General features: G+C 34.6%; 3 protein-coding genes and 1 pseudogene across 3 annotated transcripts; 3 read left to right on the plus strand and 1 right to left on the minus strand.

The window, feature by feature from the left end:
* Positions 1-2267: 2267 nt before the first annotated feature.
* On the minus strand, positions 2268-13142 carry LOC120146383 (annotated as a pseudogene).
* A 22999-nt stretch (positions 13143-36141) lies between these two features.
* On the plus strand, positions 36142-37078 carry LOC120146401. Its single transcript, XM_039159974.1, has one exon. The coding sequence runs from the start codon at positions 36142-36144 to the stop codon at positions 37069-37071; it is 930 nt and encodes a 309-aa protein (XP_039015905.1). The 3' UTR covers positions 37072-37078.
* A 956-nt stretch (positions 37079-38034) lies between these two features.
* On the plus strand, positions 38035-40426 carry LOC120146388. Its single transcript, XM_039159967.1, has 4 exons — positions 38035-38246; positions 38343-38424; positions 39490-39888; positions 40038-40426. The coding sequence occupies exons 1-4, from the start codon at positions 38068-38070 to the stop codon at positions 40176-40178; spliced, it is 801 nt and encodes a 266-aa protein (XP_039015898.1). The 5' UTR covers positions 38035-38067; the 3' UTR covers positions 40179-40426.
* A 21222-nt stretch (positions 40427-61648) lies between these two features.
* On the plus strand, positions 61649-66046 carry LOC120146386 (zinc finger protein CONSTANS-LIKE 9-like). Its single transcript, XM_039159966.1, has 5 exons — positions 61649-61931; positions 62723-63412; positions 64314-64538; positions 65125-65429; positions 65679-66046. Exons 2-5 carry the CDS (start codon positions 62840-62842, stop codon positions 65806-65808), a joined length of 1233 nt encoding a protein of 410 aa, XP_039015897.1. The 5' UTR covers positions 61649-61931; positions 62723-62839; the 3' UTR covers positions 65809-66046.
* The last annotated feature ends 6043 nt before the right edge of the window (positions 66047-72089 follow it).

Consider the following 72089-nt stretch of genomic DNA (forward strand, 5'->3'; position numbering starts at 1 on the left):
AGAAGATATTGTCACGATTCAACATGCAAGATTGTCAGCCAATTTCTACCCCTCTTCCTATTAACTTCAAATTATCCTCTAGTATGAGTCATAGCAGTGAAGAAGAGAGGATGAAGATGTCTCGAGTGTCGTATGCATCGGCAGTAGGAAGTTTAATGTTCACTATGATATGCACAAGACCAGACATTGTGCAAGCAGTGGGAGTGGTTAGTCGGTACATGGAGAATCTATGCAAAGAGCATTGGAATACAGTAAAGAGGATCCTGAGATACATCAAAGGGACCTCAAATGTTGCATTATGTTATGGAGGATCAAACTTACTAATTAATGGGTATGTAGATTCTGACTATGCAGGGGATTTGGATAAAAGAAAATCTACTACAGGATATGTGTTTAAAGTTGCTGGTGGAGCTGTAAGTTGGGTTTCAAAATTGCAGTCAGTTGTGGCTACATCCACAACAGAGGCAGAATATGTAGTAGCTATACAAGCCAGTAAAGAAGCAATTTGGTTGAAGATGCTATTGGAGGAGCTTGGGCACAATCAAAAGTATGTCTCTTTGTTTTGTGACAGTCAAAGCGCCTTGCATCTAGCAAGGAATCCAGTCATTCAATGACAAAGCACATACGAGTTCAGTACCATTTCCTTTGTGAAAAGGTGGAAGAATGACGGTAGATATGCAGAAGATCCATACCAAAAACAACATAGCAGGTTTCATGACGAAGGCAATCAATGTTGATAAATTTACCTGGTGTCGATCATCTTGTGGCCTGACAGAAATATAAGCAACATGAAGGTACAAGGTAGAAAGAATGGTGTGAAGATATGATTGTTCCAATCAAATCTTCAAGTGCAAGATTGTTGAAAAATCTAGATAACTTTCGGTGGAAAGTTATATATAAAAAAAAATTAAAATTGTCAAACACTTTTAAGGGCACCTAAAGTTAGCATGGATTTTTAGTTGAATTTTGGACAATGGGATAATGACATTTGGTCATTGTAATTTAGGGTATTTATAAATTAGTCCTTAAGCTTCAACTATAAATACCATGGCTCATTTAGCTTCAAAATCATCCCAAATCATTCTAGCTTTCTCCAAATACTAGAGAATTTAGAGAGTTTCTTGAGAGTTGTTTTCTCCTTTTTATCAAGAGAAAATTATCATTGTTTTCTCCTTGGTAGATAGAGATAAGTTGTAATTCCTATTTTCTCATAGTGAAATTCTTCTACCGTTGCCCGTGGTTTTTACCCTATATTATTTAGGGGTTTTCCACGTAAATTTTGTGTCTATTTTATCTTCATTTTTATTTTCTCAAATTATCAGTTGCGATTTTTCTCTATCCGATAGCAGTCTTCCCCAACGAAAAGAACTTACTTATGCTAGTTGCATGCAGCCATAACATATACTTTACTTACACAGGGAACAGCAGTAACACAATGTCATTGGGAAAACAATATTGCAAAAATGGTTATATCGAGTATCATATGCAAATATACTTGAAGTAGGAAAGGTTCATAGGGATGCAACTCTTCATTGTCTCAACATTCGAAATACTAACACACTGTCATGATTAATAAAGGAATTAAGGGCCTTTTAAGACTAATGAGGCTTTTTAACGAGACCATAGTCTCGTCGGGTACGTAGAGTATCGTAAATTCTTAATTGGATACAAAGATCCCCTTTAAAAAAACGCCTAATCAGATTATACAAATGGTGACAATGCACCCTTTAGCTCTGTGATTGGCAAAGACAAGCTCTCTAGCAAAAAATACCAGAAAATTCATATTACGTTGCTTAATAGAACCAAACTTTTCAAAAATATATATTAGTGAAAGCCCATAAATGAGAACCAGAGAAAGAGTCGACATAGAAAATTGAACTTCTAAGAAACAATTAGATAACTTAAGAGAAACGACCCATATATCATATTTTAAAAAACTAATGATAATCACACAAATAAAATACAAGGAATCATTGTTGTTCTTAGAGGATGATTCTATTCTAATAATTGATACATTAATTTAATCAATCGTATCATTTAATCATCTAAATGATACCAATTAAGTATCATAGTTAAAATCATTCAATATAATTAAGATTGCATTGATAAAATATGTAAATTATAAAAAACTAAATGTACAATTATATTAATTTTCATTAACTATCACATTATTATTTTCGTTCATATTTAACGATAGATAATTTAATTATTACTATTTAGATAATTAAACGATAAGGATTAAAACATACATTCAGACCTACTGGATTTCTTCTTTTGTCAATAATTATTGTTTTGGTCAAATATTACAGCAAAGGCCTCGAAGAATAATATAAAACACATTGAAGGCCAAGCTGAAAGCAAATAAAAGGTACAAAGGACAAAATCCAGGTATTAAAACTTAAAGCTAGCTCAATCTATTGTCTTTAACGTCCTTTATAGTTTAGGCTGCCTTCACTACTATAGGACTCCTAACATAGTGTACAAGATCCGACCATATCAGCTGCCCAAATACATATTCCTTAACTGCACGAGCTTTGTTAACTGTCAGGGTAACTTTGAATGTCTTCTCTTCGCCAACCTTTTTGAACTTCAACATTTTCAGCTTCACGTAAACGGATATCCCGATTGGTTTCCGCACTTGAGCTCTGTAAGTGCCTGGTGATCCTACGTATTTAACAGTCCCAGACACTGAAATGGATCGGACAAGTTTAGGGATAGTGATTGAAGGGTAGTTGAAGTTGGAAAGATTGATTGATCCGCAGCACTTTTAGGGTTTCGGTGAGAACAGTGTTATCAGTGTTTCGTTGTACCCCAATGTGCATAGAAATTTTAGGTAATCCGTAGCGGCTAAGCCGTAAACAAGTCCCGGATCCATGGCATGGTTTGGTTATACATGTCCTGCTCCATAGCTGAATGGGTCCGGCTTTGATATATGATGCATTTAGAATCGGCTTATGCGAGTTATCCAACGTGGTTGCTGCAATATCGGGGGCAAATAGGTTAGGGATTATTATGCAATCATAATCTGAATGAAATTTCAATAAATCGAAACCGAATGTTTATTGTTTTAGGAACAGGTTTATTACCACTGGTTATAATAGCTGATTTGATTGCAGCGGGACTCCAGTTGGGATAAAGGGATTTAAGAAGTCCAACAATGCCTGAAACATGAGGATATGAGTCTATGACATCGAAGTGCCTGATACGGAGTTGAATTCTTAACTCCGCGTTTGTCAAAAGCTTCATTTGTTGGCCTTGCTGCTTCGGTATAGGTCGCTATTACACTAACACCCGGTGCAGTGATATCAGGCTGCATACAGAATATGAAGTACAGAGTATCAGGTACAATTTAGCAGAATAATTGGAAGGGAAAAGAAAAATAAATTGTCGTTCCTAGTAGCAAGTACCTTGAGGATCTCAGGAGTGATGGTATTGGGTCCCTTCGATGAAAATGCAGCCATGAACGGGGCTGGCTTTTTGCCAATTCGGGTCATTGCGGGTGTAATACAAGCCATGGGTTGCCTGTTCATTTGCAGTCCATGAATTCATAATACTATTGTTACATAAGCTAAAAGTAACATATTTATTGATTCTCACACTTACTTTGTTGAATAAATGTAAGCCAAAACAGCAAGACCATCAGTGTACTGGATATGTGAAGCTGGGAGGAGATGAGCGTCGACGATAATTTCATTCCCTGTGAGAATATTGTTAGCAAGAATCATGCCAACAGCGCCAGCCAGAGCTGCTTGCTGACCCTTGTCCACTCTTACATTCTTCCCTCGGAGACAAACCAAGATCTTTACTGTCGCCTTTTTAGGATCAATGGCACCAGCCTGACATAATGTTCTGCATAATGTATGCAAATAGCATGTATATGTACGGAACACATGGACAGGTAAGGATTCAACTATTACAGGCTGAAGGGTGTTAAAACAGTTGGTATAACTGAAACCAAGGTACCACTATTTAGAAGTGTTCTATCCTTGCTCGTTTTCAATCGAGGCATTCGTCAACTTAGCATCTGCTACACTGATAAGTGGGAAGAACTTCTTGCCAGGCAAAACTTTAGCTGGTAAACTTTGTCCCTCAGAAAGTAAATAAGTATTGATAAGTTTGAAGCATTTTATGAACCGACAATCTTAAGTTTTTACTTTCTCTCTATTTTTGTGTTTAATTCTGTATTCCATTGGATAATTATGTTGCTACTCATTTGAAGGGAGGATGAATGTTACCTTGAAGCGCATATTGTTGCGGAGGACAACAATACTAGAAAACTCTCTATCCATGGTGCTGGCTACAACCGTGATCTGCCATGGTGCAACGTTGGAGACAGTGCTATCAGCAGGTCCTAAATTCCCAGCCGAGCTGACCACAACAATTCCATGCTTGATAGCATGAAAAGAACCGATCACAACGCTATCATTGAAAAAGGCCGTGGGTTCTCCTCCCAGCGACACAGACAGCACATTGACACCATCATGAATGGCCACATCAAAACCACCCAATATATCTGCATCATAACACTGATTTCCCAAAACTGGTGTCCAGCACACCTTGTATGCTGCTACTCTGGCCCTAGGCGATCCAACTTTTGCGGTCCCTTTACCAAAGCTGAAAACACTTGCCTTGGCTATCATGTTACCCCCAGCAGTCGATAAGGTATGCATTCCATGACCTTCTTTATCACGTGGTGTATCGAATGATGAGTTGAGTTTGCCAACAATGGCAGCATAGCCTTTGTTGAAGTACCTTGCTCCGATTAGCTTCCTTCAAGCATAAATCCAGCAATTTAGGTGCTAACATGGTTTAGAAATACAAGGAGAAAACATACTTCCATTGACAAACAAACTTAAATACCTAAAATACCTCCAGGAAAAGGCGCAATAGCTCTTTTCCAGGATCGAAAAGACACCATAATAAGAGAGTAGCTTGATTAAAGTAACATTTAAACCCAAAAGATAAAAGGGGAAAAACAGATCTGAACAATGACAGCAAGCGAATATTAGAACTAGAGAAAGCTGTTTTTGAATGAACGAAATTTATGCACTTGCAAGTTGCAAGTGTAGCAGTGCACGCATGCATGTACATCTAAATTACCTTTAGGAGGTGACATTCAATAAGTTTGGATTCAGATTTCAACATATACAGTTTTTTACTGTTCCTAAACTGCAACCTCTTTGGAATCTATGCTACAGGGAAGTGTGAGTGCCGGATATAGACATTTGTGTGGCACAAATATGTTCAGTACTTTATACGTTTTTTTATGCATTTAGAGGAGTGTCGTATGCAAGAACTTGAAAAGAAAATGAAGAGTCATTGAATTCTAAATCCCTTAAGCAAGATTAAGAGTTCGAATCATGACATTTGTGAATGGATCAAATTAATTCTAGATCCCTTAAGAATATTAAGAGTTTGAATCCTAACATTTGTGAATGGAGCAAATTAATTCTAGATCCCTTAAGAATATTAAGAGTTTGAATCCTAACATTTATGAATGAAGCAAATTGAATTAAAACAGTCGTTCTTATTTTTGTAGTACCCGATCTAGAGATCAAACACCGATGGTTACTAAAAGTAAAGTCAATGGGTACGGGCTGTTTTAGCATCCAAATTGAGTTCAAATATTGTTTAGTTTGACTCTACTTACAAAATTTAAAGTTAAGTTTGATTTGTAAATTTAAAATTGTCAAATTCAACAACGAACTCAAACTCGAACCTAAATCCTAAATAACCCTTTCCTCCTAGTTAAAAATTTGAGTTAAATTTATTTAAATTAAGTATTGATCAAATTTTGATCGAATTAAATTCAAATAATTTACTATTTGTCTTATCTCATCAAATCCCTCATGGGCGTGGGTTGAAAGGTGGGGTAGGGGAGAAAGGGAAAAAAAAGAGAACAGACCTGTTGCAGTGAAATCCAACATCTTTGTAATTTTGACGAACTCCCTTCCACTTTGAAGGAATCGGTCCATACCCATCATCACTGAAGCTTTTTGATTCGGACCAAACACCTTCCCATGAAAAATAATTGTCCCATTCAGCATGCGTTCAAGGCTATGTAAGACTAAGTCAAAACCCTTACTAAAACACAAGCAAATATGTGCTACGGTTTCTTGTTTTGGAGCACTAATATTCAATCTTATCCACCTATTTTAAGGGTTCCAAGCAATTCTGTACTTCACAGTTTTCCTTAAGCACAGTAGACTACGTGGTTGGCAAAAATAAGTAAAATAATAATAATAATAAAGGGTTTGGATGTCATGCATGAACATGTCAAGAATGCATCTCTGGGCTATGGATTAGGAAAATCAAAATGTATACACTAGTGTTCTGTAGCGGCGTTTTATGATAAAACGCCACAAAAGTATTACATATAGCAGCGTTTTCATTTCAAACGCCACAAATTGAGACTTTAGCGGCGTTTTTTTGTGAAAACGCTGCAAAATAGTATAAATATAACGGCGTTTTTGTGAAAAACGGCGCCATAGGATGGTATATAGTAGCGTTTTTTCAACAAACGCCGTAATTAATAATAGTTTTTATGTCGTTTTTAGACAAACGCCACATAAAGGTTAAACAATAACGGCGTTTATAGTAAAACGCCGCAATATAGTAGATATTTAGCGGCATTTTAGCTAAAAACGCCGCAATATAGTGTAATATAGCGACGCTTATTGTATAAACGTCGCAAAAATATGTGATATAGTGGCGTTTTGTAAAAACGCCGCAAAATGTTAAATATATTATCCTCCATTTTCTCCCACCCAAACCCTAAAATCATTTCAACTCTTCTTCCCTCACAGTTTCTTCTCTGGTACAACAACAACCCTCACACGATTCCAAGCGACGTCGTCTTTTGTCTATCCCGGCGACCAAATCGGCCCTCTCACCGACGAACTATAACACAATTCCACGGTTTGATCCCTCTTATCTTAGCTCCTGATCTTTTTCAATTTTGTTTTGGTTGGTATTCTGAAAATGGGGAAAACCCAGAAAGCTAACATATTTGAGAAAAAAAGAGCAGGTATTGCCTTGAGTAAGAGAAATTATCGTCGGAATGTCTACGTGGCGTCTTTGCTCTGACGATGGATCAAATTATCGCTGGGAGGCTATCGGTCCGGTTTCGCCGTCGAAACTCGATGATGACTCGACAAGAACTCATATTGCTCCATACCCTTCCATGGCCGATCTCCTACTTGAAGGTAAAATTCTATGAATCTTTATGCCGCTATATTTCCTTTTTTGTACGGTCACTCAAATTTCATAGATCGTACGCATGTAGGATCTTCGAAGGGTATTGAGAATGATGATAGAGAAATGGAAAAATACCCTATGTTTAGAACCGAATTTGGTAACTCTGTGGCGTTGAAAGAATCTTCAATTGCAAAAGCAGTATCGATCCTCAATGAAGACGATGTTGCCTCTACTGTTACTCCAAGTAAACATTTATATCATCTATTTAAATATATTTTAATGTTTGATTCAATTCCCAAGCACCTCCAATCAAGTTTTATACTGTAGGTGGAGGGTCGTTATCTGTTTCAAGTGAAGCACTGAAGCGCGCAAGGAGTCTTCTTGGTGAACCGGAGGTAGGAGATTTATTTGGTGAAATGGATGAAGAGTTTCTCCATATAGAATTTACACGGAGGAAAAACTTAACGATGCGTCGTCAAACAAGGAAAACAGTTTTCCTACGTCCTTTTCCCACGAAAGAGCAATGAAGACTAAATTGTACTGAACAATATGGTGAAGACTGTTTATGCATAAGTACTTTAATGTTTCTAAATTATAATGTATTTTGTTTTTAAGTAGTTTTATGCATAAGTACTTTAATGTTTCTAAATTATAATGTATTTTGTTGTTAAGTAGTTTTATGCATAAGTACTTCAATGTTTCTAAATTATAATGTATTTTGTTGTTAAGTAGTTTTATGCATAAGTACTTCTGTTTTAATTAAAATGTATGGTTGTAACTTTAGGTTATGTATAGAAGAAATGAAATATTTAAAATATGTTAATCTAATATAAATAAAGGTATTTAGCGGCGTTTGTATCCAAAACCGCCGCTATATATTAAACATTTTGCGGCGTTTTTAGATATAAACGCCGCTAATGATTATTACAATAGCGGCGACTTTTTACAAACGCTGCAATAGGTGTATTATATAGTGGCGTTTTTATAAAAAAATGCCGCAAAATATTTATATTTTAGTGACGTTTGTATGAAAACGCCGCTACGTCCTTTCCTACTTTAGTGGCATTCGTATGAAAACGCCGCTATAGCCTCGTACTTTAGTGGCGTTTTCGTAGAAACGCCGCAAAGTATTAGTAATTTAGCAGCGTTTTTCTAACAAACGCCGCAAATGATGCGTACTTTAGTTGCGTTTTTAATTAAAAACGCCGTAATTGGTTACCCTTCAGTGGCATTTGTATATTTAAACGCCGCAAAGTCCGTTTTAATTCTCCTCTAGCCCTAGCCCTCTTTTCCATCACTATTATCCGTTCCCTCACGCCAATTACAGAAGCCATCTCCTTCACTGCGCCCAGCTTCCTTCGCCTCCAACGTCGTCGCAAGTAGTACACCATTCTTCGGTCGATAAGTAAAATCCCAAATCCAACCCAGCATTTCTTAACCCTTCTTCCCTTGTTTCCTTCGATTTCTCTCTGATTTCAGACTCGGAACAAAAATTACGCGACGAAAATGAGAAGCTTTTCGCGATACCCAGGTTAGGCTTTCTTTCTCTTAGTAGTTGATTCAACGTGAGATGCGCATTAGCATGTATTATGGACTAAACCGAGTTAACTTTTCTAATGGGGTTGCTATTGTCAGATTTACCTTGATTTTGCAGTTCTTGTTGAAGCAGAAGGAGAAATTTTAGACAACATCGATAGTCAGGTTTGTTCATATTCTCAAATCTCTTAGAATGGGTGGTTTACCAAGTATTTATTAGTATGCATATTAGGTCGAGTGGTGTGTTTTTGTTTGGCATTGTGCGTTAATGAAATCTTGTTCAGGTTTCAACTACAGTCAGTAATGTCCAGTCAGGGACGGTTGTCCTTCAAAAAGCAAAGAATCGACAGAAGAGTACACGAAAGAGGATGTGCATCGCCATTTTGATTCTCCTAATCATAGTTGCTGTTATAGTTGTTGGAGTCCTTAAACCTTGGAAGAGCAGCTAAGGTACTTACTTGCCTTCGTTCCTCTTTATCCTTTAAATCAAGTGAACACTGGGGGGAAAAGGAAACTGATGGTCTTCTTTATCGCCATAGAACATTATATTATGTTTCATGAGTATGTGACTATGATGTGTGTGATATGAAATCTTGAAATAAATAAATTTCGTATGTAGTATGAAATAAAATATGTTATAATAAATTCTATGTGTTCATAATGTGTACTACGCAAGCATGCATTATGTGAAGCTTTAATGTTATGTTAGTCGTAAGAATGAAAATAACATAATATGTGTTAATTTCAGTGGTGAAAATACATTTTATGACATGTTCTTTGAAAATAAGGTAAATTGTGCTGAAAATCCATGAATAAAAACTATGTGAATGATAAGGAGTTAATGCTCAACTATGTTACTAGGTAAGCCAAGATAAGAAACCATGTGAATGATAAAGAGCTAAGGCTCAACTATGTTACTTGGTACGCCAAGATAAAATTCGTATGTGACAAGTTTAAAAAGAATATGTCCTTGGATGTTAAGTTAGTTTGGATAAATTGGCATGACATAGAGTCTATTTGAGCTTATGATAGGGTTGGATTACGATTCATGGATTATGATCCTTACTTGGCGACAATAAGAGGGATATGTTGTTAGTCATTGGCAATAATTTGAAAAACGACTCAATGATATGATGCTGATGATACAGAAAACGCAACCTCAGAATCCACTATCGTAGACTCATTTATGTTATGAGCATTATGTTAATGTTACTGGACCGTGTTTCACTGAACTTATATTATGTTAATGAAAACTTTTATTTATTATATTGGATTTGATGTTGCTTGTTATGGATATAGATTTTGATGTTATTGTTGTTTTGTTTGTTGGATAATGGAACAGGTTGAAAAAACAGATTTGGGGCATTCAGCATAATTTTTAGAACTGTTAAATTATGTGTAATTTAGCGGCGTTTGTATTCTAAAACGCCGCTATATACCGATCTTTAGCGGCGTTTGTATTAAAGACGCCGCCAAATCAAACACATATTGCGGCGTTTAAGCTAAAAACGCCGCTAAACCTTAACACTTATTGCGGCGTTTGTGATAAAAACGCCACTAAAAATCAACACCTACTGCGGCGTTTCTGAGAAAAACGCTGCTATAAATCGAAACCTACTGTGGCGTTTGTCTTCCAAATGCCGCTAAATATCAACATCTATTGCAGCGTGTGTCTTCCAAACGCCGCTAAATATCAACATATATTGTGGCATTTGTCTATCAAACGCCGCTAAATATCAACACCTATTGCGGCGTTTTTTCTTGAAAAACGCCGCAAACTTTAGCGACGCTATTTTCAGCGGCGCTTTTAGCGGCGTTTGTAAAAACGCCGCATGTGTTTTTACCGACGCGTAAAATTGCCGCTATAGGTAAAAAAAACGCCGCAACAAGCCAATTTTGCTGTAGTGATATCATAATCAATCAGCCTTCAATTAAAAATTTTAAATTTATAGAAATTAAATATATAATTTTTATTACTTTTTTAAGGAGCGGTCACGACTCCAATTCTTCTAACGCTCAGCCCTTCAGATTAAATTATTATTTTACATCATTATCTTAATTCCAACGTTATTGGAAACAAAATCCTAAGGTGACGTTTAGTTTGTTGGAATGTTTATGAGGGAATTGAAATCTGTGAATGAATTGAAATCTATCAGGAATTAGAATCCAATTCTATATTCTGTTTGGTTGGTAGGAAATTGAATTGGAATCTAATTCCATATTCTATTTGGTTCGCAGACATGTCAGATGAATTTGATTTCAGTAATGTAAAATGACATGATTGTCCTTCTTATTTTTTTGTTTAATTTTAGTTTGTTTTATAAATTACATGTAGCAATATATTATAAAATTTTAAAAAAAATATTAAATTTTAATTTTATTGATTAATTATTCATTTCAATAAATTATAAAAATCATGTTAATAAACATCATAAGTTAAAATCATCCCAATTAGGGATGGCCATGGGCCGGGTTGTGTCGGGTTTTTGGTCCACCCGACCCGACCTGAGAACAAGAAAACCTCCATCCGAGACCTGAACCGACCAAAATAAAGTTTCACCTAACCCGACCCGAATATATGAATTAGAAACCCGACCCGAAATAATAAAAATTTTATTTTTATTCAATAAAAACAATGACTTAATTGAAAAAAAAATTATATATAGAGGGTATTATTGTAATTATTCCTAAATATATAAGGTAAAATTATATATTTTTGGGTCGGGTCAGGTATTTTTCACCCTAAACCCGAACCCGACCCGAATATCACACTTAAAAAAAACCGACCCGACCCGACCAAAATAAAGTTTCACCCGACCTGACCCGAATATATGAATTAGAAACCCGACCCGACTCGAAATAATAAAAAAGTGACTTAATTGAAAACAAATTATATATAGAGGGGTATTATTATAATTATTCCTAAATATATAAGGTAAAATTATATATATATTCGGGTCGTGTCGGGTCGGGTATTTTTCACCCTAAACCCGAACTCGACTCGACTCGAATATCACACTTAAAAAAACCGACCCGACCCGATCAAAATAAAGTTTCATCCGATCCGACCCGAATATATGAATTAGAAACCCGACCCGACCCGAAATAATAAAAAAAAAATTTTATTCAATATATAAATAAAGTTACCAAAAGTTTGATTATGGTAGTATGATCAAATTTCAATTCCCTCCAACAAGTGAATTGAATTCCATCATAGAATAGAATGGATACAATTCACTTTCCCTCATAGAATGGATGGAATTCACTTTCCCTCATAGAATGGATGGAATTCACTTTCCTTCATTTGATGAAAAGTTGAAATCATGAGAGATTTCAATTCCCTTTGAAAACTTGAACCAAACATGGGAAAGTTGTGGAATTGGATTCTAATTCCCGCTAATTCCAATAGATTCCTACGAACCAAACGCCACCTAATTTCAAGCATTCAATTTCAAAATTATTACTATGCCAGATCCAATCTGTATTTATTTATGAGTTTCGTCATATGGGGACGAAGTTAACTTATAAAACAAAGCTGGTTTGAAGAAATATGCAGATCCAATGAATCTGCGGCCTGATCCAAGGGAATCTGAAAGTGTCTCACCAGTGTCAAGGTTTCCGATGATGGTATCTTCACCATATCTGGCTTTGTTCCAGATTGAATTCGATGCAACGAAACCGCTCTGCTCCAAGCCAAGGAATTCCCATGATCGCGTTGTGTGTAGTTTTCTTCCCTTATTCAAGAACACTGAAATTACTTTAGGATGCCCTGTTATTGAATAAGAATTCAACACAAATTGACACAGTTAAAAGAAAGCAGTAGTTTCTGAAGAAAAATTGAAAGGGAAAGAGGATGAAGTTTTACTTGCAATCTCAGCTGCTACTTTATCGTCTAAATTCGCAGCGAAACCATTGATGTGCCTTGTATAAGAGTAAAACATAGACTCTCTAGCATGCTCATGACTGTTTAGAAACAATTTATTCAAGATGTTAAAATAAAATAAAAACGCCATATATGTTACTCTACAAGCTCAGCTGAAGAAAGAAGATCTCATTTACCTTCCGAGGAAGGATCCAAGAAAATCGTAATGAGATTCCGCCACTGCATCCAGATCAACCGACGACGATTCAATTCCGTGAGAATGTCCTCCCAAGTATACCACATATACACGAACATTTTTTTCATCTGCATCTCATTTTACATCAACGGAAGAAAGAAAAAAAAGGGAAATGTTTGAATCGAAACGCTTACCCTTTTGGCGGCAATTGCAGGCGTCTGTGAAAGGGAGAAAACAATGAAGGTAACCAAGCAAAGGGTAGCATTTGAAAGTCTCATTTGCCCTGGCTGCTGCTTGCTCTGATTCACCTCTCTGTTTCTTTATATAATAAAAAGAATGGAACAGGAATTTTGGAGTCAATGATATTGTTTTCGAAATATACTTTTGTTGAATAAGTATCGAAATTGAAAGAGAATATAATCACCGGATTACATGACAAAAAATAACAAAATTAATACTTATGAACTGACAAAAATGATAAATTAGGAAAATATTATATAAATGTATACAACTCTCATATTTGATACATATATTTGAGTATGTTCGTATCACAATAAAACTATTTTTCTTATATTATTTTTGGTATCAATAAAATTCTTAAATAAGAATTGTTCAAAAGAAAACTTTAAACTCAAAATATTTTTGTAAAAAACATATTAAAATCCACAACATTTCAAAATAAAAACAGAAAAACTTATCTTAGTCATTTTGAACATATTGTCAATTTAAAAAAGGCCTTCCTAAGATTTCTATAGAACTCTAGGTATTAAAAACGTCGTTTATAGCAAATGATTAAAACAATAATTTTAACTAAAACCCTAAATTTACACACACTCCTAGTTTAATTAGGCTTCATGGTAGTAAAGCCCCCTTTTAATACCCCATCAAAAATATTAGCACATTTAAAGTAAAAGTATCATTCAATCTTGCAAAATCTAAATCGTGTTATCCTATGGCAATGTATGCATGTTGAATGCATGGGATATTTGCATGCACGTTAAATGCGTGATATCTGTGTGATGTGACGTGTGCTGTGGTTAAGAGATTATTTTTGTAACACCCAAAAATTGGGTTAAATTGAAATGCTAGTAAGTTTACTAGTCTATTTGAGAACTCTTTAAAAATATGGGGCTTTGAGTTGTAATTAACCTATTAATTTTGGGGTTTGAATACCCAAAACTTGCATCACGGTTACCATTTGATATTTAAAAAAAATACACCTTAGTCGGTTCTCTCTCTATTTACTCTCTCTCAACAAAACATTTTTTGTTTTCATTTGATTCGTTGCTAACCGAGAGGAGGTGTTTGACACATTCGGTACCATTACGTTTGTTTCGTTGACCCCGTTCGTCCAGTATCCTTGGATTTCCATTCACCATCACTATTTACAATCGGTGAAGTTTTGAATATTCGGGTTTCGCTAAAAAAACCATCTTTGTCGATCTTTTTCGTAAACTGACCTCGGTAAGTGATTCCTCGTAGTTGAAATTATCTTTTCTACAAATTTTGGTATTTTTGGGCCACCGTAAAGTCCCTCACATGCTCACACGCGTTGCCGTGCGCACATGGGATTCGTCCGACTGTTTGGACCTGCTGAACCAGTCACCCCTTGGACTGAACCTGCTAGTCTGGTCACCAACCTACTGACCCGACCCGTTTGACCGATTCGTTGACTGTTGACTTTGATCGTTGAATTTGACTATAGACTTTTTTCAAAACCACCTATCTTGATGTTTTTCAATGTCCTCGGTCCGTTTTCGCAATCTGTTTGGCCAAATTCTGACCCAAAATCCTTGTTTTACATTGTTTATTGCTTAAAGTCATGATTTAATTAAGTAAATTGTGGGATTTTGGACTCACTTTCTGATATTGATTTCCGAAGGTGATCATGCTTCTCAGTATCATTCACTAGTTGACCCTGACTGTTCTCGCTCAGCTCAGTTCGATTCTTCCTATTTATCTCGAGATACGCGTAAGTATTATTTTGTGACTTCATAGTCTTTTACCGTTTAGAATTATGGATTTTATGTTCATAGACTAGTATTGTTTTAGGTTCCCATTTCGCAGGACCTAATACTACTAACGCGGGAAATGTATGGCCTGGCTGATATGCATTTTTCTCTTATAGGTGTGTCCCCTTTACTTGTTCGATATATTTAACATGTTATGTTATATGTTGTTATATGTAAATATGTTTGTGAACTGATTATATATATTTAAATATACTCGACATATCTGACTTCTGAATATTGTGACATCACCATTAATTTGCATGTTGATGCATTTATGATATCTACATGTTATCCTCTATGGAGGGAATAATCCCTATCCTGATTATGTATGGGATTTATTCTTCGTCCTAATTCTACAATGGGATTTATTCCCCGTCCTGATTCTGCATGAGCTTAGTCCCCGTTCTGACATCTATATGGGATAAACTTCCCGTTTTGACATATGCATGAGATAAATTCCTCGTTCTGACATCTGCACGAGATTATATCTTTGTCCTGACTCTGTTTGGGGTCCTCATATGAGGGCTAAATTCTCATTCTAATTTTGGTATTCAGTTTTTAATGTCTCTTTGTAAGGTAATGTGCATATTCTTTTGATTTGGAATGAAAGGTAAGGTTGTGAATTTCTGTTGGGACATTCTGCTGGTAAAATATCTAAATTTTAATATTGGTTGATTATTATTTTGTTTATTATTTTATACATGAAATTTTTCTGCATTGCGGTATTACCAGATTAAATTTTAGAGGACACATTGAGCCTTGTAGCTTACTTTGTTTATGTCTTTCTTTTTCAGATTATTCTGATATAAGACCGGTTTGACTATCAAAAGTATGGTCTCGATTATACACTGTATGCAGTTTAATATTTACTTTTTAGTCTTTTTAAAATGTGACATGAGTTTATTTCTAATTTTATATTCGGTAAATATTTTCAGAACGACTTATTAGAAATTTTCGTTCATGGATTATATATGTGATCAATATGGTCACCTTGATTAGGTTGTAACTCCTAGGCTGGGTCTAGAGGGTTACCATTTTTAATTTGTTACTAAGCATCTTTATAGCTGGCAGCTAGTGTTAGTGTTTTATAAATTGTAGTTCATTTAATGGAATGAATTACCTTTCTTCCTCAATTCTCTCTGTTTATCAAAGAAAAACGAGAAAAACTAATATGGTATTGGAGTCATGCGATTCTGGTATCTCTGGTTCTTGCTGAAGCGTGGGTGAGTCTTGCCGATGATGGGGTTTTCAGTAATAATATGTTTACCAACAAAAATATGAGTGTCACCTTGGACGAATTTAATTATCTTCTGTGGAAGCAATAAGTGTTGCTTACTATTCACAACCATTGACTAGAAAAGTTCCTCACTGGTGTGGTTCGTCCTCCGACAGCAATGGTTACTCTTCTTGATGGATCTATTGTACCTAGTGATGATTATAAGGTTTTCGTTGCACAAGATAGTGCCTTTTCCTTTTGGTTATTATCGACAGTTAGTGTTTCTTTTCTCCCTCACTTTGTTGAAGCATAAATGGTGTCGAAAATTTGGATAAAAATCGTTGCGTTCTTTGCTTGTAAGTCTCCTTCAACTATAAGGAATCTTTATTATTGTCTTAAACTTGTACGAAATGGTGAACAAAATATGCAGGCATATATATCGGAGGTTAAAGAGATATGTGATGCCTTGGCAGTGTGTTGGGCACCTATTCCTTAATATGAGCAGGTCGTTACTATTTTGAACGGATTACTGATTGAATACCAGATGTTTTTAGTTGTTATAACAACGAGTAGGGAGCCTTTTTCGCTTGAGGGAGTTACTTCAATGCTCATTGATGCTAAAATGCAACAAAAGAATTTGAACACCTTGATAGTGCTTCGATTTGTGCTAATATGGATAAGCTCTCTGTCAGTGTATCTTCTGGTTCTTCTTGCACTACTTGTTCGTCGCCTGTTGTTGCTAGGTACTCCTCGCCATTGGTTCAATCTTGGAAAAAAATAAGTTTCAGTGTCAACTTTGCGGAAAGCTTGGTCACCTTGTGGAACATTATCGGTACCAATTTAACCAAATCTTCCCCGATGTCGGGGCAGCTGCGTTTGCTCCTACCATGTGTGCTTTTACTTCACATTCTGTTGCAAATGTTTGTGGATACAGTCCTAATGCTCTAAATGTTGGGTGTTCATGTGTCAAAGGAGTTGAACAAGTCGGTTGCACTTTGAATGGGTCGCATGGTCGTGGCAGCAACGTTAATAGTGCTGGTGGACAGTAGTTTATAGATTATGGGGTAACACATCATGTTATGAATGATATGACTATTGTGGAAGATGGTTTAACTTTTCGTGGAGCGGGTAAGTTAATTGTTATAAATGGTAATGGTTTGTTCATTGATGGTGTTGATCGTTCTTTGTTATCTACTTCTTTGTGTGCGTTATGGTTAAATGATTTATTGTTTGTGCCTCAAATTACTAAAAAATTATTTCCACTGTCCAAGCTTGCTAGAGATAATGGGGTATTTTTGGAGTTTCATGCGGATTACTGTATGGTTTGTTATGAAGGATTGAGAGGGACGAGAGCATGAATGTTTATAAGAGTTTAATTCGACGTTACTTAGTTCACAAAATAGTTAGTTGATCCAATATTGCGTGTGTGCCTAATGAGGATTATGATTTGTGGCATAGACGGTTAGGTCATCCGGCTCATGATGTTGTTTTGAAAGTAAATCGTGCTTGTAATGTTGTCCTCAATCATGCCTCGAATAAAACCTTTTGTGTTGCGTGCCAAGTTGGTAAAAGTCATAGATTACATTGATGATTCTCATATGTCTTATAATGCTCTATTTCAGTTGATTTTTACGGATCTTTGGGGCCTCTTCACATTTCTTCGAATGGGTTTGGCTTCTATGTTTCGTTTATGGATGCTTACACACGTCATGTGTGGGTTTATTTGTTGTATGATAAATCTCAAGCATTGGGGGTGTTTAAGATGTTTCAATGATTGGTTCACCCTCAGTTTGATGCTTCCATTAAAGCTCTTTAAAGTGACTGGGGTGGTGAGTTTCAGAGTTTGTCTAGCGTTCTTCAAAATGATGAAATGATTCCATCGTATTGCTTGTCTGCATACTTCTCAGCAGAATCACATTGTTGAATGCAAACATCAACACTTAATTGATATGGAACTTACTTTGTTAGCTCAAGCATCTTTACTCTTGAAGTATTGGTCGTATGCGGTTGCTTCGACAACTTATTTTATCAGCCGATTACATACCAAGGTTTTGGCTGGTATATCTCCGTTTGAGAAGCTATTCAGTTAGTCACCTCAATATGATCATTTACGAGTGTTTGGTTACCGGTGTTTTCCATGCTTACGTCTGTTTATTTCAAAGAAATTTGAGTTTCATTCTAAACCATGTACGTTTCTTGGTTATAGTGGACAACACAAGGGTTATTTGTGTTTGACATCAGATGGAAAGGTTTTTATTTCTTGGCATGTGGTCTTTGATGAAATAGTTTTCCCATATGCAATATCTCAAGTTGATGCTTCAGCTGAGCGGATGGTGGCATCGAGTAGTGATCTTTTCGTTATTCCTGGATCTGCGTAAATTACTCAGCCTGGTGCCACTGTTTCTTGTGATAATAACAATTCTATGGAGGCTATTTATGATAGAAGTGGTAGCCTTATAAAGTGTTATGATCTGGCGAAATTACCTACCAATTTGGGGCTTCCTTCCCTAGGTAATGGTGGGACCCTACCCATGCGTTCTTTGCTTGAAACAGGTCCAACTCATGTCTTGGATAATGATTTGGTTTTGCTTGATGGTCCTTGTTCTTCAACTGATATCAGGATGCTCCCCTTGTGGATAATTCTTCTACTTTCATTAATGCTCCTCTTGGTCATAATGTGATGGATGTGCCTGCCTCTAGTTCAGAATCGATTGAATATGTTGACCTGGTTTCTACTTCAGTCATACTTGATTTGTCGTGTGATAACCCTCCTAAATGTGAGAGTGGGTCTTCATCTGTTTCCAATAAATATCCCATGGTTACGAGTAGCAAACTTAGGATTTTTAAGCCCAAGGTTTTTCACGTGGCACAGTGTTGTGTCTTAGGGTTGTTGTAAAAAAATGAGAGATTTCAGAAAGAAAGAAAGAAATAGAGATACAGAAAACATGTAATTTCATTCCTGATTTTCCTTGGATTTTAGGTACAACTTATATATTCACAAGTACCTACAGTTGTAATTCTGCCAGCAAATCTAACAAACTAACTACTCATTTGCTGATTCACAGGATATCTCCAAGTGGGCTCACGTGCTGGCTTATTTCCCTCAACTTCTTTCTATTCTAGGTCACTAATTGACTGGGCCCATTTGGCTAAGGATTAATAATATCAGCCTGCTCCTTCAGTCCACCCAACCCTATTCCTTTTGTTACCTCAACCCTAAATCCCTCAAGTAACATCTCAATCCCTAATTCCATTTCATTTTCCAATTTCAGCCGATTTGTCCCCATTTGCCTTCCTCGAGTAATCCATAATTCCTTCTGATCAAACCCTAATCTCCCTTCCATCATAATAATACCCCCTCTACCAGATGATCCTTATCCCCAAGGATCGAAATCAGGAAACTGATTCTTCAACACCGTGTAGTCTTCTCAAGTGGCATCGTCTGGTCCCATATTTGTCCATTGTATAAGGAACTGCATGACCCGCTGGTTTTGTCTGGTAATCTCTCGTGAATTCAAGATAATGGCTGGGTAAATCTTTAATTGCCCATCAGAAGACGTTTCTGGAGGATTCAGCGAGATAAGTCCTTGTTTCCCTATTTTCTTTTTCAACAAGCTAACATGAAACACTGGATGCAATTTTGACTCTGGTGGCAATTCCAGTCGATATGCAACCTGACCAATTTTTTCTGTATTTTGTAGGGACTGAAATATCGAGCAGCAAGCTTCAGGTTTCTCCTTAGAGCGAGTGATGTCTGTCTGTAAGGCTGTAATTTTAGGTAAACTTCCTCTCCCACCTGAAAATCCCTTTCTGTAAGATGTTTATCAATAATCTACTTCATTCTATTACTAGCTTGCATGAGTTGTTCACGTAGTAAAGCATTGAATTGCTCTCTGTCTTGCATCATAGTTTGAACTGCATCCACTCTCGAATCCCCTGACCAGTTTAACACAAGACCCTTATAACCATATAAGGCTTCAAATGGGGTCATTTTAATAGCAGAGTGATAATTAGTGTTATACCACCACTCTGCCTGGGCTATCCACTTAGACCAAGATGTAGGTTTTAAAAAACACATACTTCTGAGATATTGTTCTAAGCATTGGTTGAGTCTCTCAGTTTGCCCATCTGTCTCTGGATGATAGGCAGTACTGAAAAGTGTAGTTGTCCCCAATTGCTTAAGTAACTCCTGCTAGAATAGACTAGTGAAAGACTTGTCTCTATCAGAAATAGCTACCTTAGGAGGACCATGAAGCTTATAAACCTGATCCAAATATATCTTAGCCACTTGCACCACTGTGTAGGGATGTGACAGTGGCATAAAATTAGCATACTTAGTAAATTTATCAATCACCACCAAAATACAGTTGTGTTTTGTTGAAGGTGGCAACCCTTCAATAAAGTCCATTGTTATAACCTCCCAAGCATTGTGTGGAATTGGAATAGTTTGTAGTTTCCCTGGCTTGGAAATGTGCTCAATTTTAGTTCTCTGACATACCTCACATTGTTGTATATGTTCCTGAATCATAAGCTTCATCTTTGGCCAAAAAAAATAAGCTTTAATCCTCTGATAAGTAGCTTGAATGCCTGAATGACCCCCTTGTGGTGAATCATGGGAAGCCACAATAATTTTCTGCCTTAGATCTCCCTTGCTGCCCACATAAACTCTATCTTTAAAGTATAGCACTCCTTTCCTTCTCTTCCAATCCTCACTCTTGTCAGGTTGAATAACTAAAATAGGAAGTTTCTCTTGAGCTAATAGGTCTCCTTAATAACCCTGTTCAATATCTTGCATCCAAGTAGGAACAATAATAGTAACCCCCATTTACAGAAACTCACCAGAATCTATTTGTTGTCTAGAAAGTGCATCTGCCACCTTGTTTGTTTTTCCTTTTCTGAACTGAATTGTATAATCCAACCCTAATAACTTAGTAAGACCTTTCTTCTGAATAGTGGTAGTCAACTTTTGCTCTAATAAGTGTTTTAGAGGCTCATGATCTGTTTTAATGACAAATGAACCACTCTCCAAATAATGTCTCCAGTGTGATACTGCCATTAGGATAACCAAGTATTCCTTTTCATAGATAGAAAGGTCTGCATGTTTTGGTCCCAAAGCCTTACTTAAATAAGCTATAGGCCTTTCTCCTTGAGACAAAACAACCCCAATTTCTTTGGAACTAGAATTAGTTTCCAAAAAACAATTCTGGTCAAAATTGGGTAAAGCCAAAACTAGAGCTTCACACATAACCCTTTTTAATTTTTCAAATGCTAATTTAGCTTCTGTAGACAAATGAAATCCATCCTTCTTTAACATATTGGTCAAAGGTTTACTAAATTCTCCATACCCCTTGATAAACTTTCTATAATACCCTGTCAAACCCAAAAATCCTCTCAAAGCTTTCAGATTTTTAGGTAAAGGCCACTGTTGCATAGCTTTTATTTTTCCAGGACCAGTTGCTACCCCTTTAGCTGAAATTAAATGTCCCAAATACTCTACTTGTTGTTGGCCAAACAAGCATTTACTCTTCTTGGCATACAACTTGTTTTTCAACAGAATTTTCAGCACCACTCTTAAATGTTTTTTATGTTATGTCATACTAAGACTGTAAATCAAAATATCATCAAAAAACACAAGAACAAACCTCCTCAAATATGCTGCAAACAAGTCATTCATCAAAGCTTGAAAAGTAGTTGGGGCATTAGTAAGGCCAAAAGGCATAACTTTAAATTCATAATGCCCTTGATGAGTTCTAAAAGCAGTTTTATGAACATCCCCATCTTTAATTCTAATTTTCCAATAACCAGATCTCAAATCAATCTTGGAAAAGAATGTAGCTCCATGTAATTCATCTAATAAGTCTTCTACTATAGGAATAGGGAATTTATTCTTAACTGTATAAGAGTTAAGTTGCCTATAGTCCACACAAAACCTCCAAGTTCCATCATTTTTTCTAATAAGTAAACAATGAGAATCAAAAGGACTCTTACTTACTTGTATGATAGATGAGGATAACATATGAGCAATCTATTTTTCCACTTCAGTCTTGTGATGATGAGCAAATTTATAGGGTCTTAGATTGACTGGTTGTGTTCCCTGTTTAAGAACAATAGCATGATCATGTTTTCTGCTAGGAGGCATTCCCTCAGGTTCCTTAAACACTTCCTTAAACTCTTCTAATAAATCTTGTAAAGATAGAGGAATTATGCTTTCCTCCACTTCAGCATTTAACAAATAAATTTCTCCATTCACTTCAGTATCTTTTGCAACTAACTTCTGAAATTTTTCTCCTGAAATTGGTCTGAGTAATTGTAATTTCTGAGTCCCTTAATTAGAACAGTCTGTCCATCCTTTTCAAAACTAACTGTTTTGGCCTTAAAATCCATCATTATAGGGCTAAACTCTTCCATCCAGTCCACCCCCAGTACCATATCACTGCCCCCTAAGGACAAAACTCTGAAATCATGCTAAAATTCATAGCCTTGCATCTACCAAGTCACCTTATTGCTTCTGGCAGTACTGAACAATTTTTCTCCATTAGCTACTGTAATAACTAATGGTTGAGTTTGAACTAGTTCTACTCCTTCTTTGGCCCACTTAGGTGTCACAAAACTATGGATGCTGCCACTATCAATCAGCACATTAAGTGGTTTCCCTCTGATAAACCCTTGAATTCTTAAGGTAGTGTGCCCTACATTCCCTGTAATAGCATTGATAGAAATTTCCAAGGCTTCTTTGGCTACATCATTCCCTTCTCCAATTTCTTCTTCTGTCAATTCCTGATCAGCAGAGTCTTCTTCTTCTTCCATACTGTTCAACTGTCTAACCTTGCACTAATGTCAAAGAGCAAATTTTTCCCCACATTTAAAACATAAATTATTTGTCTTCTATATTTCCCCATTTGCCTTCCTCGAGTAATCCCCAATTCCTTCTTAACAAACCCTAATCTCCCTTCCATCATAACACACAGTTAACAACTGAGGTTAAACTAGTTACGATTCATCAAGCGTTAGCTACACTACACTGGTGGCAGGTTGTTCATGATAAATATAATGCTCTTGTTAGTAATGGTATGTGTAAGTTGGTTTTATTACCGATTGATCGGGTTCCTATTGGTTGTAAGTGGTTATTTTGAATTTAAAAGAATCCGGATGGCTCAGTTGTTTGATATAAAGCGCAGTTGGTGGCAAAGGGTTTTTCTCAAGTTTCGGGACATAATTTTTGAGATATATTCAGTCTGGTGGTGAAGTCATCTACTATTAATGTTGTTCTTTCTTTGGCAGTTCAACATGGTAGGAAGTTTTGAAAAATTGATATCAATAATGCTTTTTTTAATGGAGATTTGTTGGGGACGTTTTAAAGTACAACCTTCGGGCTTTGAGCAAAAGTCTTTGAATGAGGACAAGCTTGTGTGTAAGTTGGAGAAGGCGTTGTATAGTTTGGAGCAGGCTCTTCGTAATTGGTATTCTAAACTTCAAGATTTTCTGTTGAGTATTGGTTTTAAAGGGACTCAAGCTGATGATTCCCTATTTATTCAGCAAGGTGGTGGCCACTTATAATTATTTTGGTGTATGCTGATGACATTATTTTCATAAGAGGGTCTGACGAGTTGATTGAGGAGGCTGTAACCTCTCTTGGTAATGAGTTTTTATTGAAGGACCATGGAGAGTTAAACTTCTTCCTTGGACTAGAGGTTGAACGACATGATGGTGTTTTGTTCTTGAGTCAAGGGAAATATATTCGTGAGTTACTTGAAAAGGCCAATATGGTGGGTGCTCGCTCTGTTCCAACAACTATGGTTTTGACTCCTAAACTTTTACGTAATGTTGGAACTCCCCCTTGATGATCCTCAGTTGTATCGCAGTGTGGTGGGTGCTTTCCTTTATTTGAGTCACACTAGACCAGATGTCTCCTTTATTGTTGGATGTGTTGCTCAATATATGCATCTTCCTTGATAAAAACATCGGTTGGTGGTGAAGCGAATACTTCAATATTTGAGTGGTACATTGGACTACGGTTAGTCTTTAGAGCTTTTATGTTAGATCTTTGTTTGCGTGCAATTTTTTATTCTGATTAGCCCAGTAATTCGGATGATTGTAGGTTGATTTCTAGATATTACGTTTATCATGGTGGTAATCTTATTTCTTGGACTTCACGCAAACAAAAATCGATGTCTCGATCGACTACTGAAGCCGAGTATTGAGGGGTTGATGATGTCATTTCTGAGGTGACATGGTTATATGGTCTATTTGGAGATAAGCAAGTTGTTTGTCCGGATGTTCCAGTTATTTGGAGTGATAATACAAGTGCAGTTGCCATGAGTGTTAATCTAGTTCTACATGTTCGGTCTAAGCATGTTGAACTCAATGTTCACTTTGTTCGTGAAAAGATTGCTAGTAGAGCTTTGTGTGTTTGTTATGTCCCTGGTCCGCATCAACTTGCGGATGGCTTTACAAAGCCTCTCACTAAGCCTTAATTTTTTGAAATTTCGACACAAGCTTAATGTAACACCCCCAACCCGTACCCGACCTGGATTCGAGTTCGAGGTGTCACATTGACTTTTCAAAACATTTACTTGTATAAAATATTGAGTAATTTAAAAAACTTTTGTAACATTTAACTTATTCAAAACATTTACAGAACTATTTAGAGCTTATACAATATATTCTTTTGATTACATGCCAACTAGAACTTTATATACAAAAATATATATTATTCACCTCTCTTATGATCTGACATTCGATAAGGAGAACTGACCTGTCTTGTTCCTCTTTACTTCTCTTTTCGCTTTCCAAACCTACGTGTGAAACAATCACACGCTAAGTCGATGACTTAGTGAGGCATATAAAACATATAACATCATATGGTTCATGTAACACATTTCAAACCACTTACTTTTGATAACCATTTATAAACCCATAGTATACATATCACATTCAGTATGTTTGTTTAATCTCTTTATTAGCCCATGTACACTGGTGAGAACTTAAGGTATGTGAGTACATTGAGGTTGTGCACACATATGTTGTCACCACAGCTCATATAAATGTCCTGAAGGACCTATCCAGAGGTCATAAAGATCCTCGGTAACTGTCTATAGGTTCCGATGAACCTAGGTAAACTATCCATATGTTCCTTAGAACATAGGTATACTATCCATATGTCTCAAAAGACATAGGTAATTCTGTCCATATGTTCCGTAGAACATAGGTATACTGTCCATATGTCTCAAAAGACATAGGTAATTCTGTCCATATGTTCCGTAGAACATAGGTATACCCTCGACTCTTGGCATGCCAACTATACCCCTAGCTCTCATATCACATAACATGGGCATTATCATTTATAACATTTCATATCACTTGTTATTTCTCTTCTGTCACATACCACATGTATGTGTAACCATATATCTCATATCATATCACATGTATCACAAGTGCATGTATTCACGTAGATCGTTTCATATGACTTATATCATTTCTCATTTGTTCATGTAACTTGCATGTCATATCATGTAACATATAACACATATACCCATAACTTCATATCACATACTTATATCAATTCACACTTAGTCACATGGGTCATTTCTCATAACCTATATCACATCACATATGTTCATGGTTATATCCCATAGCATATAAAATAACATATAAACTTATATATTTATTCATGTGTATACTTTCATTTAGCCTATATATCAATTTCATATAACTTATCTCATAACTTATTTGATATTCATATATATTCTCATCTTATAACTTATATTACCTATGCATATAACCTTATGACTTATTATCAAGTACTCAACTAATGTTCCTATATGGTTCCATCTTTATCATATAACCTATGAGCTATTCTTATATTACCCTATATCAACCATACTTTGTTTATCTCATTATTCATATCATTCATTTATCATATATGTCACTTTTCACTTATCACATAGTTTACATCCTATGATCATAGAATCATATCAATAACACATATACTCATGCACACATATAAATCATAACAAACACATACCTCTATGAATTCATGCGTTTTACTATTGGAAATAGACTTATCATAAGTCTTATTTTCCATTTAACATCATATACTAAATAATGTGCACTCACCTTAGCTTTGCTTTGATTCGATTCTAATCCTTCAATTGATTCAGAACGGGATCACGTTCTATATCTACATAATCATACATAGATCTATATTAGTATTATAACTAATATACTCTAATGGTTCACTCTTTAGATTAAGATAAATGTCAATTTCTTCTTTCAATAAGGGTATGCATCGATGCACTACTGATGCATCGGTGCATAAAATAAATTCGATGTTGTATTATTATTGGGATGCATCGATGCATGCCTTATGCATCGATGCACTAATTGCATTCGATGTTTCTATTTTAAAAGAGTGCATCGATGCACTACCTGTGCATCGATACACCTTCAAACAAATTTCTGGGTTTTAACCTTGATGCATCGATACACAATGAATATGCATCGATGCACTCTGCCCAGAATCCTCTTTTTGAACCCGAAAATCATTCATTTTGGCTTAAATCCTTCATGTTTCATCCCCTTTTTCATTCTTAACTCTAGTACACATACTTAAACCAATCTATACTCATTTATTTCATCTTAAACCTCAAAATCCTATATTCCATATGTAATTCAATAATTACATCAATTTTGCAACATGTTTCAAATCCAATTATATTACTTTATATCTCTTACTTAGATTGATGACAAGTCAAATCCAACTTTCAATTCTTATTATAACCTCTATTTCAAGATTTCATTCAAGAACCACTAATCTTTAATCTTCTCTATCTCCTTTATCTTTTGATTTTAGGACAACCTAAGCTTTCCATAAGCTTAGTTATCATCTAATGATCAAAACCCAATCTTAAACTTAACAAATGATTAACTAAGTAGAAGACTCACCTTTGAGCTTGGAGATACGGGATGACAGGAAGAAGAAGAAGAAAAGAGAGTTTATAGAGAATTCTCTCAATCTTATCCCATATATATCATTATCTTATCCTTTCCAAGTCAAATGACCACTTTGCCCTTAAAATCCTTTAATAATTACTAACAACTTTTAGGATTTATTTTCAGATAAATCATTGAACTAATTCATTCTTCTACTTTAATCACCAATTTCTGAAACTTTATAATTGGGTCACTAACCCGGTATTGAGGATGTTACAAATCTCCCCTCCTTTAAAGAAAATTCGTCCTCGAATTTTCACTGAACAAATCAATAAGAACATATCTTCTATTGTTCTCATGTTACCTCATTTACTTACTTTTTTCGTCCTGTATTTCTTCAATTGTCTTTTTCCTTTATACATTTATTTTCTGTTACTTATCATAAACACAGTAACTCATAACCTTAATCCATTTCATTTCTTTATTCTATTTCTCCTTTATTTATTCCTTATACACAAATCATATCTTTCTTTTCATATTCTCATACTCTTGTCTTATCATCTATACTCATCTCTTTATATTAATCTTAATTGTATTCTCATAACTTTGATAACCCATTTCTTATACAGAATTTCATTCTATATCATTTCCTTGTACTTGTATTTTCCTTCCTTAAGATTCCATGCAAATACTTATCTCCTTTTCTATATCATAGCTATCTAATTAGAATACACCACTATATTCAGTTTCACATCATAATTGATTAACTCAACTTTATCTTTTCCTCCAATCTTATAACTCTATCACCTTTACTCTGACAGCTAGTCAATAACATATGTTCAATCTAGGGTACAAACCCTAATCAACCAAACACATACATCCTTTCAAATCGAAATTATCTTAAAATTCGTTTATTTAACTTGTCAATTTCACCTCCATTCTCATACATCATGTACTTTTCGTTATTCAAACTAAACGTTCTGACTTCCTTTGTCTTATAAATTGATCATCGATATACCCATTCTTAAACTCTTCTTATCAATCCTCAGTTTTACTCAAATATACAACTGTATCCAGATTCATTTCATATTTGGTTATCATATCCTGAAAATATATTATAATCTTATACTTCCAGTATATTCCCATCACATATTCTTGTTAGCCAACGCTAACTTTTTCCTTCTAGAATGCAAAACAGTATCTACATCCCTTGATCCATTTAAAATACTTCTTATTCTTCACTTTATATAATTTCTAGCAAAACTTTGAATTCATTCCTCCACTTTCATATATATCTTTAACTTTTCATTCAATTATCCAGAACCAGACTCTACTACTTAAATGAGTCTGACTTTCCTCCAATTGATCTTTTATCTTGAAATACCACCAATTCCAATCAAGTTTGTAGTTGAAAATCATAATCTCTATCTCTCTTTGGTAGTGGTAATTTATGAAATACTAGTTCCCTTAATCATTCTGAGTTTTTATTTCTCCAAACTTTTCGTTCTGAGCTTTTTCTCTTTAAAGCTTTAACACAATTAACCATTTCTTGAAACGATAACAAATTCAAAACCAGTAACACTCTTTTAATTTAAGGCGCAAGTCCTAACAAAATATCACATGTATCATTTTCAGTCGGAATTAACTCAGCAGCAATTCTGCTTAGCTTAATACACTTATAATCATACTTATACAAGGTGTAATTCCCTTGTTTCAAGCTCGTGTATTCCAGTTTCATATGTCTTATAAACTGGTCATCAATGCACTTATTCTTGAACTCTTATACAATTCTAATCACATTATTTAATCTTTTAACATTCTTATGGTGACAATTGTCCACCATACTCTAACTTACCAAAGTAGTAACAAAACTACTCAATTCAACATCTCCACTTTGAAGAAATGAAAACCTTCTATCATATCATTCAACCAAAGGTCTATAACAATATAACCTTCCTCAAATCCACCCTTGAACTTGGGTGCTCGCAACTTTATCAACTAATTTGATACATTCATTTTATGAGTTAAAGAAGTATAAATTGAAAACACATCAGAACATTCTTCAACATGAAGAATAATTTCCCAAATTTTATACAGGCATTTCCTGAGGTGTTCGCTCTTCTCCCTGCCCGGCCAGGGCAGGTGAATGCTATTACCTTCAGGTTTATTACCTTTCACTTCTTTCGAAGCTCTTATTATCATACTTCTATTATCACATAATAATCTATTTTTTTATTAGCAAGACACATACTCCTTACACTATCAGATCAGAATTTTTCACTTTGAGTTGGCATGTACACTTTTTAAAACACTTCTGACTTCGATTTAAGCCTAGAATCGGCTAAACCGTAGCTCTGATACCATTAAATGTAACACCCCCAACCCGTACCCGACCTGGATCGAGTCCGAGGTGTCACATTGACTTTTCAAAACATTTACTTGTATAAAATAGTGAGTAATTTAAAAAACTTTTGTAACATTTAACTTATTCAAAACATTTACAGAACTATTCAGAGCTTATACAATATATTCTTTTGATTACATGCCAACTAGAACTTTATATCAAAAATATATATTATTCACCTCTCTTCTGATCTGACATTCTATAAGGAGAACTGACATGTCTTGTTCCACTTTACTTCTCTTTTCGATTTCCAAACCTATGTGTGAAACAATCACACGCTAAGTCGATGACTTAGTGAGGCATATAAAATATAACATCATATGGTTCATGTAACACATTTCAAACCACTTACTTTTGATAACCATTTATAAACCCATAGTATACATATCACATTCAGTATGTTTGTTTAATCTCTTTAGTAGCCCATGTACACTGGTGAGAACTTAAGGTATGTGAGTACATTGAGGTTGTGCACACATATGCTGTCACCATAGCTCATATAAATGTCCCGAAGGACCTATCCAGAGGTCATAAAGATCCTCGGTAACTGTCTATAGGTTCCGATGAACCTAGGTAAACTATCCATATGTTCCTTAGAACATAGGTATACTGTCCATATGTCTCAAAAGACATAGGTAATTCTGTCCATATGTTCCGTAGAACATAGGTATACTGTCCATATGTCTCAAAAGACATAGGTAATTCTGTCCATATATTCCGTAGAACATAGGTATACCCTCGACTCTTAGCATGCCAACTATACCCCTAGCTCTCATATCACATAACATGGGAATTATCATTTATAACATTTCATATCACTTGTTATTTCTCTTCTGTCACATACCACATGTATGTGTAACCATATATCTCATATCATATCACATGTATCACAAGTGCATGTATTCACGTAGATCGTTTCATATGACTTATATCATTTCTCATTTGTTCATGTAACTTGCATGTCATATCATGTAACATATAACACATATACCCATAACTTCATATCACATACTTATATCAATTCACACTTAGTCACATGGGTCATTTCTCATAACCTATATCACATCACATATGTTCATGGTTATATCCCATAGCATATAAAATAACATATAAACTTATATATTTATTTATGTGTATACTTTCATTTAGCCTATATATCAATTTCATATAACTTATCTCATAACTTATTTGATATTCATATATATTCTCATCTTATAACTTATATTACCTATGCATATAACCTTATGACTTATTATCAAGTACTCAACTAATGTTCCTATATGGTTCCATCTTTATCATATAACCTATGAGCTATTCTTATATTACCCTATATCAACCATACTTTGTTTATCTCATTATTCATATCATTCATTTATCACATATATGTCACTTTTCACTTATCACATAGTTTACATCCTATGATCATAGAATCATATCAATAACACATATACTCATGCACACATATAAATCATAACAAACACATACCTCTATGAATTCATGCGTTTTACTATTGGAAATATATTTATCATAAGTCTTATTTTCCATTTAACATCATATACTAAATAATGTGCACTCACCTTAGCTTTGCTTTGATTCTATTCTAATCCTTCAATTGATTTAGAACGGGATCACGTTCTATATCTACATAATCATACATAGATCTATATTAGTATTATAACTAATATACTCTAATGGTTCACTCTTTAGATTAAGATAAATGTCAATTTCTTCTTTCAATAAGGGTATGCATCGGTGCATAAAATACATTCGATGTTGTATTATTATTGGGATGCATCGATGCACTACCTGTGCATCGATACACCTTCAAACAAATTTCTGGGTTTTAACCTTGATGCATCGATACACAATGAATATGCATCGATGCACTCTGCCCATAATCCTCTTTTTGAACCCGAAAATCATTCATTTTGGCTTAAATCCTTCATGTTTCATCCCCTTTTTCATTCTTAACTCTAGTACACATACTTAAACCAATCTATACTCATTTATTTCATCTTAAACCTCAAAATCCTATATTCTATATGTAATTCAATAATTACATCAATTTTACAACATGTTTCAAATCCAATTATATTACTTCATATCTCTTACTTAGATTGATGACAAGTCAAATCCAACTTTCAATTCTTATTATAACCTCTATTTCAAGATTTCATTCAAGAACCACTAATCTTTAATCTTCTCTATCTCCTTTATCTTTTGATTTTAGGACAACCTAAGCTTTCCATAAGCTTAGTTATCATCTAATGATCAAAACCCAATCTTAAACTTAACAAATAATTAACTAAGTAGAAGACTCACCTTTGAGCTTGGGGATACGGGATGAGAGGAAGAAGAAGAAGAAAATAGAGTTTCTGGAGAATTCTCTCAATCTTATCCCATATATATCATTATCTTATCCTTTCCAAGTCAAATGACCACTTTGCCCTTAAAATCCTTTAATAATTATTAACAACTTTTAGGATTTATTTTCAGATAAATCATTGAACTAATTCATTATTCTACTTTAATCATCAATTTCTGAAACTTTATAATTTGGTCACTAACCCGGTATTGAGGATGTTACACTTAATGTTGTTGATGGTTTGGCTTTTGAAACATGATAAAGTAGGGTGAATGTTATCCTATGGTGATGTATGCAGGTTGAATGCATGGGATATTTTCATACACGTTAAATGTATGATATTTGTGCGATGTGACATGTGCATGTGGTTAGGAGATTGTTTTTAATTTGTTATTAAGCATCTTTACAGTTGGTATTCTAAACTTCAAGATTTTCTGTTGAGTATTGGTTTTAAAGGGACTCAAGCTGATGCTTCCCTGTTTATTCAGCAAGGTGGTGGCCACTTATAATTGTTTTGGTGTATATTGATGACATTATTGTCATAAGAGGGTCTGACGAGTTGATTGAGGAGGTTGTAACCTCTCTTGGTAATGAGTTTTTATTGAAGGACCATGGAGAGTTAAACTTCTTCCTTAGACTAGAGGTTGAACGACATGATGGTGTTTTGTTCTTGAGTCAAGGGAAATATATTCGTGAGTTACTTGAAAAGGCCAATATGGTGGGTGCTCGCTCTGTTCCAACAACTATGGTTTCGACTCCTAAACTTTTACGTAATGTTGGAACTCCCCCTTGATGATCCTCAGTTGTATCGCAGTGTGGTGGGTGCTTTCCTTTATTTGAGTCACACTAGACCAGATGTCTCCTTTATTGTTGGATGTGTTGCTCAATATATGCATCTTCCTTGATAAGAACATCGGTTGGCGGTGAAGCGAATACTTCAATATTTGAGTGGTACATTGGACTACGGTTAGTCTTTCGAGCTTTTATGTCAGATCTTTGTTTGCGTGCAATTTTTTTATTCTGATTAGCCCAGTAATTCGGATGATTGTAGGTTGATTTCTAGATATTACGTTTATCATGGTGGTAATCTTATTTCTTGGACTTCACGCAAACAAAAATCGATGTCTCAGTCGACTACTGAAGCCGAGTATTGAGGGGTTGATGATGTCATTTCTGAGGTGACATGGTTATATGGTCTATTTGGAGATAAGCAAGTTGTTTGTCCGGATGTTCCAGTTATTTGGAGCGATAATACAAGTGCAGTTGTCATGAGTGTTAATCTAGTTCTACATGTTCGGTCTAAGCATGTTGAACTCAATGTTCACTTTGTTCGTGAAAAGATTACTAGTAGAGCTTTGTGTGTTTGTTATGTCCCTGGTCCGCATCAACTTGCGGATGGCTTTACAAAGCCTCTCACTAAGCCTTAATTTTTTGAAATTTCGACACAAGCTTAATGTTGTTGATGATTTGGCTTTTGAAACATGATAAAGTAGGGTGAATGTTATCCTATGGTGATGTATGCAGGTTGAATGCATGGGATATTTTCATACACGTTAAATGTATGATATCTGTGCGATGTGACATGTACATGTGGTTAGGAGATTGTTTTTAATTTGTTATTAAGCATCTTTACAGTTGGAAGTTAGTGTGTGGTGCTGATGTTTTATAAATTGTAGTGCATTTAATGGAATGAGTTACCTTTCTTCCTCAATTCTCTTTGTTTGTCAAAGAAAAACGAGAAAAACTAATATATTGTGAATCCATTTATATTTGTCATATTTTCCGATAATCATATTAATATTAACTGAAGTTATATAACTTTTTTTCAATTATTATAAATTATTTTATCTTTACATAATAAAAATAGAATTTCATTATGAAACTTCAATATTGTCAATGTATTTACATATCAATTATAGTCCACAATTTAATTTGCATGAAATCCAATTTTTGTTGTACTCGTTTCCCTTTGCATGTTGCTTTAATTACACTAACGTAGTAACGTGGGAAAACACTTTGCATAAAAAACCTAGAAAACAAATTAATTAAGAGTGTACTAATTGTACACTAACTAAATTACCTTATTGATTAAAAAAATGGTTGTTATTGTTAGAAGTTTCAAATTCGAGCTTCAATGACTACAATAAAATTAATTGAACGATCATTGTCAAATAATTAAAAATATTTTGAATATATATTATTTTATAATTACTTTAATTTAATAAAAAGATAGTATATTCATCGTTCGAGTACCCGAGATCATTAGCAAATCGCGGGTTAGAGTCAAGCCAATAGCCCAATAATTGAAGTTAAAACCGTTATGAGGAATTTAACATTACCCAAAATCAAATCCTTTGAATCATTACTAGACATGAGCCTAGAAACGTCTTAGTCCCGCAACAAAGATTAGTGGCGTCAATGTAGAATTTAACATGCAAATATGATTATGAACACGGGTTTTTTCTCTCTCCCAGTTCTAAGGATTTTCCTTAATTAATTTGGATCGATCTACGTCGCACATTTGATTTTGGTGGGTGAGTCTCCCAACAAAGATTTTTTGCATACACAATGACTCGAACCTGAGACATTACTTAAGCGAAATCAAGTTGCTTACCACTTGAATCAACATATGTTGGTTGAACACGTGTACTTTGTGACACGTGTACTTTGTGACACGTGTTTTAAAATTTGAGACCACTATACTTTTAAAAAATTTACTAATTAAAAAAATATATGCACTCCTAAAAAAAAATTTAAAAATTTAATATTAATTCTCTCTCCTCATTTTTTTATCTTCTACATCAATCAAGAAAACTCTTGCTATTATCTCTTTTTTTTATAAATATTTTGATATTTTATAATTTTACTTTATTATCCAATATTTTAAGAATGTTTATAATTTTACTTTATTATCAAATATTTTAAGAATGTCATTTTAAAAAGCAATATATGACCTACTTATATCTTTATTATCAAATATTAAGAATGTCATTTTAAAAAACAATCTTATTATTTGTTCAGAATCATTTATACAACGAATGAAAGCTTAATACATAATCAATATAAATATATATATATATATATAAAACGTACTCCTCGTTATTACCACAGCTCCACTCTAACCTTGGTATCAAAAATATATATATATATTCATTCCAAAGGGACTGTCAAATAATCCGTCAAACCACCCATGTTAGCGAGGCTGTCAAATTGTCTCATGCTATGACCTTGGCATTTAAGTACATGGTTTTTAATTATAGTTAAACAAAAGTCCAATGTTATGCCGACCTCTTCGTAGTCTTTTCTCCTCTCTTTATTACCTCCATGTACTTTTCCTTGTCTCTTTCCATAGCCACACTCTGACACTCTTCTTTAAATCACACACACACACGCATATATATACATGCAGTTATGGGTTGATAGATATAGAGAGCTGTAAAAACCAGAGGGAGGTCGATGAGCTTAAATTTCCCCGAAACATGTCTCTGCACCAGTTGTGGAGTCATCAACCAATGATTGAACTGTAAGTTATTTCTTGTACGGAATTTTCTTCTCACTCACACAAAAAATATTCCAACTGTCTTTGATCGTGTACTGATAATTCTGTCACAGTTTGGAATAAAATGAAGCTAACAAAACCCTAAGTTTAATTTTAAAATTTAGAGTTTAGGGTATGTCATTGATTCTGCCTGGCTCCCTGCATGCCAACTATGGATGCTGTCGATTAGTGTTGGCCCTTCCTAGTTGGCATCCGAGGAGTCAGGCAGGTCGATATCGCTTACATACCGACGAAGAACCATGGAGGTTCCCTCGGAGTTCTTTGCTGAACTCTGGATAATTGTTGCTGGTCATTGTTACATTAATTGACTATGTTGTTGATCATGACCTTTCTGATATTTGGACCGAGACAGTTAGGAAAATTCCCTTTCGGTTAAGATACAATGGTGTAATTCCCTTTGAAAAAAAGGGCGGGGCAAACTTGGAGTAAATATAGCAAATTGGTTTTGAGGCCATTGTCCTCGTCCCCTTGTTTCGGACACCATTTTTGGCTTACAACCTTTGAATGGAGATTTTCACTCCATGGAAGGACAAGGTTCCCTGTCTGTTCTTTCATTCTGTCTCTTTCCCAGAAAAATAATGACAATTTCTGCTCAAAACAAACCAGACTGCTCACGGATTTCCCTTCTGCAATTTTGTTTTGGCACCACTTTTTATTTTTCTATCCCATTGGCCAGAAGCTAAGATCTCAGCTCCCTTTAATCCCATGAAACTTTCCAACACAAGGTAACGTTATTAGATAGGATTATAAACAACTTATATATGTACAATCCTGGGAAATATTTTCACGATAAGATCAGACCAGATGCAGTAGAATTGAATCATTAGAGGCTTTTGCATGAAAATAAAAATTGCATTTACAAATGGCATTTCATTTCTCCGTGAGAGCTCAGTCAGTTTCAGGCTCGGCGTATTATGCAGAAAGAATAACCGAAGAACCAAGCCCTACGAGCAATAAAAACGCTCAGACCACCGTCACGTTGGTGTACCAAACGAATGTAGTAGACTATTATCGGAACATCAAGGTTCTATGGTGCAAGAACGCTATGAACCATTCTCTCAGCATCATGGTGAATAACACGCAAGGGAATTTCCAGTACTCGTGCAAGATCGATCTTAAGCCTTGGCATTTCTGGAGCAAAAAAGGGTATAAATCCTTTGAGGTTGAAGGGAGCCAAGTGGACGTTTACTGGGATCTTTATTCCGCTAAATTCACCGGCGGCCCCGAACCCGTCTCGGATTATTACGTCTCGCTTGTTGCCGACGAGGAGGTGGTTTTGTTATTGGGGGATTACAAGAAAAAAGCATACAAGAGAACGAAAGCGAGACCGGCTTTGGTTGAACCTCTCTTGATTTACAAGAAGGAAAACGTGCTCGCCAAGAAAAGCTTCGCGACCCGAGCTAGATTCGAGGACAATAGCAGAGAACATGACATTGTTGTTGAGAGTTCAATAACCGGAATGAAAGACCCAGAAATGTGGATTAGCATGGATGGGGTAGTTTTGATTCACGTCAAGAATTTGCAATGGAAATTCAGAGGGAACCAGACCGTCTTGGTGGATAAACAACCGGTTCAAGTCATGTGGGATGTCCATGACTGGTTGTTCAACAGCCTCGGAACAGGCCACGGTGTGTTTATATTCAAGCCGGTGACGGCTGAAGCAGAGAGTGACAAAGAAGGAAGTGGCCACGGTGGAGGAGACAGCGACACTGCAAGCAAGTATTATTCTACACTAGGTGTCGACACCGCATCGGAGTTCAGCCTATTTCTTTATGCCTGGAAGATTGAGTGAAAAATATTGAAAGTTTTTTTTTAATTGCAGTTTCCGTTTTACAAAAAGAAATACATTTTACAGGTAATTTTCATGCTTGTATAATGTTCAAAATACTGTAAATTATATACTTCATCTTACAATAATATTGTTGTATATATTATTTTTGTTCATATCAATAACATTTCTCTTATATGCTTCATCGTTGTGAAACGTCCAAGAAGCAAAATGTTTAATTAAAAAAAAGCATACATTTACAAGATTAATAACTAACAAATCAAAAATAGAAAATGAGAATTATGATCATAATTGACTGATTATACAACAAAACGTGAATGATAAAAAGGATCCTACCACAACTGTTTGAAAATTGAATAGAAAGAAAGAGTTAATTGCAGCATATGTCCCTAAACTATGACTCTCTTTTTAAATTGATTCATAAACTTTTGAATATTCCAATTTCATCCCCAAACTATGACTCATTATAAATTAACCCTTAAACTTTTGAACATTCTAATTTTATCCCTAAAATATGACCCTCTTTCAAATTTAGTCCCCAAACTTTTAAATATTCCAATTTCATCCCCAAATTCATCCAAATATGGAATTAGTTTCAACAATAATTTAACCTAAATTTTGATTTTTTAAACATATAATAATATAACTTAACCTAAAAATTTTATTAACAATGAATGTGATTAGTATATACGTATTGTTTGGGATAAAATTGGAATGTTCAAAAAGTTTGGGACTAATTTAGAATCAATGCCATAGTTTTGGGATGTAATTGAAATGTTCAAATGTTTGATGACTAATTTAGAATTATAATAATAGTTTAGGGATGAAATTGAAATATTTAAAATTTTAGGGACCAGTTCAAAATATGAGTCATACTTTAAGGACATATTATGCAGTTAACTCAGAAAGAAAGGGTGCAGGGTATCAAAACGAATTCCCCTTTTTATTTTATTGTTCTCCAAGAAAAACTGCTGGAAGGAACGAACTAGCGTCGTTTCCATGGATCTAAAGGAAAATCTGGAATCACTCTCTCTCAAAAACAGCGAAGAAAGCCATAGTGGAAATTTATGGAGATTAAAGGTAGATTCGAATGTGTTCTTCATTTATCAGGACGAAGATGGGTTCGGAAATGCCATCGCCCGAGTTCTGAACCCTACTCCACAGCCTTATAATAAAGTGTGAGTCCCCTCTCTCTTTCTCAGTCCCTCTTTGGTTGATTTTTATTAAAAGCTCTGATTCAGATTGTTGCATTTTCATTGTTTATATTGTTTCAGCTCAGAGGTATTGAACTTGGAATTGGGGGATGTAAAATTGAATGGCTCTGTTACTCAATTGAGAGAGAAAGACGATTTGAAGGTACTGTTTCCTTCCTTTAGCCATTAATATCGAAACCCATTTATTTAAATTACAGTTATTTTCGTTGGTGGATATAGTTTTGTGGATTTGTTTGTAAATGAGGAACCTATAGAGCTACTCCATTTTTTTGAGTGTTTGGTTCCTGATAAAATAAGAGGACTGCCTGCTGTGGTATTGTTATTTAGTTATCTAAAAGGTTAAAAGCCCATTGGTAAGTGAGCTTAATGGAACCCTCTTTCACTAGTGAACGCTCGCCATCTGCATATTCAAACATGATATTTTCGTGTTGAATTAAGTTTGACCTTTGGATTTTCCCTTGTGGCTAATTTAGAAAATGTTTTCCCACTGGATTGATGTGTTCTTAGTTGCCTGTCAATGTATATTCATAAGTTTTGATCTTATTTTGTTTTTTAAAAGAAGGAAATGGAATGGAATTTTGGAGCTCTTATTGACTAAGGGACGAAGAATGTCGTTTAAGGAATTGCAGAACAGTAGAAATAATCTAAACTTATGATAGAAATTGATTTAACGAGTGAATCGAATGGTAGTTTGCATCACTTTCTTTTTAAGCCTTCTTTGTGTTGGTTTTGTGTATTTGGCAATCTTAGTGGTTAAGCAATCATCCTTGAGAAACAACGATCTTGGCGCCATTTGTCTTCAAGGATGGGTGTATCAATCCACTGAATTTCTAACGTCTGGGTTTATGAGCAATAACTAGAACAATGACTTTAATACTGTCTTTGGTAGGAGGGAAAGAGTAAGGAACGATAAGGAGTGGAAGGACAAACAACGTTCTTTCCACCCCGTCATTAGTTTAGGAGGAATAGAAATAAGAAGAGCGAGGGAAATGAGAGCATTTTTATTCTGTACTCATTCAACATAAATTAGCAATTTTAATTGAAACTGTACCAAACGTACTGAATCAATTTTTTTTTCTTCATATCCATTTTCTTTCCTACGATACATGGTGTGAGGTGCATATTTATGTTGTTTATCTTGCTTGCTGGCTACATGGCGTGAAGTGCATATTTATGTAATTTTATCCTTTGTTTATCTTGCTTGCAGGCAACTATGGTAATGATAGATCGTTTGGAGCCACCAGCACTGTCTCGGGTTATATATTCAGTTCTGACAAAAATTGTGGATGCAGAGCACATATCATCTACTGTACCCACTATCATAGCCCCTTTTCTTGTACCGGCATCAAAGCTTAAGTTGGAAGGTAGATTGATGACAACAAATAGTGGAAAGTTTCCTCTTTATGGTATCCAAGTAGGCCCTAAGACTGATGTAAGTCGAGCCATTGCTTCCAAAACCCAGAAGCCACCTCCATCTTTGCAAATTCATTACGAGCCTCTGGCCTGCTTTCTTCACCTGGTTCGTGCTGCAGACTTGCCAACTTCTATTATAGTTGGCCAAAGAAGCCAAAGCCCGTTTAATCAAGCTATAAATGAGGATCTGCAGGTATTCATTCTCTTGCCAGTTTAAAGCCAATGTAGTTAGCAGATCGTGGCTTGATTGAATAGAATAAGCTAGAAATGATGATCAAAAGCAAGATTCTTGAGACTAATATTGAATTATATGTAATCTAATTCTGGGAAATGGCATTTCAGACCCTCTGTGAGATAGGAGAGGTTGCGGCAAGTGCGATGGGGTTGTACTTCCAGAGAGAAGAAACTAAAACTAATTGGATTCCAACAGCTAAAGCAGCAAGTGGTGGTGGTGGAGAGCCATGGCGCACATTCTATGGTTAAATGTTTTAGGTTCCTGCAGGAAGCAGAAACTGAGGTTTAGCATGCGAGTGGGTGCATATTGTAGTCAAAACTAGTGCCCATGGTGCTGAATTTTTTAGATATGATACGAAATGCAGTGAGCAGTGGCTTAAAATAGTTGAAAGATGATCTTATATGTTCCGTATTTGTTGGATGTATCATATGATCTGGGAATTTAGTGCATGAAAGGTGTTCATCATGTTGGAAGGTGATCCCACATGTTTCTTGAATGGTTGACTGACCCCATCTATTATTTCTTTCAGGTTATTCGGATGTTTCTTCCATAACATTTGTACTTTTTTAAATTCAAATTTTAAAAATATTTGAAGTTGACAAAAATCAAACTTGATTGCCCAAAATTTAATGGATGTTAGTGTATAATATAAAGATTTATATTTAATGCATAAACACAGTAAATTATATGGTGTCAAATTATCAAAATATAATGTACCATACTTGTATGTAGAGATGAACATTTGTCGGATTTCAATCCGATCCGGATCGGTTTTTATCCGATCCGGTTTTTTCTCATAGAAAAAAATCGGTTTATAAAATAACCGGTTCGGTTTTTAACCGGTTTGGGGGGCCGGATATCCTAACTGGTGTAACCGGTTTCGGTTTTAAAAAAACCGGTTTTTTTAAAAAACCGGTTATAAAAAAACCGATTTTAATATTACAGATTGCTCATAGGGAATCGATTCCTCCCCAAGGGGGTACCGATTCCTCACTGAATGGTTTGACTCCGAGATTTCTAGAATGCTCGGAGGGAACCGATTCCCCCATAGGGGGTACCGATTCCCCCTATTCAACGGTCGAAATATTTGAATTTTACACTTAGGGAACCGATTCCCTATGAGAGGAAACCGATTCCCTATGAGAGGGTACCGATTCCCCCACGCTCCAAGCATTTTTATTAAATGTTTTCACACTTAAACGGCTATATTATCTTCATTAATTATCACTAACGTTCAGAAGTGATTCAAGGTGTATTTAAGCAAGCTTAGAAGCCATGATCAAAGACAAGAAACATCAAGCAACTAGAATCAAGAGAGAATCAAAGAGAAAGCATCAAACCTCAAGTTCGATAAATTCAAATACTTAATTGAAATACTTAATTAACTCAACATAATTGAAATACTTAAATACTTCCAAGTTTGATAAATTCAAATACTTAAAAACTTCCAAGTTCGATAAATTCAAATACTTAAAAACTTCAAGTTCGATAATTGAAACAAAGTTTACGATAATTGAAATAAAGTTATAAAATAAACTATATTGCCATCTCTTCTTCATCATCTTCGCCTTCTTCGTTTGGAGGGGATATTCCAAGTTCGACTTCTTCAATGTGTAAGTTTGCTTCCAAATCGGTATCAATTGCATCTTCTAGGGTGGTGATATGTTGCTTACGAGCCGCTCCATCCAAATAATCATTTAAACAAATGCATACTTCCACCGACTCGGGACTTAGTCTTGATCTCCGTTGCGATATAACCCTGCCACTAACAGAAAAAGCGGATTCCGAAGCTACCGTAGAAGCTTGGACGGTTAGTAAATCACGGGCCATGGCGGCTAGAATCGGAAATTGTGCTTCATTTTCTTTCCACCAAGCTAAAATATCTAAACTTTCAAACTCTTCAAATGTCATTTTTGATAGAAAATCGCATGACATGTAATTTCCCAACTCGCTACTTGGGGTGGTAGTACGTGATCGTTTGGATTGGGAATTTACAAGAGTGTTAAAAAGATTCAAATTTATGTTACTTGGACGTCTACTAGATGATTCCGCATTCATTCTCATTTGATCGTGTATTACACTACTTGATCCGTATTTAGTTAAATAAATTGCAAACATGTCTCAAAAACATTTGTTAAAATAATTTATTTGGTTTTGGACAAAGTTGGGTTCATCATCGGTTAGATTAAAAGCAAACGCAATTTGTTCAATTAGTGTTTTAACCCCACCAACATTTAACTTGCTGTCCCTTGTTCCCATATGTATGGGGTAAGGGGGAGGTAAGATAGTAGGCTGCCCCCAACACTAGGTTGAGAACAGCTTCCGTAGGAGACCTCCAAATTATGAAATGTCCTCCATGGGACTCGATCCCACGACCTCAAGGTTAAGAACCTTGTGCTCTACCAACTGAGGCAAATCGGTTATTTTGGCTATAGTTTCCCAACTCGAATCCAGATAAATGTTTGGGACATGACCCCTCTCGAAAAGCCGATCGTGAAATGTTTGCAATATTTCTCTTTGCCTTAAGGCAGTATGCATCATCATCCAAGTTGAGTTCCAACGAGTTGGACAATCCAAATTAGGACCCAAAGCTTTTTTATTAACGGACTTACAAAAATCGTTTCATTTAGTCTTTTGCTGTTGTTACAAAGAACCGATTTTATCATTGTTTTAAATTCTAATCTAATCGGCTCAATAACCTCCAAACCGGCTTGCACGGATAAATTAATTATGTGTGCAACGCAACGGGTATGAAAAAAACGCACCGTCTAAAATCGGTGAAAGTAATATTTTCAATCTTGGAACCGCGTTTGTATTATTCGATGCATTATCAAATGATATAGAAAAAACTTTATTTTCTAATTTATAAAGACAAATTACCCTTTTTAAAAGTGTAAATAAATTAGTACCGGTATGCGGCTCACCGAATAATTCAAACGCGATTGTTCTTTTCATCATTTGCCAATTATCTTGATCTAACCAATGTGACGTAACGGCTAAAAAAGAATTTCCGGTATTATGAGGGGAACTCCAAACGTCACATGTAAGCGACACACCATAACGGTGTTCTTGGAATCCTAAAATCATTTTTTCCCTCGCCGTACGCCACATTTTTATAGCATCTCTTCTAAGGGTAGTACGATTTACTTGAGTATAACGTGGTTGCATTAGTTGTTGAATTGTTATCGTGAAATCTTCATCATCAAAGTGGTCGAACGGCAATGCTTTTGTAATCACGAACTTTGTAAACGCTTCTCGTAATTTTTCGTTGTCGTAAACAAAAACACCACCTTGCGGTGTAAGATTCGATTGACTAGGATCTGATCTTGAGCGAAGTGCCTTGCATGATTTTGTCAAATGGTTCTTCAACGTTGTGTTTCCTTCCGATGCAAGAAACTTTAGACAAAGTTTACAACGCGCCCTCCTCGAGCCATTTGATATCTCACATAAATCGTAGTGATCCCAAATGTCTTTGTTTCGAGTGTGTTCGATCACTCTCACGACTTCAAGGTTTCCCCCGACGGAAGATTCAGCCGTGTTACTCATGATGAACAAAAAATTACAAAAGTAAGATTTGAGAGATGTTTAAGTGTTGTGTAATAAGATTTGAGAAATTTGTAATCAACCAAATACATCCCCAACCTATTTATACATGTTTAGGGTGGTAAAATGGTAATTTTTTAAAGAAAAAAACGGTCAAAAACAGTCACAAAACCCTCCCAACGGCTATATTAACGGCTAGTTTTTTAAACCCATACCAGTTTTTTTTTCGGATAAAAACCGGTTTTTTCAAACCGGTTTTTTATCCGGTAAAAAAAACCGGTCTAGGTTTTTTTCTCCAAACCGGTTAAAATAACCGGTTTAAAAAAATTCGATCCGGTTAAAAAAAACCGGTTTTTCCCAAATCCGGTTTCGGATATTTTTTTCGTAAAATCGGATATTCGAATTTTTTGTACACCCCTACTTGTATGGTTGAAGCCCTCATTGTTTGTACGATGGTTAGCTGTGTATTTGTATGATGTTATAATTATGCTCAAATTGTCTTTTTTCAGTGTATTTTTCTTTGATGAAAGACATAAAAGTTATGCACTAATTTCGGCTTCACATTGTTGCTTGTTTGAGCATTTTCTTCATAAATTGTTCTAGAAGAAGTGACGACTTGCCGTTAGTAAATGTCAGGTCAGATTTCATTTCTTTTTTAGATTGTGGATGTTTAAAGTAACCAAGAATCCAATGCCTTGGAAGTGAAATACACTCTACAGATACCCGTAACCTTCCTCTATTAAATACAGCCTAATGACCGAATCATATTACCTTATTTTTTAACAAAGTAGAGTTGTATTACATTTTAAACAAACTGCTGGTATTCGAATTCACACATAATAATATAATATAAATATTCTTGACCTCTCGATCAATTAACACATCTCAATCATATCAATTCATGTTCATTCTCATCGTTCCACATTGAAACGCAGCGTTTTGAACCGTTTGGACGACCTTGCTATATATTCTCGCGTGGCTTTTAATGATGAATGAAACATACTCCCCCACGCTATTTGGCTTTTACCCTTTTTGCCACTTGTTTCTTCTTTAAAAAATTTCATTTATTTACAGTGGAAATATCTTTGTATTAAGACAAACAAGGAAATAATATTTTATTTTCTCAACTTATTACATTATCTTATGATATTCCCATAGGCACCAACCTTGGAGCAAAGTGCTACATTTTGTAGCATTTTTTAAATTTTAAGTAATCATAATAGTAAAATATTCTTCCTTACCAACAAATAGTGAAAGTGATGATACAATGTCTTAAATTAATGATATATTAAAAAGAAAATCTTTCCTAAACCTCATCCTTCATCTTCAAGTTCAAGTGACATAAAACTATTATTAAATATTTTTTTTATTATATACTAAATATATTGTCGTTGTCGTTGCTGCTTTGCTTATTATTGAAATATATCCTTGGCTTCACTTTTCAGGTTGTTGTCTTGTCTAGTTGGATTTGAAGTAGCCGCCTCATCCATAAGCAGAAAACAAACCCTTATTTAATCTACCATCCATATTTTATTAACAAAATAGCACATACGATTAAAAAATATTGTAACATTAAATATAAGTGACACTAAATAATATTTTTCAAAGTCGATATTAATACTTTTGCTTTAATCGAACGTAGTTTATAAAATAATTTATTGATTCATTATTAATTAATTAAAAATGTCTTAAAAATACAAAATGAAAATTTTAAAATTGATTTTTTTAAGTTATGGATACAGCTAAATATATACCTAATTTTGCTTTTTCTCTTCTATTTTGCTTTTTTATGTGTTTTCTTTAAATCGTGTTCCCAATTTAATGCTTAATTCTCTCTCTCTTTACACTTTTTCTTTACTTATGTCATCAGATTTGTCCTAATATATATACCCACAAGGAGCTTATGCGGTGCGACCCAAAAAAAAAAAAAAGTTAAAAAATGACGTGACCGGTGAATCAAGTGACTGGTTAAACAAGTGATCTATTAAAATTTAGACCGATTATGTTATATTATTTAACCGGAAATATTATTAAGTACAATAACATATTAGGTAGCTCTTATATAATGTAATAAGTGGTGTTTATATAATAAAATATGCATTTAACCGGAAATATTATCAAATACAATAACATATTAGGTATCACTTATATAATGTAATATGTAGCGCTTATATAATAAAATATACATTTAACCGGAAATATTATCAAGTACAATAACATATTAGGTAGCGCTTATATAATATAATAGATAGCGTTTATATTGACCTATTTTCTAAGTAAACCAGTATATTTATACCGGTAACATTACAAATTTACCAATTACATTATAATTATCGGTTTCGATGTTTTTTGGATCGATACAATTTTAAATGTATCGACACTTTATGCATGCACCTCGTTGGGCATTCATTCTGGAAAAAAGTATCGACACAAACTTAAAAAGTGTCGATCTATTATTTAGACATATTTTCTCATAAAACTGATATATTTCTATCGGGTACATTGTAAATTTACCTATCACATTGTAATTATCGATTTCGATGTTTGTGGGATCGATACTTTTAATAAATGTATCGACACTTTATGCGTGCACCCCGTTTGGCATTCATTATGGACAAAAAGTATCGACACAAATTTAAATGGTGTCGATACTTTATGATGACATATTTTCTTATAAAACCGGTATATTTATACCAGTTACATTGTAAATTTACCTATTACATTATAATTATCAGTTTCGATGTTATTGGGATCAATACTTTTAATAAATGTATCAACACTTTATATTTTGGACAATAATTATCGACACAAATTCAAAAAGTGTCGATACATTATGTTGACATGTTTTCTAATTAACCAGTATATTTATATTCGTTACATTGCTAATTTACCTATTACATTATAATTATTGGTTTCGATGTTTTTGGGGTCGATACTTTTAGAAAATGTATCGACACCTATTTAGCTAGTTATTGTACATACCTAAATATGTCCTGCGAATTTAATGTTATACTCACCCTTCAACTACCACTGCCAATACCACATCCTATTGAAAGCACGACTGAAACTTGTTCAATGAACCTTTACTTACATCTCCATCAACTCCGGGACCACTGAACTTGCACAACAAATTTTTTTTCATGGATCATACTGATTCAGACAATGTTAAGCCAACCGATGAATACTATGAAGTACATAATGTTGATGAATCTGAGAGATTGGTTGGTCAACTCTTCTCTTTACGTGATCAAGCTTGGTACTTTTACAAGGGATTCGCACGGAAACATGGGTTTAGTGCACGTAAGGGAACAACACGGCTTGACGTGGAAGGGAACAACACGGCTTGACGTGGAAGGGAACAACACGGCTTGACGTGGAAGGGAATGTGAAGACACAAGAATTTTGTTGTTCCAAAGAAGGGTTTCGAGTATCAAAAGTTAATACTGTTGTTCGTCAACGTGCTCATAGGCCAGTCACAAAAACAGGATGCAAGGCTAGAGTCATAGTTACAAACAAATACAAACGATCAGTGGGTTATAAGTAAGTCTTATCAGAAACATAATCATGCATTGTGCACACCTGCTATGACACCATTTATGCGTTCTAATAGAGCTGTATGTAAGACTGATATCGATGAGGCAACAACATTGAAAGAGGTCGGTGTTGGAACGTCACAAGTAATGAACTATTTAATGCAGCAAGCAGGGGGCTATCATAATATTGGATTTATACATAAAGACGTGTACAATGCACTTCAAAGAGGTAAAGCAAAGGAAATCGTCAATGAAGATGTGAATGCGCTTATTGCTTACTTTGATTATAAGAAACATGATGATCCCGAGTTTTTTATGACATACTCGGTAGACGAATTATGGGCATTGCATAATCTTATTTGGTTGGATTCTACATCTAGATCAGATTACACATGCTTCGGTGATGTAATTGTGTTCGACACAATGTACAAAGATAATTTGTATGGTCGACCAATTATGCCTATTGTCGGTGTCAATCATCACCATAACATAATTGTGTTTTCCACTGCAATAATCGCTGGTGAGATGTACCAATCTTTCGAGTGCGTGCTACAGAATTTTTAGAAGCCATAATGAATAAATCACCTATTTCAGTTGTCACCGATGGGGATAGGGCAATGCAGAGGGCTATCAAATCTGTTATCCCTTATGCTAAGCACATATTATGTTCTTGGCATCTTTCTCGCAATGTACAAGCTAACATTGGTGACCCAAAATTTACAGCAGCATTCTCAAAATACATGGCTTCCTGGTGGACAACCGAGGAATTTGATATTCAATGGTGTTCGGTTGTTTCATAATTCAACGTCTAAAAGCATCCATGGGTGATTGAGAAGGGAAATACTTGGCACTTATGGGCACAAGCATATCTAACCGATCATTTCTTTTCCAATATTTGCTCAACACAAAGGTGTGAGTATATGAATTCTTCACTTGCGATTGCACTGAAACACAAGAAGACATATTTAGATGTTGTTCGTGCAATTGAAGATGGGATTAGTAGAATGCGTATGAACGAGTTGAAAGCGGATTACTTGAGTTCCCAGACGAAGCCCTTCCAGATCAAAAAACTGGTCGACCTTGAAAGCCATGATGCTGAGATTTTTACCCGTGAATATTTTCATGCGTTCCAAGATGAACTTCAACGGGAGACATTGTACCGGATTCAGGAAGAGATTCAGTCCTTATCAGATGAATGTCAACATTATATTTTGACAAAGTACAAAGAAAAAATAGGCCATTTGAAATTAGTTTTGATTCTCGTACGGAAACCTTAAATTGATCATGCAGAAAATTCGAGACCATTGGACTTCCGTGTCGCCATCAACTTCACATTTTGAAGCACTTGGATTACACATATTTTCCCGGGACTTTGATTCAAAGTAGGTGGACTAAGGATGCGAAGGCTTCTGCACCCAATTTTGTTGACTTGAATGTGCCTCCAGAAGTGATGCAAATGGCAAGGTTCGCTACTCTACGTTCAACGTCAAGTAGGTTTTGCTATATTGCATCAAAGAAAGACACGTCTTTCAAAACCGAAAAATATGAGATGAAAAGACTAACAGAAGAATTTGAAAACTCATTTGGTTTAAATGATTCAGTCAACCAGAGCAGTGTAGTAAACAACGTTCGTGACCCTCAACGAAAACAAAGCAAGCGAAAAGAAGTACCAAAAAACAAGGTCGAGAAGAAAATTAGACAATGTGGGTACTGCAACGGTGAGGGACATAACAAACTAACATGTCCTCAAGTCAACCTCAGTTTGAATACAAGTACACAGCTTACATCAACTGATTTTTTTGAAGACGAAATGGAATGGCCATTCAGTCCTGCACGTGATGACAATAATCTTCATATATCGTAAGTATCAACATGACTCATATTGTGTATAAGAAACATGTACAACAACCTATTGCTAACTTTTCTCATCTCATACATAATTACATTCACATACAAAATTATAAATCGTATACAACATTATAAATCTTATACAAAATTAACCCTACATTAACAAAATTGCCTCTCTTAGTCTATTTTGATTGTGGCTTATGAGACCGTTTAATATTTCATCCGCATCATCACATAAATGCCAAACAATTTGTAGACTAGAGTCTCCCGCAATCATGGTCGGAATCATTTCTATAACTAGTATTATCCAGGTTAATCATGTTGACTGCATAGCCAAAAAAAAACCCTTGCAGGGTCCAAATGGTAAGCTAGAAATTGGTAAGGCAAGCTTTTTTTGAGGGTTTAGGTTTAAAGCCCTCTAACGTAAGGAGTGCATGATTGAACATTACATATAATAGTTGTATTCAATTGTTGAAGAATTGTTCTTAATTTTATATAAGGATAGTTGTTATGATATACGTTCACGTTTTGAGACCAATTAGTTAGATGCAGGCAGTAACTTATATCCTCGAGGCAGAGCACAAGAAATCTGGCACTTAAAGATTTACCAAGAGCGGTAGCTTTTTCTCTGCATGAAGACCGAACCTAGAATCAACTTTGCAATTATGCCTATCATGCTAAAGAGAACCTGCTGAATAATAGGATTTGCACACTACTGTAAGCATCTTAAACACTAAACCCAACTCCTCACATGGAAAATTATGCAACAGAGATGTCAGGATTTCCCATAAAATGATTGACATGTTTGTTGCATAATTTTCCATGTGAGTAGTTGGGTTTAGGGTTTAAAATGCTTGCAGTTATGTGCAAATCCTATTATTCAACAGGTTCTATTCAGCATGATAGGCATGATTGCAAAGTTGATTCTAGGTTCGGTCTTCATGCAGAGCAAAAGCTACCACTCTTGGTAAATCTTTAAGTGCCAGATTTCTTGTGCTCTGCGTCGAGGATATAGGTTACTGCATGCATCTAACTAATTGGTCCCGAAACGTGAACGTATATCATAACAACTATCCTTATATAAAATTAAGAACAATTCTTACTGCCTACTTTTGATTTTCTTCAATATTGATACGCTAGGGCTCTATTTGAAGGTCATCATTTTCGCGAACAAAGATTGAATTTTCAACCTATAACCATTCAAAAACAACAAACTTTAAAACCTAACCCCTCTTTCCAAAGACAAACATTCTAAAAAATTAAGGTTTTGACAACATACCTATTAAACACGTGAAGGGAAAAAAGTGTCCAATCTGGAAATCAATACCCTAGCATTCAATAAATTCACATGAATAACTGATCGTAACCGTTATAAACGCTGGTATTCGTCGGAGTGGAAGAGAAGAGAAGCTTTAGGGTTTATCGATTTGGGGTTTGTATAGCATTACATATAATTAATGACAGGAAAAAAACGCGTAATTTAAAAATGTATCAACACAAATTTAAAAGTGTCGATACATTATGTTAACCTATTTTCTCATAAAACCGATATATTTATACCGATTACATTCTAAATTTACCTATTACATTATAATTTTCGGTTTCGATATTTTTTGGATCGATACTTTTTATAAATGTATCGACACTTTATCCATGCACCCCGTTTTGCATTCATTTTGGACAAAATGTATCGACACAAATCTAAAAAGTGTTGATACATTATGTTCACTATTTTCTCATAAAACTGGTATACTTATACCAGTTACATTGTAAATTTACTTATTACATTATAATTATCGGTTTCGATATTTTAAGATCGATATTTTTTAAAAATGTATCGACACTTTATGCGTGCATCCTGTTTGGCATTCATTATGGACAAAATGTATCGACACAAATTTAAACAGTGTCGATACATTATGTATACCTATTTTCTCATAAAACCGGTATATTTATACCAGTTACATTGTAAATTTACCTATTACATTATAATTTTCGGTTTCAATATTTTTTGGATCGATGCAATTTTAAATGTATCTACACTTTTATACGTGAAGCTCGTTGAGCAAAGGCTCGGACAAAAAATATCGACACAAATTTAAAAGGTGTCAATACTTTATGCTGACCTATTTGCTCATAAAATCGGTATATTTATACCAGTCACATTGTAAATTTACCTATTATATTATAATTTTTGGTTTTAATGTTTTTTGGATCGATATTTTTAAAAAATGTATCGACACTTTATGGGAAACTTTAAGTTTGGAAACTTTATGTGTCGATATATGTTTGTAAGTTACCGATATTTCTAAGTAGGAATAATCAATGATAACATGCATATTAGCTAAATTAATAAGTTTTGAAAAATGTAAGTTGTTACCTTATAAATGAAATTTGAAACACTCTGGATGCTTTCATTGAGTAAGTTGTTATTTGGATGGAACAAAGGCTCGGGCTAATATTTATAGTGGAGCCAAAATTTATATTGAAATTCAAACTCAAATTGAAATTTAAATTCAAACTCCAATTACATATGAAATGAATTTGAAATGCAATGTTAAATTGAACATGAAAATTGCATAATTGATTCATACTGTTCAAGTAACATGTGTTATGAACCATCAAGAGGGTAAAAGACAATATTGATTGAGTTTAAAGCTGAGTTGTGAGTTGATGGGGTTGTCACACTTGTCACATGGTGGGAATAAAGTACTCACATGGAAGAGATATATAGATTGTTTTGTTATGCACAACCCATCCTATCCGAATGAAAATATACACACAATATAATCAAACCAAAACATACATACATAAGAAATTTATACATAACAATGTTCAAATAATGCACCCACAACGAAATTAATCTGATGAAAAAGGGTTATTTCTAACGAAGTCCGGAACATTAGGCGCCTCAATAAATTTTTCAAATACTCTCGTATGTTACCGCCTTTTTCTAAGGACATATATAAATAATTTCAATTATCAAACTAATTAGGTGTACTTTTACTAACAATAAACTAAATTCGCATAAGCATGAATAAATTTGTGTCATACCTGGAGCATTGTTGCACGAATGGGAAGCAGCGTCAAAGGAATATGGACATATGTAATTGTATTTCTATATAAACACATAAATTGTTAATCAATCAATGTATGAACACCTGTTTAACTGGAAAATCATATTGCATAAATATAACTTACCAGATTATAAATCATTTTTTCCGCTGAATCATCAACCAACAGTGTATTTAGGTCGTTAAAATAAGGAAACACGTTCCAAACATCATTGAGATCTTTACAGTAGGTAACATTATCGTATGTTTTTCAATTTGCTTGATCCTGTTCACAAACAGTCGAACATAAATATGTAGGAATCATAGACAAATAAAAGTCAGTAAACTGTAATGACATTCATCTTACCCAAGTGAATAGAAAATGGTCAGATAGAAAAGGTAGTTTCTCAAGTACAGGGTCGATGTTATGCCTGAGATTATAATCAAGTTTGAATGTTATCATTTAATTATATATTAACAATTTTGGCTACAGTAATTCAATTGCTCAACAGTTTTAACCTCATCTTGGAAGACCAAATGGCAACAACAAAATTGTCTACACTAAAATGCATAAATTCATATAATCCTGTTCTGAGGACAACATCTACAACATGAAGAAAATGAGATTAAAGTTCTATGCTTATATTTAAAATAATGGATACAAAAGAACATAATTAAAACCTTTTGGTTGTCTTGGGAAGTAGGCAAGGACACCATTGACATCAAAAATTAAAGTTTTCTTACAGACGGCGTTGCAGACATGATATACTTGTTTGGATCATTATCATCATCATCATCTTCATCGTCATCATCTTCATCGTCGTCTTCATCTTCATTGACCTCTTGGTTGTCCACATCCGTTAAAAGAAAATAAAATACATTTTAGAACATGTAAATGTTTAGAAACATAAATAATTAATTACCTAACTCGTTTGATGTCGTTGACGTAATTCATCACGCAACATGGAGACTTCATCACGCAATGATGAAATATCGGCCCGCATTCCACTCACAAGGGAATCAATATGCTCCGAAAACTGACCATATATTCCATCACCGTCTTAATTGTGACATATTCTCAAACTGGAGCTTCTTCCATCATTGCGTCTCCAATTGGTTGGTCGTCTTCATAGCCAACGGGGTCCATTTTCTCCTTCTCTTGATCTAATCCGACATCTTTGACAAGCTTCCAATCAACTTTTTCAACAAAATCATATCCCGCTTTTTTAATAAATAACATGTCAATCTTGTGGGTTAATCGAACAGGGGCGTCATGCGAAAAATCAACTTCTTTCTTATTCAACAGATGGGTGATGACATATCCATATGGTAGTGAAGTTGAAATTGTTGCTCCATTTATGACCACATATACAATTGTATTAAATATCAGTTTAGCAATGTTTGGAGTCGTTTTGGATTTATACTTTGCTATCCACCAATAATCGTTGTCTCGAAGCGTTGAATGTTTTCCCCCAGTAGGCCGGATATACCAAGTGAGCATTTTGTGAAACACTCTCGACTCTACATCTAGGTGAATTGGGTTATTTCTAGTAACCCGTTGTATTGTAGTATTTACATCATTTTCATCTGAATCCCCTTTATTCTCAACACCTAGACCCTCCACAATAGTATCTGGAGATATATATATATATATATATATATATATATATATATATATATATATCATTCCCCATGACATGGGTATTAATTCATATTATATTAGTCTTATTAGGCTCGTGCTGTAAGGAAGCATTGTTGTAGAAGACTATAACTAGGTTTGGGTAATATTTTGGCTCTACACCAAGGAATTTAAGCCAAGCCCAAGATGTAAATATGAATTTAAAACTAAATGCATATTTATCATCGAACAAGAAACCCAGGTCAATGATACATTCGGGACGAATCTTCCTTACTTTAAAACTCCTCTGTGATCTTTCTTTCTCCGTATCGGATCTAAAGTTCAGAGTTTCGAACGACCTGATTTTCTCAGAAGAAGCGATTGTTTGAGAAGAAGGTTGTGGTTGAGAAGACCTGGGTTGAGAAGAGCTTTGAGAAAGACTGCGCTTCTGACGCTGACGTTTTGGAGCCATTTTGGGTGTGAATGTTGTTACATTGGAACACAAACACATTCAGGAAAAAAAAACTCCAATCTGGAAATCATTCAAACCCATAAAATATCGATAAATTTACCTGAATATCTGATCGTCACTGTTATGAGAATGCTAGTATTCGTCGGAGAGGAAGAGTTCTCTTTGCCTTTAGGGTTAGGGTTTATCGATTTGGAGTTTGTATCGATTATAATCTATAAATAATGAAGGGGAAAAACATGCGATACTTAAAATGATATCGACACAAATTTAACAATTGTCGATACTTTATGTTGACCTATTTTCTCATAAAACCGGTATATTTATACCAGTTACATTGGAAATTTACCTATTACATTATAATTATCGGTTTCGATGTTTTTAGGATCGACACTTTTTAAAAATGTATCGACACTTTATGGGTGCACCCTTTTGGGCATTCATTCTGGACAAAAAGTATCGACACAAATTCAGCAAGTGTCGATACATTTTGTAGACCTCTTCTCTCATAAAACCGGTATATTTATATTGGTTACATTGAAATTTACCTATTATTATAATTATTCATTTTAATGTTTTTGAGATCGACACTTTTTAAAAATGTATCGACACTTTATGGGTGCACCCTTTTGGGCATTCCTTTTGAACAAAAAGTATCGACACAAATTTCACAAGTGTCGATACATTTTTTAGATATATTCTCTCATAAAACCGATATATTTATACCGGTTACATTGAAATTTACCTATTACATTATAATTATCCGTTTCGGTGTTTTTAGGATCGACACTTTTTAAAAATGTATCGACACTTTATGGGTGCACCCTTTTTGGGCATTCATTCTGGACAAAAAGTATCGACACAAAATACACAAGTGTCGATACATTTTCTAGACATATTCTCTTATAAAACCGGTATATTTATACCGGTTACATTGAAAAATTACCTATTACATTATAATTATGGGTTTCGATGTTTCTAGATCGATACTTTTTATAAATGTATCGACACTTTATGCGTGCACCATTTTTTGGGCATTCATTATGGACAAATGTATCGACATAAAATTAAAAAGTATCGATACATTATGTAGACCTATTCTCACATAAAACCGGTATATTTATACCAGTTACATTACAAAATTACCTATTACATTATAATTATGGGTTTCGATGTCTTTGGGATCAACACTTTTTAAAACTGTATCGACACTTTACGGGTGCATCCTTTTGGGCATTCTTTCTGGACAAACAATATCGACACAAATTCCAGAAGTGTCGATACATTATGTAGACCTATTCTTTCATAAAACCAGTATAGTTATACCGGTTACATTGTAAATTTACCTATTTCATTATAATTATGAGTTTCGATGTTTCTGGGATCGATACTATTTATAAATGTATCGACACTTTATACGTTCACCATTTTGGGCATTCAGTCTGGACAAAAAGTATCGACACCAATTTCAAAAGTGTCGATACATTATGTAGACCTATTCTCACATAAAACCGGTATATTTATATTGGTTATATTACAAAATTACCTATTACATTATAATTATGAGTTTCGATGTTTTTGGGATCGATACTTTTATAAATGTATCGACACATCTGCTTACCTATTTTTTAGAAATTTTACGTTTGGGAACTTTACGTTTGGGAACCATACTGGACAAAATGTTGGAAACAAATCTTTGTGTTTATTAATTTTGTCATTAAAAAAGTATATTTTTACCACCAACATTGTAAATTTACCTTTTACTTGAAAATTATTTAATTTTGTAGTTATTGTACATACCCTCAATATGGAATGGCCATTCAGTGCCGCACATGATGACAATTATGATGACATTTGGAATAATACAGACAACGATCTCCATATATCCTAAGTATCAACATGACTCTTACTGTGTATAAGAAACATGTACTACAACCTACTGCTAAGTTTTCTCATCTCATACATAATTACATTCACATACAAAATTATAAATCGTATACAAAATTATAAATCTTATACAAAATTAACCCTACATTTACATCATCGCTTCCTTTTGTTATTCTTGTGTCTCATGGCAGCTTTTGTTATCTCCTCTCTTAGTTGATTTTGATTGTGGCTTACGAGATCGTTTAATATTCGCGATCGATCCCACTGTCCAACAACTTATATTCAAATTATCAGTACGTTAAGTATTGTAAACCATAACATTCAATCTACGACTTTTAACAATTTAACCGCAAACGAATTTTTAATTCCACTTACAAAATCACCATTTGCCCCTGTAGAACCGATCGATTCCATCTACATCATCACATACATGTCGCAATCATATCTGTTACAAAATTTGAATACCACACATGTTAATTATGAAAACTGCATAAATTAAGCTTTCTATTTATGATAATATCTCATACCAATTCACTTGCTCATTCATCTTATGCTCCACAAATTTGAAATTTTTCAAGGGGAACTTTCCTAGAGATCCACATGCTTCTACCCAATTGCGTTTCTTATTATAACTATCTAATATTTTCATCTGCATTAAAAAATATGAAGTTATGATCCAAATAAATTATGCATTATAATTTACATAATTTCCTTTCATACATACCAATCTCTTAGCATCATTCATTCTCTGTTTAGCTGCTTCAGATGTAAACAAATTATCATATATTGTTGCAACACGATCTACCATATCCAACACCAACAGATACCAATGTGAATTATGGTAGTTTATTGTGATCATGATCCGTAACAAATTTCACACCCAATTTGACAAAATTCAACATTCTATATCCGAAAACATCATTTGCAATTAGTATGGTGTCTTACCTTCTCATAGTCGGTGAATTTCACGTAGTTACCTAATATGGGACCCCAAAAGGTAGCAATACCCTCAACACTTACTTTGTTGTTGGCATCCAACGCCTGTTACTGCAATTATGCGACAATCATTATTAATTTATCGTCTATAAAACTAATTTTCAACATTTATTAATTTAACTCACCGCTAAGTGGTATGAAAGGTAGCCAATCATCCGGAGTGACTTTTTCGAATCGTAACATACTGTCCATGCGAGCAAATCAATAACCTAATAAAATTAATTACACAATCAGAACATATTCAATAGGTTTTAACATTTTGTACTTTCTACTTACCACACCGCCAACCCATTCCGTAGGCTTCAACGTTGCAACGTCGGATACACTAGCGAATTGATTTCCCATTGAGATTACAAAATATCTGTATGAATCATTAGGATTAATATCTTGTCATGAAATATTTAAATATCACTCACAAGCAATATATTTCACTTACCCGATTCTAACCCACTATTCCATAAATAATCACAAATTGCAGCTTTCAGGTCATTAATTCTGCTTGGAATATCCATTTTTTCAACCTACAATTTTGCATACAAATTTTTATCACAACAACATGATAAATACCAAATTAAGTTTTCTTTTATTCAACTTACCTTCTGCTTCTTCTTCTGGAGTGCAAGACATTCCGAATCTAAATCTGCATCTATAACACTCTTCGGTGTATAGATCACATCGACATTCTTCCTCCTCATTTCCTCCATCTTTTCTTCTTCCTCCGTCTTTTCTTCTTCATATTTTTTCAGTTCATCGAATTTTTTCTATACATAGCTCTTCATCTCTTTTATTTCACCCTTCAATTTTCCACCTTCATTCAAGTATTCATCAACCACCCCCTTCACCCCCATAAGTTCACTCCTCAATTCCACAACCTCCTTCATCACTCCATCAATTTTTTCACCCGTCACCATTTTAAGTTCACCCCTCAACACCTCAACTTCTTTCACCACTTAATCTATTTTTCCTTCCACTTCCCCCTTATGCCTCTCAAGTGTCTCTTCGACTCTCTCAAGTGTATCTTCGACTCTTGATTGTCTTTGCATGATATCAAATTGGATTTTTTTTGATATCGGCCAATTCAAACATCAAAATGTCGAATTTACTCTGTTTTTCCTCACTGTCATCCTCCTCACCGTCATCCCCCAATACAATCATCTCTTCTTTCTTCTCCTCTTCCTCCTCTACCTCATTGCCAATAACCTTCAAAATTAAATTACAATATTAAGACATTGATTATATTCTTAATATTATTTAATTACATTTATTACCCTTTCTTGATTCCTCGGTCTATCCAACTTCAACTTCGCCATCACTCTAACTACCTCTTCCTTCCCCCATGCACGGATGCGTGCCACTCCGGTTCTTTCATAAGCCGGCACTGCCTCACAGGCAAACTAAAAATCGAACAGTGCAACCTACATTTATAATAAAATTTATAATTTTATATAATAACTATACTATCATTTTATATTAAAAAAACAAAAATATTCTTCAACTCATATACCTATAAGATTGCTATGCACCCTTTGAGGTATCTCTGGCTGCCCTTTTTAAAGGTGATTATTGATTCAATCAATCTTGAATGGACATATTCAACCCAATTGAATTCACCCTTCAAGCCTTCATCGAAAATGAGCTTTATATAGTCCTTGTTTGTTGACGTATCACCCGTTGGACAAAGAGAGATCCTGACAAGGTACAATAGAACTCGGGCCTTCAGCTCATCCCCCCCGTAAGATCCACTTTTGATTTTCTCTTAAAGTTCAGCATATGTCACCTTCTGCTTCAAACTATATTTGGAGGCAAGTTCTTTCCATTTCTTACTCTTAGGGACTTCTACATCACTTTTGCCTTCATTTCCTACCCCTAAGATGGCTGCAACACATGAGATCCCCAGAGGAAATGAATAATCACCATATTTAGCAATACATTGTTCGACATCAAACTTCTCCATCAAGGATCGACACAATTCCCTCTGAATAGGTCAATCCTTTACTCCTACCAACGATCCAAACCCCATTTTTCTCAGCACATTCAACTAACCCTTCTCCTTAAGGTTTAATTAATGAATTCACCCTTTTAATGCTGCACCTTGTCGACACTTCCTACATTTTTTAACAATATATAATGTTATAGTTCTTATATATTTTGTATCAACGTATTTACAAGTTTAATGAATACCTTCTTTTTATGTGATTTCCTCCATTCTTGGTATTCTTTACTATCCATCTTTGAATGTGCGATGTAAGGTTCATTCTCAGCATCACTCATCGAATTCCATTTCTCCAACACATCATTTCTCACCTAATATTAAGCATAAACGTTTCTTAATCAAAACATTAACGCTAAATAATACTCAATGTCAATTTCAATTTACATACCGAGCCGTTATGTTCGCCACCTTCCTTCATCCTTTGGCATTCGGTCATACTGTCAACATTTAAAATATGTACTCAATTTAAAGTTCTTAAATACTTTAATCCAATTACCATTTTAACAATAATAACAAAAAGACATTGATATTTACTAGAAGTACATATATCCACCCTTTGGTTGCTTTCGAATCTCGGCCTCAATTTCAACGTCATCTTCACCACCAACAATTCCAAGATCCTTTGACTTTATTTTTCCTTCATATATCAGTTTACGCAAATCAAATCAAATACTGGTTACATTAACTTTATTTAATATACAAATATCGATAACTACTCTTGTAGTAAAACGGTTTCCTTCAAAAGAATTTGAATGGCCACTACAACAAGTGTCGGTATATTTATACAACCTACAATATCATTTTCTACATATAATATTATAAACAGGTATCCATATTTATTTTCTACCTATAATATTATATAATCAGTCCCAGATCCTTCTTGGCTTCGATTCGAAATCCCCAAACCAAACCCAAAAATCCTAATCCCTATTTCCTTCAAACGAATCAGAACACTCAATACTCCAAGTATCTGCACATTCATACAACCTATAATATAATTTTATACCTATAATATTTAATAAAAGTATCAATATTTATATTATACCTAGAATATACTTTTTACCTGTAATCGGTCTCAAATGCTTCTTTACTCTAAAACCCCAAACAACAAATAAAAACCCTATTTTTGATTTCTGTAATAATAAAAACTAAGGTTTCGATAACGTATTTTCTATTCAACTGCAGCAACAAACAAACAATCTTCGCTTTAGAAACGCCTTCTGAAATGCAGTAACAATTACGCTTCGATTTCAAAAACTAGTCCGTTCTATCTATTTTTCAGAGGATATTTAACTATGCCCTTTATATTTTCATCGGATATGTTATTTACATTTAATCGATACAACTACCAAAGTGTCGATACTTTTATGTCAGGTATCGATACTTTCGATAGTATAATTACCTATTTCTTTGAAAGTATCAATAATTTATTACACGTACTTATTAAAGTATTGACACTTTCAATATATCCGGTAGCGTTTTACCGGTTTTGTCACTTCGAGACTGGTTTTGTCATATTTTTACATGTTATATCGTTATGGATCGATATATTTTTATAAAGTATCGATACTTTATAGATACTAAAAATGTTTCTCTTTTAAATTCAAAAAGTGTCGACACTTATATAAAAGTATCGACACTTTCAATATATCCAGTCACTCTATACCGGTTTTTTCCTTTAGAGACTGGTTTTGTCATATTTTTACCTGTTATATCGTTGTGGATCGATACATTATTATAAAGTATCGACACTTTATAGGCGCTAAAATTATTTCTCTTTTAAATTCACAAAGTGTCGATACTTATATTAAAGTATCGACACTTTTAATATATCCAGTAGCGCTTTACCGGTTTTGTCATTTTTTACCTGTTATATTGATATGGATCGATACATTTTTATAAAGTATCGACATAAACCGACAAGCTAAGTTTGCCGGTTGCCAAATTTTTTAATATTTCTTCATGATTTAGACCTACTATTATTATTACTCAACATTTCCGATAACGCTAAATCAAATTTGTTAAATATCTTTTAATGTATCCGGTAATACTGTATATTAACCGTATTAAGACAAACAAGGAAATAATATTTTATTTTCTCAACTTATTACATTATCTTATGATATTCCCATAGGCACCAACCTTGGAGCAAAGTGCTACATTTTGCAGCATTTTTTAAATTTTAAGTAATCATAATAGTAAAATATTCTTCCTTACCAACAAATAGTGAAAGTGATGAAGAGACAATGTCTTAAATTAATGATATATTAAAAAGAAAATCTTTCCTAAACCTCATCCTTCATCTTCAAGTTCAAGTGACATAAAACTATTATTAAATATTTTTTTTATTATATACTAAATATATTGTCGTTGTCGTTGCTGCTTTGCTTATTATTGAAATATATCCTTGGCTTCACTTTTCAGGTTGTTGTCTTGTCTAGTTGGATTTGAAGTAGCCGCCTCATCCATAAGCAGAAAACAAACCCTTATTTAATCTACCATCATATTTTATTAACAAAATAGCACATACGATTAAAAAAATATTGTAACATTAAATATAAGTGACACTATATAATATTTTTCAAATTCGATATTAATACTTTTGCTTTAATCGAACGTAGTTTATAAAATAATTTATTGATTATTAATTAATTAAAATTTTAAAATTAATTTTTTTTAAAGTTATGGATACAGCAAAATATATACCTAATTTTGCTTTTTCTCTGCTATTTTGCTTTTTTATATGTGTTTTCTTTAAATCATGTTCCCAATTTAATGCTTAATTTTCTCTCTCTTTACACTTTTTCTCTGCTTATGTCATCAGATTTGTCCTAATATATACCCACCATTTCTATCTCAGTATCTCTTACTTGCATAAACTGGGCACAGAAAAAATTAAGAACAAAATTAAAAGAAATTCATAGTGAGGATAGACAGATGAGAAATTATGGAAAGCTCATGGTTCTAGGGTTTATCGTAACCTTTTTATAATCTTTTAATTTTGAATTTTTCAGCTAGTAACCGTTCTTTTCCTCTTAATGTTTTATCTTCTATTCTGATGGTAAATTTCTTATTTTCTTTCATTTTGGTTCTTAATTTTATTTTACTTTCTGGTTGTTTTTCTTTTCTTCACTTAATTTTAGTTTTGGATTTGTCCTGTTTCTTTTTCGGGTAACTATTTCTGGGTCTCTTGGGTTGGTATTTGATCCTCTTTTTTTTCTTTTCGCTTTAGCTGTTTATTTTGATTATGGAATTAACATCTTTGAATTAAAGTTCAATGTTTTCCTTTGATTTCTGTTAATTCGTTTACCTTTTTTTTGGATATTAGATTGTTTTGTTTTAAATGTATTGAGATTGAATCAGTTTTCCTTATAATTCTTTTTCTAGGAATGCTTATTCCCCTGTTAGTTCCTTTTTATTAAAAGATTTTTTTTGTCATATTTCATTTTTCTCTCTTTATTTTCTCTTATCTTATTTCACTATTTTATGCTTTTAGCTGTCATGGATGGCTCTAAAACTTGATGTGGTATGTTTCTGTTATACTTTTACTGTTATGAGTGTGTTTTGGACATTTACTAATTCTCTTGTTGACATTGATTTCGTCGTGCTTAAAACTGTTCACTTTTTTGGTTATGATCATAACATTATCGAGACTTTTACTCTTGAATAGTGCTGATCACGTGAAGTCTTTAGTCTTTTATGACTAAATTGTCTTCTGGAATTTTGACGCTGAGCTGTAGGAATTAAGCAACCTAACTGATAATTCCAGTTTTCTCACTGATTAGCTTGCTTCAGACTTGTGATGAATTCTCTTGTAACAGCTAACCTTTTTTTTATGTTAACCTTTGACAGCTATTGAAGTGCGAGAAGAAATAGCGGAGTCTATGATCATCTCAGAAGCGAATTGCCCTGGTTGATATATTGTTTGTTTACAAGGTTTTAGCAGCTGTTAGTTGTAATTTGATTGAAATGGGTTACATTTGTGATTTCTGTGGGGAACAACCACCAACAGTATATTGTCGGTCCGATGCCGCCTGTTTATGTTTGTCTTGTGATCGAAATGTTCATTCTGCTAATGCACTTTCGAAACGCCATTCGAGATCATTGTTGTGTGAAAGATGCAATTCGCAACCTGTTTTTGTTAGATGTGAAGAAGAAAGGGTATCCCTTTGTCAGAATTGTGATTTGATTGGTCATGGTACCTCTACCTCAAATTCGACACATAAGAGGCAAACAGTTCATTCTTATTCTGGTTGTCCATCATCTGCCGAACTTGCTTCCTTACTGTCGCTTACCTCACAATCCCCTTCAGCAGTCGAGCAGGAATTAGGGCAAATGAGCATCACTGAGAGCATAGAGAGGACTCCATGGTGTCTTTTTGAAAATATCATCAGCCAGAATGATACTGGTGCTGCTGAAACTAATCATGATCACAATGTGGATAGAGAAAGTACTTGGGGTGGGTCATCAATTCTGGAATTCGGATATGCACCACAATTTCTTGATCAGCCAGCTGGAACAACAGATACATTGTTAACCAAGGTAAATGATGAATTTGTAATATTTGTCTTTAAAGAATTTAGATAAACTGTTTTTGATGTACTTGCATACTCTTGCTATCTTAGTCCCGTGGGGTAATACCATAGTAGTAAACAACTACAATGAGCATCTGGTGAAAATGGGTTTCAATTTGCTAATGCATTCTACAATCTGCATTATATGACGAAAAACACATTAACAGCGACTGTTGGGTGCTAATTGCTTTGTTCTATGGTTGGAAAACCAGCTTGAGGTTAAGGTGTCGACTTTCTTCTGGGTAGGAACTATACGTAAATGGTTTTACTCTTTCAGTAGACCTCGGTTCAGTTTGTATTTTTATTTGTCTCTTCAGATATTTCTGTTTCTTGGCCCAAAAGAAACTTGAATGTTAAGGTAATATTGTAGATGACTATTCACTTTGGCCTTTTCTGTATAATTTCTAATCCAGTAACCTAGTCCTCAATTATATTTTTCATCTTATGCCTGTTTTTGCCATGGGTTCATAAACTCATGATGTAGATCTCTCCTATTTTACTCGCATGAATTACTACCTGAACTCATGTCGTCATCTACATCGTTGAAGTTTTTACACGTGTTTTAATTGAGAGTGAAGAGGGAAGTGTGAAGGTGATGGGAATTGGGAAACAATAAACTCAGAGCTGGCTGAGGTCGTTCTTGAAAGTTATCGACATTTTATTTTAGTCATAAAAAGAGTGATTAGAATAACCATCCATTATTAGTAATTCTCTAGAACTTTTGCATTGGATGGTCCAAGATCATTTTTGGCTTGTTTGTGAAAACTTCAACATCATTTAAAATTTCTGCATGTTTCCTTTACTGTTTGTAGAGACACTATGTTCCGTTTTGAGAACTTTGGGCTAATTCTTACCTTGATAATTTGCAGTTCTCTTGCCCTCAAACAAAATATCCTGGAGTTTGTGAAGACGATCTGTATGATGACTTCAATATGGATGAAATTGATTTGAACCTTGAAAAATATGAAGAACTCTTTGGGGCAACTCTCAATCATTCAGAAGAACTTTCTGAGAATGGTGGAATTGATAGCTTATTTGGGGCGAATGACATGTCTGCTACCAATTCCAACTGTCAGGGTGGAGTGGCTGCTGAGGTTCTGTAATCTCTTTTCGTCTTGCTTTATGGTATCTGTATCATCTTTTTACCTGATAGTAATATTACAATTTTTCTAGATGTTATGATTTTATTTCCTGATATCCATAAATATTTTAGCCATTAGTTTTTCCCATTCTGTTATTTGGAGTTTATTTTGGTAGGGGTATCACTTTCATTTGTTGATCTTCATTTTGAATAGCTACAGTAACATTGAGTTTCAGATTATGACCAAACGAAGTTTACGGGCCTCCAATTTTCAGGAAAATATCCATCTTTTTAATAGTGTTGATTATAGAGGCATTATTGTAGGATTCCTTAAGTTTGTAAGTATACTAAGTACTTGACCTTTCTGTGTCGTCTAGAATTTGATTATTGATAAATTGGCTTTTTCTTATAAATTATGCATGTGTTCAAATGTTTGCTTACAGAATTGGAGCTTTAATCTGCTTGAACATTACATTTTTGTTTTATCTGCGTTAGGAATCTTGCAGTAAGGAATAATCCCATGATGTGAACCCTGTGAATTTCAAGTTTCTATTCAGAAAATGTTTCTTATGGTTGAATTAAATATTCTTCTTGTCCAGGGCTCAGCTCATATATTGGTGAATGCCATCCAGTCAGCATGCAGCAAAGCAGCATCTACTGATTCCATGTTGAGCAGTAAAACGGATTCGATTTTGTATTTTACGGCAAGGAAGGACCATTCAAGCTTCTCCTTTTCTGGCCTCACAGGAGAGAGTAGCGGAGGAGATTATCAGGATTGTGGGGCTTCATCAATGCTTCTCATGGGAGAGCCCTCTTGGCGTCCTCCATCTACTGAGGCCCCCTTCCCATCGGCTACGCGAAGTGATGCTGTCATGCGTTACAAGGAAAAGAAGAAGACACGGAAGTAAGTATATGAAAATAACTTATCTGTGCATTTTGGTTTCTAATCCTGCCATTGGAAGAGTCCTTTTCACTGTGGTGCTCTCAAGTAAGCAATGTGAATTTTCGTTTCCAATATCTGCATCTGCATGTATTTATCAACAATTGATTGGGAAGGTCAATTATATTGTAGGTCTCCCAACATTTTATTTTACTTCCAGTCTTGTTTGCTATCATCATTTACATGTTCTAATTCATCTGTGTTGCGTGGTAGGTTTGAAAATCGAGTAAGATATGCCACTCGCAAAGCAAGGGCTGATGTGCGAAAGCGCGTGAAAGGACGCTTTGTCAAAGCTGGTGATGCCTATGATTATGATCCGCTGAACCCAACTCGAAGCTGCTGAGAGTGCAACCTTTTCACCATGCTTAACAAGGCAAGAAATGCCGAAGGTTAGTTGGATACAAAAAAGACCATGAATAAACTGGCCCATCCTGGTTGTCCATCACCATAAAAGATCCATGGATTGCGAGGCGGCATTCGCCTTGATCGCCTTTGCTTCTCTATTAAGTTCGAGCAAGTTTACCTGCTCAAATTCTTTTTTTTTTAGCGTTTATGTTAGATAAATATACACCTTCATCTGCTCGTGCTTGCTGGACCGAAGCCTTGGCACGCGACGCCATGCCATGCTAAGAAGTCCCAAATGACGCTGTCAAGTGACATGCAAATGAGCATACAGCTGTGATTTTGAACTTTTTAATTTGTTTATCCTAATGACGTGTATAGCCATAGATAGTGCAGTTGAGTCACAAGAACCATGCAATTGTAATATTTTTCTCTTCTGGTGTACGGCAAAGTTTTAATCATATGCAAGTGTAATAAGACCTTCATGAGTTGGTTAAAACATATTTTCACTAGATTCATCAATTTACTGTAATTAAGTTCATCATCATTCACGTTACTACTTAAAACAAGTGAAGTTGGGTTGGGCTTGAAGTTGAAGTGAGGAGACAAAATAATAAATCAAACTCGTGAAGTTGAAGCTGTCGTGAATCAATTACAAAGCTGATAAACAAATATCGTTTGTTACACGTCGCTTTCAATAATTTAGTTCGAGGAGTTTATACAAGCAAAAAATATATTATTTTTTAAAAATAAATGGCATTTTGAAGTCTTATTACATTATTATTTTGATATTGGTTAATGCATGATGGGTATTCTATTCCCTACGTAGGTTAGAGGAGTTTTTAATTGCATGATGGATATTCTATTCCCTACGTAGATTAGAGGAATTTTTAATAAGGTCCGTTTATTAAAAAAAATCAAATAAAAAAGTTCTTAATTTTAATTCTAAGCTCACGTTATGTTCCACGTGTTAGACTTAAAAGAATTAAAATGTTAAATAAAAGATCCATAAAAATGGTACAATGTGAAAATATATTATACTGTATTTTATGAAGTGAGAAATACAACCTCTCACAGATTTAATAGCGATGACCATTAAATCTACTGCGATTTTGACACGTGTAGTAAAATATTTTTATTTTACGGTGTTGATAAATATCGTGGGGTACACATTCCACCCAAATGTTATTTTCTCTAGTGTTTTTAAACTGCAAAAACTAGGACACGTGGCAATGTTCATAAATAGGCATTGTCCATTTTCTTAAGAAGGAGACAAGTCGTCACGCGGTATATGCCACTTGTCAGTGCTGTAGGTGAAAGATACGATGAATAGAAAGGTAAGGAAGTGACGGCTTCACCTAAATGGATATCATTTTTTGTAATAATAATAATAATTTTATAAATACCTATTTCTTTAAAATAATTTCTCTATCCGAATGAGTATGATATATATTGTAGATATAATAATTATTTTCATCCATTTTTAAATGAAAATTTAAAACTAAGTATTTTGCTTCAATTTAGTAAAGTTTAAAAGTTGTACAACTAGGTAATATTCGGATTCATTCTTCAAATTTTACCGAAAAATCACTCAAATAGTAAAAATTATTTGTCAGGCATTCATTCATCAAATTTTACCGATCTAGCACATTTTTGGCCGAGAGATAATAAGGCGCGTTTCAGGGGACGAGCTATGCGTACGTGGATGGAAGGTGCATTTCAGGGGCCACGCCTTCATGAGGTTTATATGAGATGGCGCCACGGTGGGAAGACGTGTTCTCGAGGATGCGTCTTCGTGGGGAAATTATAACACGTAGAAAGGAGCGTTGCAGGAGGCGCGCCTTTTTTAAATCCCACCAACCAGCCATACATATCGGCTACCACCGATCCACTTACTTGCCATAAATCCCCTTCCCCTATAAATACCCCCTCCTCAATATTCAACCCATACCAAAATCACTCTCATTCTTCCTTCTATATCCTTCTATCAAGCTTTAAGTTCGTGTGATTATAGTTTTAGAAGGTAAAAATATTTTTTATTATATGATATTTATTTAATATTTTATTATTTGATTGTATTAATCATCTTTTATTATTTTTTGTAGTTGTAAAATGGAAGACGGAATGTTGCGATTAGATGAAATTATATATCGACTCATTTTGTCGATACGGTAACAATATTAAATTGTGTTATTTTAATTATTATGAATTTTTATTAATTTATTTTTTAGTATTAGTATATTTTAATTTGTATACTATTAATTTAATTAGGGGAATGGTCGTATATTAGAAATATTTATTCGTAATGCTAAGTTAGAGATACAACATCCTATCTGGCTATATTTAGACGAGGTTGAATTTGGTTACTTAGCGAAAAATGAAGGACACTGTAAACTCGAACCCAACCTTATTTCTTCACAAGTTGAGAATGGAGACCAGAGACACACATTCTATCTTCCGTGTGGGGAGTGCATTATTACGCTAGAAGATGATTTCATGTAGTTGGGGCTTCCGGTAGATGGAGGTATTATTTCTGGTGTGGCAGATGGTGATGTATCTTGGAGATATCCCGCCTAATTTCAACGGTGGTCGAATACTTTACGGTGGCTACGAGAGAAATTTCCACAGTTGAGTGAAAATATTTTCGTGGATCATGCAGAAAAATTTACCCTGGCATACATATTACAAATCATTAGAGGGATTTTGATGCCCGAAAAATCTCACAACCATGTACATTGTATGTGGTTGCGTTACCTCATTGATTTTCGAGTTGCCGTCACTTTGAGTTGAGGCTCCTTAGTTTTTCTATTTTTATATAGAGAAATGTGTCGGGCAACGAATTATAAGAAAATTGTTATTGGCGAATGTCTCATTCTTCTCCAATCATGGGTGTGGTATCGTATGCCCTTTTTATGTACAGTCATGAAAGGCTCGTTTGTCTTCTCGTTACTATTGAGGTAATTTCAATACTGAGTTAGTAAATAAATAATTTTTTGAGTATATAATGAAATATTTTTTACATTGAATAGGTGGTCATCTACAAGAAAAAATTACCAGACGAATTGGAAGAAATACGATTACTCTTTGACCAAAAGGCTGGTGCAAAAGTACATATTTAAATTTTAATATTTACCTTTAATTATCATTATATAATTAAAATATTATTTTGATTATATATATATATATATATATATTTGTTTTAGTTCCAATAGACTTCTTATTCTATTGAAGAAATGAGGCTTTGCATCCCACCTCACTTGAGTAGTCCATTACCTATATGGATGGCGATTGTGCCTTTGATATCTTATTTATTGTCGAGTGGAATTTGATCGATCGCGTGCTTCATCAATTTTGTTAAGTACAACATATTCCTGAAGCACCTAAGAATCTAGACCATATGCATAATGTCGTTAACGGGGCAAAAAAGAAGTCAACTAGGTGGCGAAACACATCGAGTGGATAATGATCTAGGAGAATCGATATCAGCTCATTCCTCATAGGGAGAAGATTTATGTGGATCATTTTTCGGTTGTGGGTAACTATTTTCAGTGGTTCAATGTGAATGGGAAGCCATTCATACTTTTCGAGGAAGCACAAGGCGAGAACATTCATCGGCATCGAGAAAAGTGTCTACCATCTTAGCATCGTTGTCCCCTGACTCATGGATGGAGAGCGGGCACTTCCGACTTGTCCTCAGCTGTAGCAATGAAACTATCACATCAACCATTGTCTACACCGGTTTATATTCCCACTCGCCACTATACATGGGTACACCGCTAGTTCAGATGGTACCGCCATTTCAGATGCCACCGCAGCCAGTTCAGATGCCAACTGGTTCAGATGCCACCACAACAGGGTTTTATGATACCTCCTGGCAGATATTATACTGTCATGCTTATAGATCCAGCGTGGGCTTCATATGCCGGTTATTTGGCGGGTGGTACTTCATCACAGATACCTCCACTCATTATGGATCGCAATAATCGATGACGATGTTTTCGCAGTTTTCACGGTTCTCTATGAACGGTGGGATGGTTAGTCATACACCTCCAGGATCCTTATTCTATGGAGGTGCTACATCGTCATCCATCTCTCATCAACAAAATGTAATTGTTACTGTTGATGATAATAATGATGAGAGTGAGAAGGAAGAGCATGTTATACAAAGAAACACTAATCGAAATAGATAACCACCGCCCTGTGGAACACATTCAAGACGCAGACATCGATATACTTGTTTAGTTTGTAATATTTTTATTTAATTTTCTTTGTTTATCTATAAATGTAATGAATTATGGACTTTTTATTTATTTTGTTTCTTAATGCTTTTTATTATTTATTTGTTTGAATTGCAATGTTTATATTTAATGTTTCTATTTAATTTTCTTAACGTGTTTATTGTTTCTATTTATTTGGTGATGCTCAAATGACATTAATTGAAAGTAAACGAAAATGAAATAACATAAACTGAGATTTCATAAACTATAATTACATGGTGATGCTCAATGGTTACGAGATTCTAAAAGAGATGGACATTTTTCCTATTGTGGTCCATGTTTCTACAATTCCTACATCTTTTTTTTTTCTTTGGACGTCTCTCGAATATCCATATCATAATGAATTCGAGTGGATTCTGGCCGACCTCCCTCCCTTAATAAGGACATATCTGGTATAATCAGAAGCCAATTTTGAACCTCATCTGTGTTTTTCTCATTACCTATCGGGAAGAACTCAAATTCATATACCTTAAATACTTGTGAAAGTTGGTATACGAGATCCACAAAACGGTTATAGTCTTGACAGGTATAAGAGCAAATTGCTATGACATGGGAGCATGGATACTTCAGAGCTTGAAAAAACCCACAGTCATACCACTTGTGTTGTAGATTAATTATGAACGAATTAGCTTCAATCCCTTAAGGAGGTCGTGGCATTTCTGTGACACAAAATAATTATGGGTTTGAGAGAAACTTGTTATAGACATTCCATTTGATACAACAATTTTTTAGATCTAATCTTAGGTGATAAGCATGGTCGTTTTACATCCAAGTTAGAGCTTGTTTCCCAAGCTTGGCAAAAAATGCTCTCAAATGAAAGTACGTTGTTTTGACCAAAGTGTTACTGGTAAATGGCGTACCCCCTTTAATGTTGAACTTATAGCCTCATCCAAGTTAGTTGTCATATGTGCATATCAATATCCACCATCATATGCATTTGTCCACATTTCTTTGTTAGGCTGATGTAATTGTATCCTTGCTCGTTTTTTCCTTGTAAACCTTGAAGTATGGACTTAAACGTTTGAAGTAATAGTTTGTAACCTATGCTTCAAATGTAGTATTTACTATTAAGTTCCCATAAAAAATGAAAATCATTGAGAAATAAAATTAGGCATCGTGACATACCCATGCACACAAGTAAATGTGTTCATCATTCTTCTTAAATTTTCCATGATAGTTTGCGGCAATATGTTAGATACAATACCAATATTGGACATAGGAGGTTGCCACATTAGACCCAAAGAGTCCATTGATGCTTTGATCCCGGCTCGCGGTCTGAAATGATGCAGATTTTTCCCTCGTTACCACATGTAAGTATAAGTTTATAAGGAAAAAAGCCCAAGAATTTGTATATTTACCTTCAACAATGGCAAAAACAACTGGAAGAATGTTGCGATTACCATCTTGGACAATAACTAGTAAAACTTACTTATATTTTCCATACAAGAATGTCTCATCAATTTGGACCACAGGCTACAATATTTCACAACATTAATACACTGTGGGTAAGTTCAAAAAAACTGGTACAATTGACATCGATCACGAAGCACTCGATCATTGTGGTATGCATGGCAAGTTTTGAAGTCAACTATTGTCCTAGGATTCAGTCTGCACACCACTTTAAACAAACTTGGTAGTTCGTTGTAAGATGAGTCCCACTCGCCGTGAAGTTTTTTTAATGGTATTTTACTTTGCCTTTCATGTTTTTATGTAGGAGACGGTGTACCCATAATGAGATTGTATAACTGAAATTAGCACCGCAATAGCTATATGGAAGCTTGCTTTGACCATGGGCGTAATGGCATGGCAGATAATGTTGGAGTCCAAGTTGGGATAATTCTGGTTGATCCCTCTAGCACAACATGTATGAGGACCTTTGTATGATATTAGTTCACATATGTTGTTTTTCCTCTTCCTCTTTGATAACGAACTATCTAGTTATGTAACACCCCAACCCGTATCTGATCCGGATACGAGTCCGAGGTGTCACATTGACTTTTCAAAT

This window comes from Hibiscus syriacus, unplaced genomic scaffold, assembly GCF_006381635.1.
Source record: "Hibiscus syriacus cultivar Baekdansim isolate YM2019G1 unplaced genomic scaffold, ASM638163v2 tig00110925_pilon, whole genome shotgun sequence".
Classification (NCBI taxonomy): Eukaryota; Viridiplantae; Streptophyta; class Magnoliopsida; order Malvales; family Malvaceae; genus Hibiscus; species Hibiscus syriacus.

Excerpts from the sequence above, each read along its gene's own strand:
- LOC120146401 (XM_039159974.1), top strand. The coding sequence starts at position 36,142 with ATGGCATTTCATTTCTCCGTGAGAGCTCAGTCAGTTTCAGGCTCGGCG.
- LOC120146388 (XM_039159967.1), top strand. The coding sequence starts at position 38,068 with ATGGATCTAAAGGAAAATCTGGAATCACTCTCTCTCAAAAACAGCGAA. Across the intron at positions 38,247-38,342 it reads CCACAGCCTTATAATAAAGT|CTCAGAGGTATTGAACTTGG; the intron begins GTGAGTCCCCTC and ends ATATTGTTTCAG. Across the intron at positions 38,425-39,489 it reads GAGAGAAAGACGATTTGAAG|GCAACTATGGTAATGATAGA; the intron begins GTACTGTTTCCT and ends TCTTGCTTGCAG.
- LOC120146386 (XM_039159966.1), top strand. The coding sequence starts at position 62,840 with ATGGGTTACATTTGTGATTTCTGTGGGGAACAACCACCAACAGTATAT. Across the intron at positions 63,413-64,313 it reads CAGATACATTGTTAACCAAG|TTCTCTTGCCCTCAAACAAA; the intron begins GTAAATGATGAA and ends GATAATTTGCAG. Across the intron at positions 65,430-65,678 it reads GAAAAGAAGAAGACACGGAA|GTTTGAAAATCGAGTAAGAT; the intron begins GTAAGTATATGA and ends GTTGCGTGGTAG.